We start from the raw sequence: 72,089 nt of genomic DNA, 5'->3' as shown, positions 1-72,089 counted from the left end.
CCAGCTCCTACATGCTGACTTTTACGTTAATCCATGCCTCCAGTAACAGTTTCCCACTGACGGAATTACCATTCATCAGTGCTACTCGTAGACGACGTTTACTCACATTGCTAAAAGGATCGCAGTGTGTGCTCGACATCATCCTGAGATCGGTTACGTTTGAATGCGGTATGTTTTGGCTTCTACTGGTTTTCCAAGCGTTTTTCTTCGAAATTTAGTTGTATTCAGCAATGTCTTTCCGTTCTGCTCGTCGTTAGTACCGGCTTCCTTATTCTTCCGAACCTTGTTCACCATATGGAAGACCTTCTGATACTGCCTTTTGAGTAAGATTTCAGCATACTATCCCCTCTTCGTTGGCTTCCTCTTTTCGCAGTCTTCGTTACTTTGGAAACTCCTGGGAGAAGTTCTGTGGCTGCTACATGCTAAGCCTAGTTCTACGACAGCGGTTTCTAGGCTGAAAGCGAATGCCCTAGGCGTATGCTGCTCCGCCTTAGCTTGGTGTCCTATTAGCGGGGGCGAAGTACCGGGCTGTCGCTTAGAATCATCCCTTCCTAGATTCGCTTGCCATTAAAACAGGAGTAGCAGGAAAGGGATACTCTTCAGTTTGATATAGTTACTTCCAGCAAAGTTTTACACCCGATGGCCAATTAGGAAGCCTTAATCGCTATTTATATTCATTACAAAGTTTAAGCTAACTAAGCTCGACTATATGCCGTGTTTTTACCTGAATACTCGAACTGATCCAAGCCCTCAACATTTTGTAGATCGATGCAGAAACGCGAATTATTGAAAATAACCAACTATCGTTAAGTGGAATTGGTGAAATATGAAGTGAACTTCTTTTATGGTAATTTCTATTCAATAGTGATATTGAAACTAACATTTTCCAAGGCACAACGTTGCTTAATATTTGATCGGAGTTAATATTATTAATTTCTTCATAGTCTCGTAATTCTAGAATCGAATTTCATTTTCTATCCATCCCACCAATGAGGAAACACGGGTATAAACATCTGGACTGCCCGTTCCACAGGTTCGGTGACCAAATGAAACTATCCCGATAAGAAGTGATCGATCCCAGCTCACAAGTGGGCCTCCTGAGTCAGCCTGAATGGTAAATAGCGCAATTAGCATTTTTGTTGAATGTTATAAGGAGAGGTCCCAGTAAGAAAGTCTTTTGTAATATACAAACCACTTACATAGCAAGCTCCTCGGTATAGTCCGGCATCCGCACAAACATGGGTTGGTCCAATCAAAAAGCTTCTTCTGCATTGCTGGTCTGATACTGTCCTTAAATTGAGGGTCTGAAGAATTTCAGGCAAGGGTAAGTTTTGGTTTACAAATCCCCAACCTGACAACCGACACGGAACACCCCCAGGTACATAGGCACCACTACGAAATTGTATAGGACGTATGTGGTTACTCCATGTAAATGGAATTATTACTTTGATCATTGCAATATCGTTTTGGACAAATTCTACGTATTGCGGATGCAGTCGTATCCGTTCAACATGATGGCGGATTCCACCAGATGATCTTCTTAGGGTTCCAACTACGACTGATATCTGAGATGGATGCTTTCCAGGAAGGCAATGGGCAGCGGTTACAATATGGAACTGAGTGATAATAGATCCTCCACAGAAATGATCCCAGCGATTTGGTGCTAAGTTTTGTAAGGATACTTGGTATGGGATTGGGCTACGTGCAGCTATGCCGCCAACGATAAATTCATTGTTTTCTTCTTCCCGGTCCTGAGTGAATGCTGAAATATTGTAGAAAATGGAACCACATGGGCCTTACTTTAGCAACAAAAATATGTAAAAGAGATTTTATTTTTCTTCACTCAAATATTAGAAATTACTAATAAGCTACGTTTATCTTTACTTTAAAAAAATTGTATGATTAAAATTTGATCTGAGGAGTTATCATTATGTAATGAGTCACATCTCTCGGTGTTATACATACCGCATTGGAAATAAATAAATAAATAAATAGAGATTAACAAAAATTTCGCGATGAAAGATACTTTAATTCCTTCCGATTTCATTTTCAAAAAATAACTAGCTTCGCTGCATTTTTGTTAAGACTTTTATATCCACATTCAATTGCGTCATTGTTGTAAGTGCATGGAAATGTATATCAGGGCCCAACGAACAATTATATTTTATAAAAACAATTTAATGATAAAAGATGATTGTGATATAAGCCCATACTGAAAGGTATGATGCTTTCTAGTAAAATTCCACACCTTCATAAAGAGTTTCTCCCAATATCAGTGTTGTAATATAATGAAACACCCCACACAGATCGGGTCTTATTGTTATTGTCTCCCTCGATTTGATTAAACGACACTAATGGACAGCATTTATTGGTTCAAACCAATCTAGAGAATGTTGCTATTTTTTGAAGATATCCAAATAAGATAGAAAAGTACAGGGAGCACGCGCGCCAGGCGTGCAAGTTTTACCAACAAGTCAGCAGGATGAAGCCTACTATCTACCTACCTGGATGTTCATCCTGCCGAGGCAAAGAGAAAAATCTGATTTCCAATGGAATGGGCATATTGGAGCAATGGGTTGAGTACTTTGATGAACTACTGAACAACCAGAACCTCAGTGAGTTGAAGATCCCGCCAACTGAAGACGACGGAGAAATATTGCCACCATCAAGTATGGAAGAAAGTGGCCAGGAGCCGATGGAATTACAGCGGAATTGGTGAAATATGAAGCGATCAATTACACTAAGTGGTTCATCAGCTTGTGTTCATGGTGTGGGACAGTGAATCAATGCCTGACGATTGGCATAGAGGCATTATTTGTCTCACACATAAAAAGAGATACATCACACAGTGCGGCAATTATAGAGGTATTTGCTAAGTACCATCTATAAGATATTCTCCACTATCTTGCTAGGCCGAATAGCCCCATACGCTTAGAACGTCTTTGGCATATACCAAAGAGGCTTCACTCCAGGCAACTCAGTAAGAGATCAGATTTTTTCTGTGTGGCAAGCAATGAAAAAACTGTTTGAATATGAACGTCAGTTGCACTATCTTTTCATCGACTTTAAAGCTGCCTATGATAGCGCAGCCAAGGTCAAACTGTACACGGCCATTGGGGGCTAATGTGCGAGGCCAGATAAAAATAGCAGGATCACTCTCAAGACCATTCGACATCAACAACTACTGGCCTACACTGACGATATTGACATTATGGGAGGAGTAACCCAAGGTAAACAGTCTACTTTCAACATTAAAGAAGGCAAGACGAAGTCCATGGTGACAACATCAGTGCCAAAAACCAAAAAACTAACAATATCGAATTGCACTGGTCAACAGAGAATAATGAAGATAGAAGACTGTAACTTTGAGGCCGTTGATAATTTCTCCTTTCTTAGGTCGAGAATCACAAACAATAACAACTGTGACCATTAAATTCACAGGCGGATGTTGGCTGCCAACAGAGATAGTTTCAGCTTACAAAAACTGCTTCGCTCAAAACGTCTCACCATAGGGTCAAAGCTCTTACTGTACAAGACTATGATCTTGCCAATCCTTATGTATTTCTCGAAGACTTCTTAGTACGCAAATTGCGAACTTTCAGCCGCGTTCGAGAGAAGAATTCTCGGAAGAATTTTTGGTCCCCTACATGAGGATGAACGATTCCGTAGCCTCTATAACGATGAAATCTATGAGCGATATCACGACTGCTTTGGTGGTGGATAAAATCCGGCTCAAAAGGTTGCGGTGGGCGGGTCATTTAATCCGTATGAATGAGGATGATCCAGCCCGGAAAATCTATAAGGGCACTATCTATGGTAGAAGAAAACGAGGCAGACCCTGCTTTAGATGTATGGCGTAGGTCAGAGCGACCTGGGCGCAAAACCGTAGTGGCTGGATTTTCTTACTAAGGCAGGCCTAGACCAGATACCGGTTGATGCGCCGTTGATAATGATGATGGTTGGATAATTCGTAGTGTGTACAAGTTCAATATACCTGATATATAGTTCTATGGGGTACTGACATTTTATCCTTTAGATCTTCGATATATCACAACAAAGTCGCCCTATGTTGGCGGTAATTCTTCACAAATTTCTTGAGTCTAGCTGATTGCCAGTCCACCTTCCGCACTCTGAATATCCCGTTAATTGTATTTTCATTCATTTCGACCATGAACTTCCTCTTTAACGTGGCCCTGGAAAAAGTGATCCATAATGTTGAAGTAAATGCGAGGGGTACGAACCTCTTTAAGTCCACCCAACTACTGGCTTATGCTGACGATATCGACATCATCGGAAGAGCGACCCGAGACGTACAAATTGCCTTCGTCCAGATCGAGCAGACGGTGCGAGATCTAAGGCTGCACATCAATGAAGGCAAGACAAAATATATAGTGGAAACGTCAGTACCGAAAACCAACCAACCAACAACATCAAACCGCCCTAGTCAAACGTGATATCGAATTGGTGGACCTCTTTGCAAAACCGGGATGTCTGGAGTTCCTTATTAAGGCAGACCTAGACCGAATATCGGTGGTTGCGCCGTTGATGATGATGATGGAGCTAATCAAGCCATAGACGCTATGTTTTTCTAGTAATATTACTGTGGACGCCACCAATGGCCAGTTTGCGGGAGGCAAGTTGTTCCTAGTATTTACTTCTCTTGTTCAGTTCTATAGTTCCCTTATCGAAGTTGATCTCCTTTAGAATTTTTAAATGTTTGGTTGCCTCATTGTTTTCTTTTACCGTTCATGGATTCAGGAGGAAGTGACTAGAGTCGGTAGGTATATATATATAATAAAAGAGTATGTGAAAAAGAGGGGGATCCTATAAACAATCAGCAGGCACCTAAGAAAAAAAAAAGCTCAGACGGAGGAAAGCGTACAGAGAATGTAGGAAACTCGACCAGCGTTGCGAAGCCCAAAACGAACGAAAACGATGGATGGACTAAAGTTACCAACAAGAAAGCGAAACGAAAAGCAAAAGTGCGAACTCGTCCAGATGCGATTGTTCCAGTAAGAGCAATCTGTCCCAAGCGGAGATACTCAAAAACCTAAAAGATCTGAGCGGAAATGTGAACAGAATCCGAAGAACCCGGAAAGGAGATCTCATGTTCGAGCTGAAAAGATCCAGCGTGGGCAAAGCTGATGACTCAAGTGAAAAACTCACTTGGGGAGAATGCCGCAGTGCGTGCCCAAAAACATGAGATCTATATACAATGTAAGGATCTCGATGAAGTGACATCAAAAGGCGAAATTTGCACTGCTCCGAAAAAGCAATTTAAGTTGAAAGACCTTACAGAGGAGTCAGGTGTGGGCCTACGAAAAGCCTATGGTGGCACTCAAACGGCCACAATACGAGTATCAGCGGAGGCAGCGCAGATGTTGTTAGCTTGCCGGAAGGGTTCGGATTGGATGGGTTGTCTGCCGTTTAAGAGAACAAATTTCACTGCAGAGGTGCTTTAAATGCCTCATGTTTGGGCACTTCGCGAAGGTATGCACCAGCCGCATTGATGGATCCGATCGATGCAGAAGGTGTGGGGAGAAAGGCCATATTGCCAGGGAGTGCAATAGGGACTCCAAATGCCTATTGTTCGAAGCAAAAGAGGGATAGGAAAACCGGCACATTGCCGGAAGTAGTAAATGTCCGGAATTTAGGAAGGCGCTCACTGCAATGAGAAAATGAGGTTTATTCAAATAAACCTCAATCATTGCAGGGTCGCTCAGGATTTACTTGATCAGACCACGTTCGAATCTGAGATGGAAGTTGCCATCATAAGTGAACCGTATAGAAACCGTCACGGTGGCATATGGGTCACAGATTCGACTGGAGGAGCGGCGATATGGGCTACGCCCCACCAAGTTTGACACTGTCTGAATTCGAGCAAATGTTTGATAATCTGGTTCTCGACGTAAGGGGACGAAGTTCAAAGGTGATTGCTGCTGATTTCAATGCTTAGGCCCTAGAGTGGGGTAGCAGAGAATCAAATGCTAGGGGGCGCAGATTATTAGAAGCTTTTGCGCAGATGGACATGGTTTTGGCTAACGAAGGTGCTGTAAATACCTTTCAGAAAGGGGGGTCAGGCTCGGTTGTAGACCTGACCTTTGTCAGCCCTGCGCTGGCACGTGGTATGTCCTGGTGCGTCAGCGAACGCTACATCCACAGCGATCACCACGCAATCTTCTTTGAGACATTTGTCGAGCCACAGGACAAAGAGCTATTATGCCCGAAACCGAAAAAGGTTTCAGGCTGGTCTGCAAAATCTTTGGATGAGCTGACCTTCATAGAGGTGTCGTTAGATCAACCTGGTAAAGCAGGCGCCTCTACGAAGGAGCCGTCCATCTGGCTCAATGCATCGCCAAATCATGTGACGCGTCCATGCCTAGAAGGTGCTCGTTCGCCAGTAGAAGACCAAACTACTGGTGGAATGATGAACTGACCTGCCTTCGATCAGCCTGCCACCGAGCCAGAAGAGCGGCTTAGAGGGCGGTAGGTGGAGTCGATCAGGGGCAAAAAGAGTGCGCCTATAAAGCAGCCCGCAAAACCCTCAAGCTCGCCATCCAGCGAAGCAAGAGGAAATGCTTTAAGGAGCTCAGCTCAGAAGCGGACATAAACCCGTGCGGGAGTGCTTATAGAATCGTGATGGGACGATTCAGAGGCCGTTCATCTCCGTAGATCACGTGTCCCACCCTCTTGCTGAAAATCATCCAGGGGTTATTCCCCCAGCAAGAGGAGAGCACCGACATATTCCAACCACCTCTGAATGTGACGGCAATTCCTCCAGTCACCAGAGACGAACTGCTGGAGATCTGCGGCAGAATAGGAGACAATAAAGCATCAGGTCTGGACGGAGTACCGAATAAGGCCCTCAAGCTTGCCGTGAAATCCAGGCCGGACATGTTCGCTGAGTTGTTCGAAGCGTGCATTTCCGAGGGAATATTTCCAGCGGTATGGAAGTGGCAGAAGTTGGTGCTTCTGCCTAAGCCTGGTAAACCTCCAGGTGAACCATCCTCATACCGACCAATATGTCTTTTGGACACGGTGGGGAAAACGTTAGAGCGGGTAATCTATAATCGATGCAATCCACGAAAAGCGTAGTACAAGCAAATATTGAAACTGATACGGAAATCCCTAGCGAAGGCTAGTATTCCCGCCTATCTCGCCGCAATTGTCGATAGTTATTTAACTGAAAGGAGGCTGTGGTACGACACTGATGACGGACCGCATGTCGTTTCCGCGGGTGTCCCGCAGGGCTCCGTATTGGGCCCACTACTGTGGAACATCACGTACAACGATGTACTTAATCTTCCCCTTCCGGAGGAAGCCACAGTGGTGGGTTACGCTGACGACATTGCACTGGCTGTTGTCGCAAAGCATCTCGAAGATGCTGAGTTATACTCAAGCGAAGCAATCAGTGCTGTTAAAAGTTGGCTAGAGAGTTCAGGTCTGACACTGGCGGAGGAAAAAACAGAAGCGGTCCTCATGACGAAGCACCGGAAGAGAAACTACGCCTGTATAAGAATCGGGAATCATATCATCACTTCCAAGCCGACCATCAAATACTTGGGGGTGGTGATAGACAGGAAGCTCAGTTATAAGCAACACGTGGAGTATGTTTGTCATAGATCGTCCACTGCCAGTATGGTCCTGACGAGGATGATGCCGAACGTGGGAGGGCCACGACATACCTCTAGGTTGCTTATAGCCAGGGTGGTGGCCTCAATCATGCTCTATGCGACCCCAGTTTGGAGGGAGGCATTGCAGATGTCAGCTAACACTAACAAACTGAGTGCAGCATACAGGAGGACAGCCTTGAGGGTATGCTCTGCCTTCAGGACTGTCTCAGATGATGCAGCATTCGTCATCTCTGGAATGATGCCGATTGACATCTTGGCAGATGATATGGAGAATACATACCATGCGAACTCAATGTCTCCCTTATTGCAGACGAAGAACGCTGAGAGGGAGAGATCCATAAATAGATGGCAAGAGCAGTCGGAACGCTCGGAAAAGGGTCGGTGGACTCACAGGCTCATTTCTGCCATAAAGGAGAGGTTGGAGAGACGACACGGTGAGATTAATTATAATCTCACGCAGTTTCTCAAGGGACATGGAGGATATCTCCAATACCTTCACGGGTTTAAATTGGAGACCTCACCCGACTGTCCAAATTGTGATGGAGTCCCAGAGGACTCAGAGCATGTATTCTTCCAATGTCCGAGATTTGTGGAAAAAAGGAGGAATTTAGAGGAGACTCTAGGAGAGGTGCTGGTACCAGAAAATCTGGTGTCGGAAATGCTAGCACATCAAGAGAATTGAGATGCGGTCAACTCCATGATCGCATCTATTCAAGATAAATTCCGAAAGGCAGAGGAAAGGAGAAAAACGCGGTCACATGCGCCGCGTATAGAAGAAATGGGACTAAGCTAGAGTGAGCTGACTCCGCCCCGTGATGTAATACCTTATGGTGATTCCGCGGGGCAGGGAGGGAGTCGGGGGTGGTTTTAGTAGGTAAAAATCCCACACGCTGGTGTTGGGATTTCCACATCCTCAAAAAAAAAAAAAAAAAAGAGTCGGTAGGTATGCAACATCTTTTACTGATGTAGCATTTCAACCATGTTACTGATACAGTGGTAGTACGTGCCGTGGGTGGTTGCTAATCATTTTCTGGAAAAAGTCCTCTTTAGTGTAACTTATTTGAGACTGCAGCACTAAAACTGAGAGTGCTATACATATATGAAATGACGGCTATGAAATACAGGTAGTAATTTTCATTTGTTAGTCCTCACTGACTTCTGGATGAAGGCAATGCTGTCACAGATATTTCACAACAGCTTGCAGTCGTTATTATATATATATATGTGTTTTCGTTTTCCGCTGTACTGCTTCGCATATCTTTATAAGCTATTCCGCAGCGTCAATATTCGATGACCCGGTAAAAATGCCTTTTTCTGTGCAGGTTTGTGTTGAAAACGAAAAAAACATTCTAATTATGATGCTTACGTATCCCGTAACCCATACCTCCGTACCTCATCAGTAGGAGTAGAGCAAGAAAAATGAGTATTTAATATAATAAGCTCCAATTATATACCAATTTATATATTATTTTTACTTGGAGACATATAAAAACAGATCCACAATTTCTTATCTTATTCACACCTAGTTCTTTGTTCACTGATAACAATTCGCATCTGAGAAATTATAGTATGTGGGTCAAGTTCAGATAAAAAATACCCCTCAGACAGAATCTGTTTTCAATATCCATTCACAGTCCTATAAAAGTCATATGAATATGAACTCACAAGATCAGCTAATCTAGGGTATTTATTAAAATATGACTCAACATTATTTAATGGTAGTTTCCATTTGGATATTATCTTCAATGGCATCCGGTATGTAAAAAATGTATTGAGCATTAAGAAAAAGTAACGGTTCGTGTTGTTACAGCAAATTCATTTACTATTGGAGTACGGATTTTTGGAGGCGAAGAAGCGACTAATCCAATCCCTTATCAGATATCACTTCAAAAACTTCGAGCCACGAAGTGGGATCATTTTTGTGGAGGGTCCATAATTTCACATTCTTATATTGTTACGGCTGCGCACTGCGTCTACCAAGAAGAAGTTGAAAGGCTTTCCATTTTAGCTGGAACAACCAACCGTTTGAGCAATTCGACCCGATATCTGATCCAGTCATACATCCCTCATCCAAACTATAGAGCAAATAACCACCACGACATAGCTCTCGTCCAAACCAAGCACCAGTTCCAGTTTACCTCCAACATTGCTCCAATTAATTTCGAGAAAAGATACTATATTCGCAGCGGTGTAAGATGCCATGTTTCTGGTTGGGGTGTTATGGAAAGGGTGCGTACTGCACCATTCCCCGAGGAATTGCAAACAACCGATTTGTGGACTATTTCAAATCGTTTATGTCGTCGATTTTACAATGTTTCAATGAATGAGATATGCACCTTTGGAATGGTGGACGAAGGAACCTGTGCGGTAAGGAAGATATTATTCACCTCGTACTTAATTTATTTAGTCAAATTTCGTCAGGGTGATTCTGGTGGTCCACTTGTAAGCTGGGACAGATCTCATCTTATTGGCGTAGTGTCATACGGCCCGGCGTACTGCGGAACGGGCATTCCAGATGTTTACACGCGGATTTCAGTATTTACAAATTGGATTAGGGGAGTCATCAAAGCTAACTTATAGATGGTATTCGTAGTAGGAATGTTTTATAAGCATGTAAAAATAGAGTAACAATAAATTACTTTAAGACTAAGTATAAACGATGTACTAACCTTTGTAACTACGATATTTTTTATTTCATTTCTCTCATTACATATTTTCTCAGTGGATAGCGGATGTCTAGGGGAATAGATAACTTGTGCTCCTCAAGTGACTTTCATCGGTAGCGTTAATTGAATTACTTATGAAACCCGGATTTTGCTAATATTTTATCTGCCTAGACATTGAGTGCCTGGTAGCTTCGGTCCTGACATAGTTGCAATAAGGTAGCAGCGTAATGGAAACTACTTTAGATTATTAGTATGGGAATTTTTAACACCTTACGAAGCTATGTGAGCGAGAATGCCCTTGTGAAAATATTTCTCATGCAAATGATTGCGAGCGTACTTTCGTTCCCAAAGATGGCCATTAATTAGTTTGATTAACTACGGGAAAGCAAAGATTTTCATCAAAGCACTAATGACTTTAAGTGAATTACACAACTGAAAATAAGCTATCAGATTAATTAATTTTATAATATAATAAAGTGCAGAATCCCTGACGTATGCATAGCTTAATTAAATACCTATCATGTTTCAAAAGCTTATACTTACCAAATACAAATACTTAATAGCCGGATGGCCTTGATGTTTCCAAGGAAACATTACAGTGCAGCCTATGTATCTGCTACATGCAGTTAACACCCTCACAACAACAAAATTTGAATATTGTGATTCGTTGATAAAACACTCTGATCTGAAATGATTATAAAGTTCATTTCCATTATCCAAAGCATGTAAGGAAGTTCTGAATTAGTTATGTCATTGTCTAACTGAGCTTCACTAATAAAACTTTCCCCTAAGGCCTGTTAGCCACCTTTTCAGCTGCACTATTCTAAACATTTTTTGAAAGAAGATGTTATTTAATTATCCTTAATTTCCAGTGATACTGTCACTGGAGGAGACTGCAAGTCGGAGAAGGATACCTTCTATGAAGCGGTAGAACGAACCCTTGAAGCCTATTCCAGATATGATATCAAAATCTTATTTGGGGGTTTAACAGCCAAGTAGGGAAGAAGCCCGTATTCAGGCGATACGTTGGCTCCCATAATTTACATCAAAATACAAATGATAACGGACTGCGAATTATTCAATTAGCAATGTCACACGAAATGGTTGTTGCAAGTAGCTAGTTTACGTGGAAAGCGGTCCTCCCCAGACGGGACCACTTTCAACCAAATTGACCACGTGTTGATCAAACGCCGCCACCTCTCATCCTTGATGATTGTCAAAACATCAAGGGGGCCAGTATAGACTCAGATCACTATCTCGTTGGGATGGTGCTCCGAGCTCGAATAACAGCACCACCCAGAATCGCCTCTGACAATGAGACGAGAGTGAACACTGAAGCTATCCACAACACAGTCCTCCGCAACATCTATAAGACGGAAATAGATACCGCAATAACCGCAGTCAACAGAGATCCTGGAGATGAAGCATCATTAAAGGATCTTCACAATCACCTGAAGAACGTTATCATAAATACCGCCACAGACATACTTGGCCCCAGTCGCAAAAAGAGTTGGAACAGCTGGTTCGACGATGAATGTAAGCTAGCAATGGAACTGAAGAATGCTGCATACCGAACAATGTTGCATTCTCAAAGAACGCGGGCACGCGCGAAGATTTATCACGAACTCCGGCGAGCGGAGAAACGAATTCACAGACGGAAAAAGAAAGCCTGGGAGAACCAACAGGTCTGTGAACTCGGAAAGAACAGGGAGCAACCGCACCAGGGGCGGACCAACAAGTCAGCAGGATGAAGCCTTATACACCTCGATGCTCATCCTGCCGAGACAAAGAGGGAAATCTGATTTCTGACAGAATGGGCATATTGGAGCGATAGGTTGATTACTTTGATTAACTACTGAACAACCAGAACATCGGCGAGTTGGAGGTCCCGCCACTAAAGACGACGGACAAATACTGCCACCACCAAGTATATGAGAAACAGTCCGTGCAATTCATCGGCTTAAAAATCGTAAGTCGCCAGGAGCAGATAAAATTACAACCGAACTGGATAAATATGGAGGCGATCCATTACGCTCAAGCGAATCAATGCCTGACGACTGGTAAAGGGGCATTATCTATCTCATACATAAAAAGGGATATATCACATAGTGTAGCAATTATAGAGGTATCACGTTCCTAACTACCTTCTATAATATATACTCCGTTATCTTGCTAGGTCAGATAGCCCCATATCTCCAGAACATCGTTGGCCCATACCAAAAGAGGCTTCACTTCAAGCAAATCAGCAACAGATCAGATTTTCTGTCTGTGGCAAGCGATGGAAAAACTGGTGGAATATGGACATCAGTTGCACCATCTTTTCATCGACTTTAAAGCCGCCTATGGTAGCATAATAATAATAATAATCGTTGGCGCAACAATCCATATTGGATCAGGGCCTTGAAGTGTGTTAGAGCACTTCATTCAAGACTGTCCGACTGGTCGACTGGTATCCGACGTCAAATCACGATACAAATTCCACTGCCACCAGTGAAATTTGAACCGCGACCTTCCGTACGACAGCCTTGCGCTCTAACCACTCAGTTATCCGGACCGCGCTCTAACCACTCAGCTATGCATGGTAGCATAGCCAGGGTAAAACTGTACATGGCCTTGAGGGAATTCGGTATCTTCAACCTGCCCACGAGGAAGTGATCGGTGATATTAAGGTAAATGCGGGGGGTACGATCCTCTTTAAGTCCACCCAACTACTGGCCTATGGCGTTCGAGAGAAGATTGCTCCGAAGAGTTTGGACGATTCCATAGCCTATATAATGATGAAATTTATGAACGATATCCAGACCGTCTGGTTGAGAATAAAATCCGGTTCAACAGCTTGTGGTGGGCGGGTCACTTAATCCGTATGGATGAAGAAGAAGAGAAAGACGAGGTAGACCCTCACTGAGATGGAGCAATGGTGTAGGTCAGGACGCCAGCCAGCCGGTTTTTGGGGATATCGAATTGGTGGACGTCGGCACATAACCGGGAGGATGACTGGAGTTCCTTATTAAGGCAGGCCTAGTCCGGATACCGGTTGTTGCACCGTTGATGATGATGATGATATCGTCATACCGTCAAAGGGAAGCGCTTATCAAGTAGTCTGTCGATTCGAGAGTAGAAAAGATTTATAGGAATCAATCGAAAGTTACGTCAAGAGGCCAAGCACCAAGGACTTCAAGATAGACGCGGAGTATACCAGCCAATCTATTCTTCTCTGGGGTTGATGTATGGCTCTCAAGGAGTGAAGCCTCTAGTCTTCCAACGCGATTAGTGGATGGCAATAGCCACACTCTACACAAGGTGACCCTACTATGAATGCATCGTTAGGAACGTACACTGAAGAGTCGGAAAACACGTGTTCGATGCAGGTTGTCATGCGAATGGTGTCCAGCTTACTGTGCTCCGGGTCTATGGTACGGTGGACCTGCTAACCCGCGTGGGAAGCAAATGAGTACAACAATAAAATAAGTTCGGATACCGGAAGCTGGACGTTTCGGGTGTAAAGGTTTTGCTTTCATGTTATGTGAGAATTTGTACAATTTTCCATTTGAGCATAGCTAAGAATACAGAATATTCCGTCATATTTTGCCAAATCCCAAGATATATGTACATACATATCAACGATATGAATACTGAGCATCCTAAATAAGTAAGCATTGTCTATTATCACGTATGCAAATATATATATATTGATTGCTGCACATTAAATGGCCAATTTGGCGAAGTTAGTTGCGATTTTGCTGTATCACTAGTGAGCGCTGTTGGTGACGGATAATGAAGTATAGATACTCCTACATTTAATCAAGGAGTCATTTCAGTTTTGACCATCGTTGTGATAACAGTGAATAAAAAGGAAAAAGCATAGGAAAGAGCCACGAACGTATACTTTTTCTGGATGAGTTCAAACTCGGTCATAAAGCAGTGGAGGCAAACAGGGACATTAACAGAGCATTTGGAGCTGATACGGTAAGCGAACCAACCACACGGCGATGGTTCGAAAAATTCAGGTTAGTGGACGTAAACCTGGGCATCTAGGACCATCGATTGATAACGACGAGCTGCATTTGCTAGTCGAATCCGACACACGTCAGTCTGTGAGAGACATTGCAGAGAAACTGGGCGTACACTATTCGACAGTTTCTCGAAACTTGCAGCAAGTTGGAAATGTAAAAAGACTCGACTTTTGGGTTCCGCATGCCCTTACGGAGCAAAACGTGGTGCTTCGAATGGAAATTTGCAGCTCTTTACTCTCCCGCAACAGAAGCGATCCCTTTTTGCGCAGAATAGTGACATGTGATGAAAAGTGGATATTAAACGACAATCGTCGCAGATCAGCACAGTGGCTAGATGTTGATGAGCCACCGAAGCATTTACCGAAACCGAAGAAGGTGACTGTTTGGTGGTCTACAGCTGGAATTATCCACTATTCCTTTTTGGCACTTGCAGAAACGATAAATGCGCAGAAATACTGTACCCAACTCGAGGAAATGCACCAAAAATTAAGTATTCAACGGCCGAGGTTAGTCAACAGAGATGGTGTGATACTCCTTCAAGACAATGCACAACATGTATTCAGAACAACAAGTTGAACGCATTGCAGTATGAGACTCTGCCTCATCCACTATATTCACCGGACCTTTCGCCAACCGACCCTGTTTTAAGCATTTGGATCATTTTTTGGCGGAAAAACAATTTAGGAATGAAGAGGCCATCAAAATTGCTTTCGACGAGTTTACTGATATTCGAAAATTGGACTTCTACGAAACTAACATACATGCTCTTGTATCCCGCTTGAAGAAGTGTTTTGAATCGACTGGCGCCTATTTTGATTAATTAAATAAATTTTTGTAAGCTTTACAATCGTTTCAAATTTGAATACTAAATCGGCCATTTCATGTGCAACAAACTTATATATGTGCGAATTTATAATAAATTGAACTAGCGCATCTTCGTCCATTTCCATTGTCCATTTAACCGGGTACACAAAAACATATATACATATATGTTATGTACTTGAATTAAAAATCGCTGGCAACCAGGTACACACATGTCTATTATATTGGTTGCTACCCGCTTATTAGCACATTTACATATAAAGCCATGTCTATCTATGCTGATATGCAAATAACTAAAAAAGTCAAAAAAGGAAAACATCTCCATGGATCCCGCCCTTCACTTTATATGACGTCAGCGCAACTGAAGTCGAGGAGGCAATAAAAGAATGAAATCGGGGAAAGCAACAGAACCTGACGACATCGCATCTGAGCTCTGGAAAGCGAAGAGCTGGGACCCAACATTGTGGCTCAGTGAATTCTTTAACCGGGTTATTCAAGAAGGAAGAACACCATCTGACTGGCAAGAAAGTACCACTGTTCCAATATGGAAAAAGAAAGGTAGTCCAGCAGAATATTCAAATTACCGTCCGATCCGGTTACTTTCCCATACCACGAAGATTTTTGAACGCATTCTTGACAACCGTATTCGCAAAATCGTTAAAATAGCCGTGAATCAAGCCGGATTTGTCAAGAACTGCGGAACTACTGACGCAATACACGCTGCGCGGTTACTCATGGAGAAACACCGTGAGAAGCATCGCCCTCTTTACATTGCATTTCTGGATCTAGAGAAAGCGTTTGACCGTGTGCCACACGAACTCATCTGGTATGCTTTACGACAACACTTAGTACCAGAAGAACTCGTGCGCTGGGTTCAATTGCTCTATCACAATCCGAAAAGTAAAGTTCAAAGTATGGCGGGTGTATCAAAACCGCTTCGTGTCTCTGTTGGTGCTCATCAAGGAAGCGCCCTCTCACCACTCCTCTTTGTTCTTGTTATGGACACCGTCACACGGGATATCCAACGTCCACCGCCCCAAACACTGCTTTATGCAGATGATGTTTTCCTAGCATCTGATAGCAAAAATGATCTCGAGCAACTTGTCCAAAAATGGAATGATCGCCTCATGCAACACGGTCTCAGATTGAATTTAAACAAAACTGAATTTTTAACGACCGATCCCCATGAAACAGGCACAATCACTGTCAGCGGTAGTGATCTGCCCAGAACTGAGCGATTTAAATACCTCGGGTCAACGCTATCAGCCAATGGAGAACTGAGTTATGAAATTGCTTCACGCATTAACGCAACTTGAATGAAGTGGCGTTCCACAACTGGTATTCTTTGTGATCGACGTATCAACGAACGTCTCAAATCTAAAATTTACCGCAATGTCATCCGTCCAGTCACTCTCTATGGTTCTGAGTGTTGGCCGACCATAAAAGACAATGAACGGCGTCTTGAGATAATGAAGACGAAGATGCTTCGTTGGACTAGTGGCGTCACACGTTTTGATCACATCCGAAATGAGGATATCCGCGATCGTTATGGGGTTGTACCGATCGTGGAAAATTTGCGAAACAGGCGTCTTCGATGGTACACTCACGCAATTCGTGCTAACGAGAATTCACTTACCAAGATTGGTGTGAACATCGAAGTCGATGGTAAACGTCCAAAAGGCAGGCCTAAACAACGGTGGCGTGATACGCTGGGTCAATCTCAGTGAAACAGTGACATTATGTCGATAAGGGTAGCCAGATCAACCTTCACATACCCTTTTTTCACATCCAGCACCACAGCCAACACCTGCTGACCTTTACCTTTTGCTATCGAAATGTTCAAGGATAGACTTAATACAAGCATACGTAGATTTGTCTGCCGAATAGACATAGCAGTTAGATGGACTTCAAATTCATCAATGAAATTATTGATACGAACCATAATCTTAGGGTTAAGCAGTTTGGCAAACACATTAATAGGAATAATAAGACGGGATCCCCACATGGGAGCTATGTCTGGAACCGAGCCCGATTGATTAGCCCTACACAGTGTGTTGAAGAAAGTGGGCATCCCATTATTAAGAAAATTAATCTCATCCCTTTGCCATTACTGAGGTAGTCCGCCTGATTTTCGGATTTTGCATTAAGATCCCCAGTGTTGAGTACATTGTTGTAGTACTCATAAAAAGTGAGGAGCCTACCAAAGGCCGTGTTGAACTCTCTGTTAGAGATACTGGGAGGAAGTTAAACTGACACGATCACGAAATTAGAAGTAAGTTTGGTTGTTTCAGCTATGTCGATATCGTAATTTGAAACATAGTTGACTTGGCGAAACGAATGGATTTGCGGAACGCCAAAATGACGCACCATAACTGTTTTCCCTAAACTTTCCTATTAGATTAAAACCTGCAACAAACTTTGAGAGGGGAGAATGGTTAACAGCATAAGTGTCTTGCGGGGTAAGAACATCGAAATTGTCCCTATTAGCATAATATTCTATGTTTAATTTATTTATTTAATATTTAATGAAGCATTTCTACTAAGGGAAATTAGGTGATCACATTCCAAATCGGTTTGATTTAGTGTCTTCACGATGTCAGAGACCTTACTCTTAAGTTCCTGATTATCTGATCTTATAACAGATTTATTGAGCATTATCAATATTTTTTGATAATTTCTCTCTGGTACTTCGTTTCTAAAACGTACAAAAGATTTTCATAGACAGGGGACGTTGTTTCGAAAACATTGGGAAGTGTTGTTGCTGGGACCTTCCGCTGGGTTAAGCCCGCACTTCTCTTCTTTACAACATTACTGTACTTGACTGAGCCTCTGGCAACCCTATTAGAGTCCAGAGTGGTGCTTTTGGTACTGGAGCTCCCTGTACTGGGAAGAGAGCTAGCTATCCGAACCATGCAGTGGGCTATAGTAATTATTTTTTTACATTGATATATTCTACCCATTTAGGGCATCTCCTATTCATAGCGTTGTGAGAGACTTCGACACACAATAGGCGTTTTTTGACCTCACAGGTTCTTGAGCAATTTTCTGCACAACAATTAAGACACCTGGATGTTCGGACCATGCAAAACTCGTTGATGTGGCCCGGTCTGTCACACATTGCGACGACCTTAGTTTGAAGTAGAAGATCTCGACTCTCGTGTAGGCAAAACCGATATGATCAAGTAAATCGCTCCTCGGGAAGGTTACTCTCACAGTGGTAGAAGGCACTCTACCACCACCCAGGTAACGACTTTTAGACCTAGAGCTTCCTTGATTCTTAAGCGCAAATGTGGTTTATTATATGTATTTCAGGGTTCCTGACTAAGACCTCGTAGCTGTTCAAGTTTCATGGGAATTCGGGGGAAGAACTCGGGAGGCAGTCCTGGCATCGAACTACTTCTTGGAAGACACCAGCATACCTCAGATATTAGCTTCTAGGCTGGCGAGTTTCTGTGAAAGGAAAGCACTACTACTTCTGTCCGGTTGCAATGCCACTGCCCATCATGAAATTTGGAGAAACATGGACATCAATCGAATTGGTGAATATTTTCATTAATTTATCCTTACCAATGAGCTGGAAATATATACTATAGGGAACACGTCTTCATTCATGACTAGCAGCGGATAAGAGGTTCCAGATATAACGTAACAGAATCCTCTAATGCACAGGCTGATCAAGAATTTGACAGTATCGGATAAGCGTCTCTATCTATCTTTATACAAAAAGGCACTAACGGCAACAGTAACGCTATCTGGGAAGCAAAACGAAACAGATTGAAAAAATTCTGTGAATAGATTGAACAACCAACACTGTCTATCTGAAGAAAGAAAATGAGAAAATCTACTGGCCAGAACTCACTCACGGCGGAAGGCAATAGCATTTTGCCTGACACCGAGACAATGGCCAAAGGGGAGAACTGGAAACTAGCAAAGGGGGTATCTTCGGTAGATAGAGTAAGATGCGCAGAGGAAACTTTCATTCTACTGAAGGAGGAGATGGCATTTTCTCAACACCACTTCAGGGAGACCTAGAAATCATCTTTGGATCTCTTCTAAGGGTGGTCAGGGGCAGAATGGTCTCCGGGTATGTGCCAATGGAATGGTGTAAAGTCGAAATATATTCCATTTCGATATCTTCCTAAATCAAGTTTTCCCAAAAGGCACAATATTGAAAAGTTTGAAAAAAATAATACTATTATAAACCAAGTTATAGTAGGTCATTCTGTATGGATGTTCAAATTTTTATAGCATCAGTTCTAAAGTGCATTACGAGAAGGAATTGTGCTCTTTGATTTTCTGTATCTGTATCTGAACCGTTTTTGATTTAGTTGGGTGGTTTTTTCTATGCCGGCTTGCAATCAATTCAGTTCAGATGATTTCATATTTCCCCGTGATTCGCTACTGAATAACACAGAAAGGGCTAAATACATATTGAGCCTAATAAGAAACTGACATCAGTTCCATCCACTACCTAAGATTAGAAACTTTCTCTGAAGATGCCAATTTTGTACTGCTAATAATTTCAATTTCTAATGAGTATTATTTTGTAGATAGTTTCGTGATACCACTATCAGCCTCTCCTTGCAAACCAATAAAGTAGTTGTGTAAATACAGTTGTTCATGTTTGAACATTAATAATTACATACGGGCGAATGTATGAATGATAATGGATAAATAATTACGTGCGAACGACAAATGTACTTGTCTAATCGATATAATATTGTAGATATATCTTATTGGCTATGTTTTTTATTATGCCGTATGCAAGATGTCCTCGTGTTGAAAAATCTGATATTCACGCTATTCCCAACCAAGAAAAACACTTTACGCAAAAAACAAACTATTGGCAACCATATATCATCCGCACTGTTATATCGAGATCTCTCCACGGAGTTCTATCAAAACACCCATTAATGAAAACAGTACAATATCTGATTAATGCTACATGGCATCATCACCGGACAGACACTACTTACCGTAATCCTCCTGTTCTCAAAAGTTTCTCTCATTTATAACTTTAAAAGCATTTACGGATTGTCTGAAAGATTCCAACCTGCCGATAAGTTTCTAATGACTTTCTTCGACACAATCACAACGGAGCGTCGCAACCGTAGTGTATCTAGTATCTTGAGGCCTTGTCTAGTATCACAGCAGCTACAGCGCCCAAGATACATTGCCAATAACTTCACGCATTTACCTTCGTCGCGAAGTAACGAAAGAACAGCATAAGATAAATGTCTAACATTACATTACATTTATTATTATCGTCGTTGGTGAAGAGGCTTAAGATTACGCGAGCGTTTTCGCACTTAGTCCTAGAAAAGATGATAGGTGGCGAGCTGTAGTTGGTCGATGCTGGATCGAGAATTTATTCCCCGGAGTCTATTAGATGGTTTATTATGGATTTGAACAGCGCTTGGTCACCAATTGTGGTGTCAGAATTACCGGAGTGAAAGTTAAATTGATCAGCTTCATCTTCCTCAGCTGTTATGGTACCTGTAACTTAGTCTCTACAGACAAATTAATCTACTGACAGTAACTCTAAACAAAGACTGAGTTTATTACTATAAATATCAATCAACGTATATCAGCAGAAGTAAGGGCCCATTGAGTCCAATTAGCCTAAGTGACGGGAACGAATGAACTACCCTTAATTTTCATCTTTACAGATCTCTAAAGTTCGAGACGTTCCAGACCGAGTTTTGGTGGTACCGGGACCTACTATCAAATTTTTCTTGTCTTATTTTCCGGATAGAAAACCATTGGCGAGGGTATGTCTCCTCGTGCATAGCACCTCAGATACATTTTCTGTAACTCTGTTAAAAGCTACCCCATACCCATTTAAAATGGGATGAAATGCGTTTTGTTGCATCAGAAAACATAGAGTATCAACGTAGTAACATATGTGCAGGAGTGACCAGATGACAGATTCAGTGCCCTTTCTGCCAATCACTGGTATGAAATATACTGCATCGGCAGGAAGCATGAAAATATCTCTCCATTTATTACTACAAATGGCAATGTTGTCGATATCCCTGGACAGCTTGACTATAGTGGCATCTAATATTTCAAAATAGTAGAGAAAGGAGCGTTTAAACCCAGTACATCGCTTTCTAGAACACTCATAACAAACGCGTAAGAAGATGGGCCTTCGGGACAACCTCACACACAAGTCGAAGTGACTCCAAAAGGCCTTGACTGTATTTATTTATTTATTCGATTAACAATAAACGGAGAATACTCTAATTACTTATTGCATATAATTGCATATAGAAAGTAAAAGGAAAATATAAGAAACTTCAAAGTGTCAACAACTCTATTTTTGTGAGTAGGTAGGGATGAAACCAGAGGGCCAAGCTGCAAACCGTTATAATACCATACCCATAATATTACGGAAGTTGAAATAGCACGAGAACTCCGCGAAATCAACCTCAAAAATATTAATGTTGCCAATATTGTGCGATGAGTCCCGGGAATGAATTTTGGAGCCTACAGAGCTGTCCATCTAAGGAGTAGCACTTCTTCACATTAAATGGCAACCTACTCCGACCAAAACACCGAAATAATGTGTCAAGGTTTCACTGACGGCTGCACCGATTAGTAGGCGAACCGACAACAGAAAATTGTCTACATATAAAAGGATAGGACAGGTAAACCGGGAAGGAAGACCATTCACGAAAAATGAAAATAGGAACCGAGGATGAACGCTTGGGGTACTCCCGATAAGGGAAAAAATGGAAACAAGATGTAACCATTGAAAAAAACACAATTTACTTTACCATCTAAGTAAAATTTTAACCAGAAGAGAATACTTGTCAAAAATCCATGCGATCAAACTTTGGTGAGAAGCAAGAAATGGTTAATGGAATCGAAAGCTTTGGAAAAGTCAGTATAGATAGTATGGTCGTTGCTTGTATTTAGTCACTTCGCAACAAAGTTGGTGAATTCCAATAAATTGATCACAGTCGAGCGACCACGTTGAAACCCATGCTGGTCTTTTAAAATGAAGTGACCGAAACGAGGTGAAAAGCAGTATTTTATGTATCTTTCAAACATTTTTGAGGACGCGGAAAGGATGGATATACAAGATGGCACGCTAATTAGCACACCCTGGTGTGTGCTCCTAAAAACCTATAAAACAGAATAAATACATGTAGCAAGCAAATATTTATTGATTTTGTTGAAAATTTGCACATTTTTTATTGATATTCTAACTGCTTTTAATTTGGGAAATATATGGTATAAAAATAAAGGTAGAAAAAAAAAGAGAAAAAAGAGAAAAAAGAGAAAAATATTTAATAAATATCAAAAATCGTGGAAATAAATGAAAATGTTATTTACTTATTTGATATTTGGTTAAATATCGTTTTTCTGAATTTACCACGCAACGTCGTTATATAGAGACCATAAGTTTTTTGCATACATTCTTCGGAATCTGCTTTCACCCCTACTCGATGACGGCTCAAAATTGTTGCACAGTGGCTGATTTCAGTCTCATAACTCCCCGGCTGATTGCTGCCCATAAATTTTCTGTTAGATTTAAACCCGGGATTTATGCAGGGCAGTCTACAGTTGAAATGGCTTCATCCTTGAACCCTTGCTTTACAAATCGCGACTTATGATATGGCGCGTTGTCTTGCTGGAAAGTTGCCTTTGAATAAACTGAAACGGGAGGCTTTCTAGGAATGATAGAAGGTGCTCAGACAGCAAATTCTGTCAGACCAAACCTTTAAGTTACCCTTTGATCTTGACAATAAGCCCGGCTCCATGTTTGCTGAAACCACTCCATATCATAAGATTAGTGCCATCAAATTGAACCGACTTCCTGGTGTACCTAGGATTCAACTTCTTATTAGGAGAACGTCGCATATAAGTTTTGCTATCAGGAGCGCATAAGTTAAACTTTGGTTCATCAGTGCAAATCACTGAATCCCAAAAGGAAAGAGGAGAGTCCATATGGCTCCTGACGAAGGCTATCTTTTCTTTTCCGGTTACTATGGGCAACTTTGTAAAAAATAGGGTGTGCTAATTAAAATGCCAAGCAAAAAGAGAGTCCGTGCCGCTATGATTTTTTATCAAACGAATGAAAACCGAAAATAAGAAATTTTCCAGTGGTTTACATGTATACTACACAAAAAAATCATTAGAATATGTTACATTTGCCAAAAATGCAGCATATTAAATATTAATGAAGGTGTGCTAATTAGTGTGCCAGTGCTGTAGCCCAGGTATGACCACCGTTTGAGTAAGGGTATAATGCGAGCTTCTTTATATATATCCGGAAAAATACCTTCGGCCAAGCTCTTATTATAAATGACAATAAGGGGAAGGGAGCTGTTCTCTTTACAGGAAGGGATTCGGGATGGCATCAGGACCGCAACCGCCACTAACGTCGACGTTTTCAAGAAGGAATTCGACAATAGAAGGATTTGAAAGAAGAATGGAGGGTACACTAGCCGAACAGGAAACAAATGTGTTGGAAGAGAGGTAAGAGGAATGGTTAGGAGTAAAACGGAGGAGAAATGATCCCGAAGAATTTCACAAGCTGATTTAGAGGAAAAAGAATTATGATCATTTAATTTTATATTAACAGCTCGAGAAGTGGGCGAAGAGCTTAAATTGCGGATGTGTGCCCAGAAGAGTTTGAATTCCCGTCGCCCAGGCAAGCCTTCGATGCTATTTGAATATTGGGAATATGCATTTTGATCAGAGTTTTTGGAGAGGCGTTACTGGAACGTTGGAACCTCAGACCACCTTTCTGTTTTTCACGAAGAGTATTACAGACCTCTACAGTGAACCAGACAGGGTATTCGGGCAAACTAGGATGAGAGAGAGGAACCAAACAGGAAAGAAGGTTTTCCAAAAAGTCATAAAATACTAAAACAGCCTGGTTGGATAATTAGGAGGAAAGTAGCCTTGTCCTTCAATTTATTTGGAGTTAAAATTGTTGAGCTGTCTGAATTTGTTAAAGATAAGTACAATGTGGGAAAGCAATCTAGAAGTCCAGAGAGTCATAAGGGTGCTGCCCCATAGGTCCCGGGAGAATGAGAACGAATACAAGCTGTGAAACTACTCTTTTGGCGGTGGTGCTATACCAGCAGATATGGCTAGAAATGAAAATGTATAAGAAAAAGAGGAGAAACACCTGGGCAAGCAATAGATGAAAAGAAAAACAAAAAAAGCAAACAGGGGTGCTCGCTGAAACCTTGTTATTGCTGACGTCCCATCGAAAAGAACGTAGTGGTTGGACTCAGGTTGAGCCTGAGGGAGAAGATGGGGACCACCCCGATTCGATTACTATTTCTACCACGAAGGAGTAAGTTGACCCCCATCGTAAAGGCTTGGGGCAAAGTGTCTGCAGGATCCAGAGGAACCAAAAAAGGCTACCATGTTGACAACGAAAACTTCCTGTGGGAGCAAAGCAGAAGGCTTCCGAAGACAGATGAACAATGTACTTTACAAGAGAGCTACGGTTAGAACTCAAAAGCAACAAATATGTATCTAGTGTAGGGCTTCTGATAAGATGCTCCAAGTTAACAAATTAAGTTAAAGAAATTTGGAGACGAATGTATCGTGAATTTGACAAACGCATTATGTCTGGACTTTACGCGGAAACATACAATGTAGCATGAGTCAGCCGGCCAAAGGCTGGTTATGTGTGGGCTAAAATAAACAGCGTACACATGTATGCTGCCATTCAATTGTTCACGAGTTTGGCTTAATGGAACGAAACGAACGAAGAAGTTGATATGGTTGATGTAGGAGGATCCGGAGAACCCAGCATGTTCACTGCCAATCAAACTTTCGAGCTGTTTTTTTTATGCTTTGCCGGATTATTTTAGCTTTTTTCTTCGCGACGGCAGGGAGTACGCAAACACCTTTCCAATTGTCACATTCAAAATAGGTGCCTTTTTTTGGAATCTTAACGATCATCCCCTTCGCAAATCCCTCTCTGGAAAGGTCTGGGATTCCTAAGACTTTTTTACGAGTGGAAGCAGAAAATCTGCAGTAATTGCAGGTGCAACGATGAATAACACTGCGGGAAGACCGTCAAGCCAACTGACTTTATGGCACGCTCTGTACTCGAACAGTGTGCCACCAATGATGCGGTGGAGGAAGTTGTAGGAATTTACGATCCTCCAATCATTATCGTTACGATCGCCGTGCTTCGACCGTGCTTCTCATGACATGTCCGGGCAAGATGTTATCAGATCCCACCTTGGCATTCAGGTCACCCACCACGATCACAATGTCATTTTTCTCCCCTCCCCTGCACCGCGCAAAACGACACCAGATTCGCGTCAGCTACCACTTGACTTTTACAAAAGCACATTGCTATAAGTGTGGGAAGAGGTGGACTCTTCAGAGTTCCAACATCTTTCTCCATTTAGGCTCAGAATATCCAGCTTATATTGTCGGAATTTCCAGTCAAGTTGGAGAGAACGATCATTTTAAGGACCCTCGTTGCCGTTGTCAAGGGGGTGCGCGCACTCAAGAAATTAATCATAGCCCCTTTTGGATAGCAAAAGGTCGTTTCCGTGAGGTCAGTCTCTATCCGAGGCATTGTTATTGAGTAGAGTTTCAAAATGTGCAGGGTGCTTGCCAAATTTCTATCCCTTTAAATCGCCTCCTACGACGACAGTGGCCTGGTGTTTGGTAGTATCGAATGAATCAAATTCGACCAGGTATAGCCTAACAAGAATGTCCCTAGCGGTGATTAGTATTCACAGCTGTTGTTGTCAGGCATCTTCGGTGGAATGATTTTAGTACAACGCTCATTCGCACATTCCTTATGTATATACAGGCTTATGAGAGGCTATGTTGAGAATTTAGCATCGAGTATGATTGCAAAACGGGTTTAAGATTTTGAATTATGCATTTGCGAGCAGTCCGTGTTGTAAAGACCTGGGTGTAAAGCATTAGATTATAGCACCTGTAGTGTTTTCACGATAGAGCATCCCATGTGAATATACGCCTGCATGATAACTCCGTATTCTGGAGAAAAACAAAGCTAAGGTACCGGATGCGTTATTGTTCATTGCGAGAATGATACCAACGGACATCTTGCCAGATGGGATGACGAGAATTTATAATTAAATGCCCAGCTTTTTAAAATTATAGATTAACAGACTCGAAAGGAATAAATGTCTATGTAGGTGACAATATGGCTACAGAGATGTGAATGCTCAAAGAAAGATTAGTGTAACTACAAGTTGATCCCTGCTGCCAACGGATATATGCAGAGATAGCATGGGGGAAGTAATTATATTCTCATTCAGGTTTTTATGTATGAGTCAAGATGCTTTTCCTAATTTATATTGCGATGGTGCCCAAAATAATCAGAGTAAGTACTCTGTGACAATTGATTGCAGAATTGATAGATAGCGTCTACAAAAGCAGACTCTAAGTCAACTCATAAAACTTCAAAGTCTAGTGCCTGGAATGGTCCTATTATCGGAGCGCCGCCTGTTATAGAAATCGAAATTAATTAGAGCGTGTAAAGGGATAGGACAAACCACAGAAGCATCCAGGATATATAAATCTATTGCCAAAGGCAAGGCAATATCTCCTGTCTATCTGAAGAAGGAAGATACATCTACTTCTTAGAATTCATTTCCCGTCGTCAACCGAAACTGCCTTGTATCAACTGAAGCATGTATTACGGGATGCCTTAGAAACAAAGAAGGTAGTACTGTTCTTTTTTCAACATGGAAGGATCGTTCGACAACACATCGTACAGAGGTACGAGATACCCTAACCCGCAAGGAAGTCGGAATCACCCTGGCTTTCTCGATGATAAAAATGTTAGTTAGTAGACAAATAGAAGTACAAGCAGGTACCTGGTGAAGGAAGGCGGGGCTGCCCATAAATCCAGCCAAGGCCAATATAGTACCTTTCACTAGGAAGCACAAACTTGATCACCTAAGAGTCATTACATTACATGATATGGAGGTGAAACGAGTAACAGAGGTCAAAGATTTTGGAATTAAACTAGACCAAAAACTGTTAAGTATGACAGGAGCCGGAACGTTGAAGATAATCTCCGAGGACCGGGAGACTTGTCCATCAGGCAATTACAGAGCTCGAACAGAGCACACATATCAAGGAAAGCTCGGTGTTGTTGTACATAATGGGAATTGATATTGCGGAGCTGGAAGTATAACGCATTTATATAGCTAGAAGGCAGCCACAATTATGGAAAGGAGACCAAATTACGGAGCAATATTCAAAGATGTTTCTGTAAGGGGCTGTTGAAAAATGTTAAAAAAGGCTCGATTGAGATAAAGTCGGAAGGGAAACGCAAGATAAAAGCAAACATTTTGGAAACACTACTGATCATATCAACGCAATTGAAATTAAAACAAAGATTGTCGTTGAAGATTACACTCAGGTCTAGAAGAAACCTCAGAGAGTAGGAGAAGGATATTGGGGTGGATTTGAACTACTGCCACATTGAGTGGCTCTGTTGATGTATAGGAGTACTGACCGATCTTTAGGGTACCGGAACATCTAAATTAGATTTTAGGAAAGCGCAGTCCAGTTTCGTTGAAACAGAAGCAAATAATTTAAGGTCGATTCGAATCCAAGTACTGAGGAAACATGCATATCTGCAAATAAAGCAAAGCGTTCTCTATGCAGGAGAGATATTCCAGAGAAACCTATAGCTATTATCACAGCGATATATGTCGATGCAAAATGTCATGTGCTGCACCAAGGTAAAATCTCAGAGGAAGTTTAGGTCCAAAGTGAAATCCATCAGGGTGACATCTTCTCAACGATATTATTTCCTATTGTTATTGGTAACATTTTTAATACTACCTTTTTCGGAGAACGTGGAGGAGCTCAATGGACTATGCCATCTTTCATCAAAAACCTCGACTGCGCTCTTGACATCTGTTTGTTTTCTCAACGGGTCATGGAGCTTGGCTAAATGGCTGCGGATTTCGAAAGTGAGACAAGCAGTGTCGGCGTGAAGATAAGCACCAACGAAACTTAAGTTCTCAATCGACCTGCTCACCGTACCGTTCCTATCTGCATTAATGGGCAGAGTATCGAAGACAATTTGTGCGGAAGAGTGGCTTTTTCCTACGATTGCACCGAACTGGATGTCACCCCCTTTTGTTGCCTTGCCTAAAATCTGGAAATGCTGTTATCCCAACACCAACATCAAGTTGATACTGTTCATGCTAATGTTCTTTCTGCGTTACTATATGAGACTACCACACAGAAAGTGACCTTCGCTGCCACTGCAAACCATAATGAACATTTTCTGCAACGTACCATCAGAGTACTCTGGCCTGATACTATTTTCAACAAAGTACTTGGTCGGTGCACAGGCCTACCCGTGGGCGATATAGTCGAAAGGCGGAAGTGGGTATCGGTAGGCTACACATTAAATAGGTAGGCTACACATTAGATAGCCCGACAAGTCGGCCGCCTTAAGAACACTAGACGCAGGACAGTAGAGAAGGGGTTCGGGACGTCAATGGACCAGATACGATGACGTGTATGTTGATGCAGTATACCCCAACAAGCAAGGAGTAGCAAACATATATGGGGCTTCGGCAATACGATTATTAATTGTTGATTGTTGTCCTGTTCTACGGAACCAGTGAAGATGGAAGAAATATTGCAGATAATGTTTCCTGTTCATCGCATCCAAGCTGGCGTTGTCGATGACAGGAGGATTACTCAAGAAAGTTCAGTTTTCGCTGTAAAGCCCACGAAGGACACAAAAGAATCGAGAACAGATGGTATTCCGAGGGAAGTGGTGACACTTACATGCAATAGTAAACAAAACTCGTAACTCAGCGGGTTGAACGCCGGTTTAACTGCGGTTTTTTTTTTGCTTCCGTTAGAAGGTTGCGAAACTCGTGCTGATGAGCAAAGGCAAAGGTGACCCTAAAACACCGGTGAATAGTCCACTCAGCTGTTGGATATAGTGAAAAAATTGCTTAAGAACCTCAACCAAAAGGCAAGACTGTGTGACGCAATATGTTCTGCTGTAGATTTCTCAGCAAAATAATATGGTTTTAGAGCGAGACGAAGGTGGTCCAAAGGGTACTCCTTGTGGCGTCAGATGTAAGCAACGCAAAATTGTTTCCACATTCCAGGCAACCTTTTGCAGTGGTGTTGAATTGTAGGGCAGATAAAGCTTTCATGAAAGAATGGAGTAATAGAAAAACTGGTTAATAGGCTGTGATGCGAACGCTCAGCATATTTGTTGGGGCAGTAGCAAATGCAATACCAGAGGAGAGAAGCGGTTTGATTTTATCAATTCAACTGGTTTGATGACCTCGAAAGTAGAGTGCGCCCCTACGTTCGTGGGACCAAAAAGAAGTGAAGTAATTGACCTAACAATCTGCACTTCAAAATTGTTAGAGTTGATTAGAAACTGGCAAGTACTAGATGAAGTCTCACTCTCAGATCACCGTTACTTAGAATTTAGTCTAACTATTGCAGATGAACAGCCCGTAATACAAAGACGGAATCCTAAGAAAACGGATTAGACAAAGTTCATCGAACTTCTTGGCGACAAAGTGAAGCTCCCTAGGCGACTAAGGACTCCTTTGGCGATAGAAGATCAATTCAAAACTCTGAATCGAATACTTTTAGAGTGCTTTGAAGAGGCTTCTCCTATTTCCCGACGTCAAAGTCGTTTTACCACTTCCATGGTGGAACCGAGAACTGCAGAGGCTCAGGAAATCAACCAGATGACTTCTAAATCGTGCTTGCAAAAGCAATAAAAACGAAGACTGACTAAACTTCCGGAAGTCACAGCGTAAATATAAGAGGTGAAAGGGAGACTTCCAAGTTGTGCAGAGTCCTTCATAAGGATGAGTGGGCCAAGTTGAACTCTCTTAGAAAACCGGATGGTAGTTTCAGGAACTCCAGAGTTGAGTTTATACAGACTCTCTTGGAAGTACACCACCCGGGAGAACAGGTCTCAGAAGTGGGAAGAAGAGAACTGGCGGATTCTGCAAACCCTTCAATACGGAGGTGTTGCAACGGGAATTGGGACACTGCGAGAGCGGTTGTTACCAATGAAAAAGCGAGAGCTGCTAAATCAGCCTAACATTATTGTCGCTGAAATGTCTGGAGAGACTAGTTGAGTGTCACATTCGCGAGCAGGTGCTAAAGTCGCATGCCCTAAATCGAAACCAACCTGCTTACCAACGTGGAAAGTCCTGTGAGTCTGCTCTTCATTCTTTGGTTTCAAAGATACAGGATGCAACTCTGAAGGGTGAATACGCGGGTAGACATTAAAGGGGCTTTTGACTGTGCGCCCTTCCAAAAGCTCTGTGATGCCGCCAGAGAGCATGGTGTTGACGAAACTCTAAGTGGATCCACGCTACGCTAACGCAGAGATTGTTGTGTGCTAAAGTGGGTGTTGATCGCTACTTAATAATGGAAGCAACGAAAGGTTGCTCTCAAGGAGGTGTGCTATGGCCACTTCTGTGGAGTATGTTGATCAACTCACTGCTATGCGAACTACAAAATCTGTCAACACACGTTCAAGCTTATGCGGATAACGTGGCTGTACTGGTTGTTGGTCGAGATATCGGAATGGTGTCACAACGCGCCGTTGATTTGATTGACAGTTGGTGTCTCAGGCATGGACTTTCAGTAAATCCAAATAAAACCACAATGGTATTATTTACAAAAAGGAGGAAACTGAGTGGGCTTTGCCTTCCAGAGATGAAGGGTACAACCTTTCAATTCTAGACAAGAAGCTTCTTTGGAACAAACATGTAGAGGTAAAGATGACATGAGCTCTCACAGCTTATGAGCTCTGCAGGCGGACCTTTGCCTCGACATGGCGACTTCGGCGTCAGGTAGTAATGTGGATATATATTGCTATCATTAGTCCGATGTTCGTTTATGTATCCGTAGTGTGGTGGGTTAAGGTGAAGCAGAAGAGTCTTCGCTGTAAACTAGCCAGACTGCAAAGAACTGTGTGTCTGAGTATCACCGGTGCCATGAGCACCACACCCGGCGCAGCTCTGAATGCATTATTATAATTTGCAACCCTTGGATTTGTTTATTCAGAGCACTGCAATGAGAGCGGCTCATAAACTAATTCGATTAGATCTATGGGAAAACAATGGACGTGGAGGGCACAGAGCATTGGAAGAGTCATTGGGAGAACCATATCCACATACATCTGTTTGGTAGAAGATACGATGTTAAATACGATACGATCTTAAAACTGAGAGAAAACTGGGACGAACCAGAAGAATGCGTGTCAGGATATACTGACGTCTTCTACACCGATGGCTCAAAGACAGAAAACGGTTCTGGAGCACGAGTCTACCTCTCGAATAAAAAGGAGAAGTGGGCTTTTCCTTTGGGAAAATACACAGCGGTCTTTCAGGCTGAAGTGTATGCGATCCTGAAGGCTGCAACCTGGATGATTGACGAGCGGTTGAAGGGCAGGCGCATCGTAATCTGTAGCGATAGCCAAGCTGCATTGAGGGCGTTGAGTAGTCCTTTGGTCACTTCAAAAATCGTTCAGGAATGTAGAAATCGATTGAACTCTGTTTCCAGATTCAATACGGTGGATTTACTCTGGGTACCTGGTCATTGTGGTGTAGATGGAAATGAAATCTCGGATACCATACCATGGAACATTTTCTATGTGAGTGCCCCGCTTACGGACGCACCATACATCAGATTTTTGGTGCTGATGTACTCCAACTGCAGCAGATAGCATCACATATACTAACGGGAATTCTGCGATTCATAAACGAATCCGGGATATTCCGTTAGACGGGGAAATCGAGTACAATGGACCACTAAGGTCTGAGTGCTCAGAGGCTTTGCCTCTCCCCCACCTCAAACACACACACACACAATATAAAAACGAAAGGGTTATAAAGCAAGGGTCGTTAGGCTAATTGAACATGTGGAGATTAGATTGTGCCATTTTATTACAGATACCTAAGTAATGTGACGGCGGGAGTGGCTTATTTTCATACATTTATAAGGCTGGAGCGTTCGCTGGGAGGAGATGGTGCCGGGGTCGTGTGGAGCTTATTTAATGTATGTAGCTTTAGGTGTGGGAGGCGTGTTGGGCTTTGGAGCCTTAAGCTCTTCGTGATGGTTTTGTCATTTGGAAGGTAATGTTCAGAAGGCGTATTAGTGTCCTCATTTTAAAAAAATTAGCAACAGCTGCTGCGCAGATTCACGGTGGAAACTTCTGGTTATTTATAGTGCCAGTATCTGATTGTGGTGTTCTGTGGGAGAGATCGTGGGTGAATCCCTGTGACAGGCTAGGTTTTTTTGGCAAGTCATGTTTTCTGAGTTATATGGGTTTTATGAAAGTAACCGGAGGAAGGGCTGCATTTGCTTAGAACGGGAAACCTGATTGGGATATATATATCTCAGGGCGATAGTTGATAATAATTATATGAATTTGAAAATGAGACGAGTTTTTATTCTATCCACAGATACGTATCCATGAAAACAATACACGATACTAGAAAGTTGCGACAACTATCGGAGTTTACATAACAATATATCAACGCTGAATAGAAATAAATGTTTTGCGGTCAACTATTAATTCGATTCGGAGTGAAAAGCGTTTTAATTAATTTCATTTAATTTTTGCCGTCCAGATACTGTGTGCGGGTGTGAAATATCTACAGATATTTATGTTCAAATTCATTTTTCCCACCTTTAAAATCTGTAGTTGATATTATTAAACTAAAAATAAACATTGAGTTTTTATTTCCCACGGTAGATTTAATGTTTCCGTTTATTTCCCTCAGCAAAAATGAGTGTGAAAGCTAAAATCTAAGCAGCGAAATACAGGAAATATTAGTATCTTACATCGCTGGATACAAATCATGAAGCTTTATATTCTGGTCTTAATCAGTTTCGGCGTTCTCGATGTGAGTTTTGAATTTATTCATTAAAATGGGTTTATTGGTTCAGTTGTTAGCACATTGTGATGTACTTACTTTGCTATGTTAATGAATTTATTAACCTCCACTTTTCTGCTCGAATAAAAATTTATAATATTCAATTGATAGTGGAGGAAGATAGTATTCTCTAATTAGTTCAATTTCCTGTAACTGCCTTATGTGTTCCTTAAGTATCAATGTGGTTGTAGTGACGGTGCAAAGTGGCGGGAATGAGGTTTGAAAGTGAAGTTTGAAAGTGTTTTATTGATATTTGACATCATTTGATTATTTTTTCTAGGTTTCCTAGGATGTAGGTACGAGTCTATGAACTTAATTTTTAGACTCGCACCTAATCTTGGGTTTTATTCGATTAAATAAATACACATGCTTGCGGTAATGAATCTGATCTATAGAAATAAATCGCATTAGTTAGTGATCACAGCGCAAGTGTTTGAGGAATAAGTTTCAGTTCATCATGGGAAGTACGACTAATTCATACTCACACGATACCACATTTGTAAGGTGCAGAGTACTTTGTTACAGTTTGCCCCCGCTTCCGACGTAATGACCTGGAGAATAGACGCTAGTCAAAAGATCTTACTAGTTGGCCGTAGTCGACCTAGGAGGCAAGAACAATCCCAAAAACCAAAAATGTTGGCGAAACTGACAGTGATAGTTCGCCCGCAAATACTGAAGTTCCACTCCCGCTGTCGATGAGACACGAGACGCACTTGCATGGTTCTGTCCTAACCAGGCTCGGGAATATAGACACTTCAGTGGCTCACGTGACATTTTGCAAAAATTCCCGTGCATTCATAACTGATGCATGGGAAATTGATAGACCAGTAGCTTCCTCCAAACTACAATTTTTATTTTTCAATGCAGGTATATATTTCGGGAGCAACTTACCTTCTTCATCAGTAAAAAGCTACTATGATCAAGGGGTAAGTTGCTTCCGAAATGTATATCTACATTGAAAAATAAAAATTGTAGTTTGGATGAAGCTAGCCTGTTAGAAAAGATGCATGGGACCTCGCTCGAACCTGGAAAACAAAAGGAGGAATTTGAAGTACTAAAAACGTGTTTTTCCTATTCTCTAGTGTTAATTTATTGGTCTTGCAAATACCCATATTTCGGGAACCACTTGTTTCCTTCATTAGTGCAACAGCTTAGACTTATTACCACTGATAAAGGCAACAAGTGGCTCCCGAAATATAGGTGTTTGCAAGACGAATTCACGGAGGCGATCTGTTGCAAGGTTCTAATATCTTTACCGACGAATGAAAGATTCCAGGAGTCAGTAGGGGAGTTTTCTCGAAAACGAACAGCGTAAAATATTATGAAGACTATTTTTTACGATATTGGCGAGTATTTTTCTATTTTTAAAATATCGCTATTTCGAAGATCAGTTGTCCTCTTTCACAGTGAACCTTAACGTATCCTGCTAGGAATAAAATTTGCAAAGAAGGATAATAGTGCTTGAGAATTTAAGAATATACTCAAAGTGCTTGTCGGACAGGCGTCTGAAATTTCGAAGCTATACTTCTACCGGAACTTCAACAACATCTCGGATCGGGGTTAACCTCACGACTACGACACTTGGGCATCGAAAACCACTCATTTTTGGTTTCTGAAATGTGGACGCTCCTCGGCAACGGTATCAATTGTCGGTTTTGATATGGAAATCGGTTTCTATTATGATCTTGACGGCAAGGTCCCCGGTCACCTTCAGTCTCCATTTGTACACTGCTATAAATCAACCAAGGTTTCCGATACAGAGAAGACGAACGCTTTCTATTCGTAATTACGCGCAGTTGAGGAGAGGCTTCCTAAAGGTAACATTGTGAATGTGATGGGTGATCTGAATTCCAAGGTGTGCTCCCCTAACATCTTGCTCGGAGATGTGATGAGGAGGTTCGGTCTCCGTGAGCATAGCAACATGTTTGCAGAGTTTCGCAACTTTCAATGCTTCCTCATCAGATCCACCATATCGCGGTCAGATGTAGATTTAGGATTTGCCTTCTGATTGTGCATAACAAGAGAGATGCTAACATCGGGCTCGAAAGGACCCATCATCTGATGTTTGCTTAACCTCTTTTGCCTGTCGCTACTGTATCGGACATCAGGAAACTTACTGGCCAAGCGGCAGAAACTTTTGGCCAGTCGCTTGACAATATTGATGGCTAACTTGATATGAGTTCTTCTGTATTGACAGCATTATCACCGTCATTGACGGTCATCCCGTTCCCGTGAGACAATCATACCTCAACATCGGCCCCTGATTGCGGTTTTGCTAATTAAGCCACCGATCGTGAGGAATGCAGCAATCCGCCGCGTATTAAATGGTAGCAATTTAGTGAGAAATAAGTCAGGAAACAAGAAAATAGGTGTTTCAAATATGAAATGTTTTGTGTCCTTATATAAATGTATCTGAATTGAAATTTGTCCCATCAGTACCTACGTAATATATATGGACCCATTATGTCAGAATATTTACTTTAGTGTTCGGTTGACGGAAGTGGTTAGAGCAGTGGGCTGTCTAACGGAAGGTCGCGGTTCAAATCTCGGTGGTGGGAGAGGGATTTATTATCGTGACTGGATATCGGATAGCAATAGACTCAGCTGTGAATCAGTACCTGAGGCAAATCAGGGTAATAATCTCGGGCGATCCCAAAGCTGACCACATTGCTCCCTGTATCGTTACGGTCTTCAATGAAGTACTGGCATATACTTCAAAGCTCTGATCCAATATGGGTTGTTGCGCCAACTGTTATTATTATTTTATTTATTTTTATTTAGCATGATACTGACGTTCAAAGTCTAATGAATATACACTGAAGCGACAAATACAACCTAGTATAACTTTGTCAGCAATAGTACCATTTCCACCAAACTTGGTAGAACGGTGCTTTGTTTTATAACCTATATAAGCGAAAATTTAATGATTCTTGGATATACCTAAGGGAGGTTTTGCAGTCAATTACTAAAATTTATAGTGTTTCGAAAACTAGGCACCATATGGCGGCAGCTTTGTGATTTTTTTTCAAATTTTTCGGTTTCCTAAGTCCTTAGAATAGGTCCATGAAAGAAATTACCAATGCTCAGTTTCGGCCCTCGCCCCATCTGTAATAAATATTAGAACTAAGAAAAGCAACAGCAGTGATACTCAAATGATTATATTCGGTAAAAAAAAATTTACACCTCCCTTTTGCATGTATGGAGACTCTCACTTTTTCTACAAAATTTGGTGTCAATCAGTATAGCCGTTTTTTGAGAAAAATGGGCGCGATCGACAGTAAACCAAATTTAATAAGGTTTTGCTTTATACAGAACATTAATAGGAAGAAATGATCTTACGTACGCCACCTTACCCACTATTATGAATCTCTAAGAATCGTGGAACACGATCCACAAAGCGGCCTATGCAACCTTCGGGGTCACCAAGCCAGGGAAGTCGTTTATCAACGGAGGTACTTGGTTTTGGAATGGCAACGGCCAAATAAAAGTACGTGGAAAGAAGCGTCTCTGCAATAAGTTTCTCGACGATTAATTGTCATATTTACAGGAATGCAAACCTTGAAGCAAATAAAGTGATCGATGTTACCCGGGGGCCCCCTTTACAATGTTCTCTATGATAAACATTCGGGATGGCAAGAGAAATCTATATCGACTTGTCAAAAGCCGACACTAACGAACGCAGGATATCGAACACTTCTGTTACGTTAATGACAAAAACAGTACTTTGCTTACCAATCCACAAGTCGCATTTTATAGATGAAGGGAATATTTCGCTCCTAACAGCACTGCTGATATTTCGACGTGTATGAAATTTCGGGAAGCAACGGAATCTAACGACATTGCAGCTGAGTTGTGAGAAGCGAAGAATTGGGACCCAACACTGAGGCACAGAGCTTTTTCAAGCGTGTTATTGAGGAAGGTGAATCACCATCTGACTGGCAAAGAACCCCCACCGTTCCAGCATGGAAAAGAAAGTTAGCCCAGCAGGGTGTTCTTATTACCTCTCTCATATCATGAAGATTTGGGAACAAACTTCTAACAAACGTATTTGTGACATTGTTCAAATGACTGTGAATCAAGCCACCGTTCAGTCCACCGATCTTAATGAAATAAGCATTGTCATTGACAGTGACTTACGCAGAGCTGTGCGATTTAAATTTAAAATTTACCGCCCTCAATGGGCCAGAGTGTTGGCTGGCTACAAAAAACAATTAACGGGGCCTCACGGCAACGGAAATGAAGATTTTGCATTGAATCAATGGCGTTACATTGCATGATCACATCCGAAATGAGGGCATCCGCGATTGATATGAGGTGACACCGATCGTGGAAAAAAAAACGTGAAAGTCATCGTCGATGGCATGGTCACGTAATTCGCGTTAACGTGAATTCATTTGCCAAGATTGATCTGAGCATCGAAATTGTTGAAAACAAGCAAAATGATGGTCGAAACAACGATGGCTTGATACCCTGGCTGGTGTTTTGAAAGCCTTGCGACTGCAACCTGGATAAGGCCTTTGACAGAGCAAAATGGGGGAACCCATCTAAATGGGCCGATCCCGTTTCTGGGCGCGACAAAGTTTGAAGAAGAAAGTATCTTCTCGGCGATATTATTTCTTCTTGTTATCGGTAACGTTCTTCATGTTAACTTGTCCGGAGAACGCGGATTGTTCAATGGACTAGGAAATTTTTCCTCAAATATGTCGACTATGCAGATCAAATCTGTTTACTGTCTTACTGGGGCATGGGCATTCGCCAAAGGCTCTTAATTTAGAAAGAGACTTGATTCGGGCTAAAGATAAATATCAGCAACTTAAAGGTCCTCAATCCGATGGATAATATGTATGGATAATATAAGTATATCGAAAGTGTCTTTTCTGTTTTGCTAGAACTTGATGTCATTCGGTGTATTAGCACCGCTAAATCTGCGTATAGTGTCCGGATAGTTGAGTGGTTAGAGCACAAGGCTGTCGTACGGAAGGTCGTGGTTAAAATTCTACCGGTGGCAGTGGGATTTGTATCGTGATTTGACGTCGGATACCAGTCCACTTAGCTGTAAATGAGTACCTGAGTCAAATCGGGGTAATAATCTCGGCCGAGCATAATGCTGACCACAATGCCTCCTATAGGGTACTGTAATCCTGTAGTGTACCGTTACGGTCTTGAATGAAGTGCTCTAACACACTTTAAGGCCCTGATCCAATTGAATTGTTGCGCCAATGTTTATTATTATTAAATCTTCCTTTGTTGCTTTGTGTAAAACCCAGAAATGCTGTTACGTCAATAGCAACGTCAACCTGAGATAGTTTTGTGTTAATTTTATTTCTGTGTTGCTATAGACGGTAGCACATGGGAAGTGGCTCAAATGCGTTAAATTTTCTTCAGCACTTATCTGCAACCTGTCATTGGGTAATCTGCCGGGAATTTCCGTATCTCAGTAAACTATCAACGATGGCGGGTGAGTGTGGTTGACTCGTTATGCCCCCTACAGAGGTGAATCATAGGCATATATGGTACAACATATAGGACGAATATTTTCTTCCTTCTTTTTCTTCAGCCATTGTCCCGTTCAAAAGCGGGGTCGCCTCGTTGTGATCGGTTTCGCCATTTTATTTTATCAAATGCCTGGATGCAATCTCGAGGCTTTTAAATCTCCATCCAGCGTATCAAGCCACCGTTCTTTCGGCCTGCATTTTGGTCGTTTACCATCGACTTCGATGTTTAGACCAATATTCTCGTCAGCGCGAATTACGTGATCATAACATCGAAGACCCCTCTCTCGCAGTTTTTCCACCATCGGTGTAGCCCCATATCGATCACGGATATCAAAAATTATAAAAGCTGGAAGCAGACTATTTAAATTTTTTACGTTCTCTCCAGCTTTAACACACAAAAAGTGATGCAAGTTGGAAAACAAAAAGTTTTAAGATGGATCGAAAAGTTTCTTTTAATGCAGTTAGCCGGAATCCTATTCTATTTAAATGCAGGTTTGACATCTAAAATTAATCATGTCAACACTAATTTCTTATATTGTGAAGATCAGTGCTGAAAGAATCAATCTTTTTATCCTCACTATGAAAAAATGAATTACAGTACAGGCTGCCTACCTAGCAATAATTTTTGGAAACATTTCCACAACCAATTAACAATCTAAAAATATTTTCCTCTAGACTCTGTCCAATGCAGCAATTGCGGCCAAAGGCGTGTCTGAGAATATGCCACTTCTGAAAACGAGATATCCTTCGTTGATCATGTACAGCAGCCATGTAGATAAGGTAGCAATAAGCCAGTTATTGCAGGACCAAATCCTTCGAATAGAGATAGCTGAAGATCAGGCAACGCGAGCAAAATCAAAGACCGAGCAAATGTTAGAAGGAATCATGAGGAACCCAGGAAAGTATCTCTGCCACGTCAATAAGATTTTAGATGATTTGATAGATATCCAAAAAGGAAGAGCCGGTTCGAGGCTGTGCCTTAACTCTACCTTCGACACGCTCTACCCCTCTCTAAGACAAATTCGATATCTCCGCAGCGAATTTAAGGAGTCAATGACAAGTGCCCTTGACACTCTTCTTGGGTGTCCAGATTCTTACTTGCAAAAGACTTGCATCAACCAATATGTAAGTATTATGAAAAGTGAATAAACATTATTTTAACGCAGCAGCGTTGCTACAATATCAAAATATTGAAGGAATAGACCGAGTCAACATAAAATTTTTTGTGTTCTTCCCTCAGAAAACATAAATATATACATCCATTGATCTTACAACAATATCAAGGCTATATAATAGGCTTTCCTTTTTCTCAAAATATTTTGTCTATTCCGTCCATTTTCTTAAATTTAGAAACCCACATAACTGTTTTCCAGATTTTATAGTATTTTATTCTGATTTTAGGAAATGAAAACACAGATCCAACTGAACTCTGTAACGAAAAATTTAAATAAAGTTGGCGAAACACTCGATGAGGATTTCAAATATTTGGAAAACTATTTCCCAAGTTGTATCAAGGAAACGAATTTTGAAAAGAAGCATTTACAGCCCAAGGAGAATCTTGTCGTATGCAAAAGAAGTTAACTTGAATGCGTTTTGCAGTTTTTGAATTTATTTTCAATTCAACTTTATTCAACAGTTATTTTTTACATCCTTGATATAAAAATAAAAGCAAATATTGTCAAATTCGATCCAATTACGAATTCTTTTCTCTATTTAGTGTAATTATATTCTTTTAAAAGGATTAGCTCAGTAGGTTAAGCGGAAACCAGATCATAATCTTTGTTTAAGGATTGAGAAATCCGAAGTCCACATTCACTCGAGACCCTTACTTTTGGGTATAGCATCTTTTGGGTATAGGATTGAAGTAATTAAAAATTAAGAACCGAAAGCAATTTATGGTTTTGTATCAGACGATTTTTGATTAGTTACCGCTGGCCTGGTTTGAACCCGTAAGAAGACTTCACCCCATAAATTTTGATCCCTTGAGTGCTAAACTCGAAGAGGGGGGTCCGTGGACCAACAAAAAAAAATATTTCTGGCGTCGAACGTTACGAGGAGCACCACTCGTTAAGCTCGGCGTCTGTGGGTCTTCACGCGATGAACGGCGTCCACGACTGCTGCCATGCAACAGCATCAGCTGTGGAACTCCCTGCTCTAAAATTGAACTGACATGGGAATAAGTCAAGGTAGCACGTATCGTCTACTTCTGATGACCTTTTCGAGCATTTTCCAGGCAATGTCAAGCATATAAAATGATCGGTATAAAGACGGCAGCTCAGGGTCGTCTTTCTCTTTGCTGGCCAGCGCAAGTCTCGCCACCTTCCAACAAGAAGAGAAAATTACCTCTTCCAGGCAATCGTTGAATGCCCTGAGCAGTAAGTTTGGCCAATTTTGGAACACCAGTTTGTATACCTCTGCTGGGATAGTCTCGGATTCTGACCACTTATTCCAACTTTTTAACAGAAAAAAGCGGGCAAAGTTCAGCCCCCTCCGTGCTGCCGGCATTATTCCGTACAATGCGCTTCATCTGCTTGGCTATAAGTAAACACAGTTTGTAACCGAGTCCTCAGGGGTTCACAGCGACCACAGCGACTAGGTCCTGCCAGCAGCGGGCTTTGCTCCTATTTATTGTGTTGCAAAGTCTCCTCTTGGCTGATCTGTTCTCTTTTATTGTGGTACATGCCTACTCCCGATGGTTGAGATTTTGTGTAAATCGGCGGAGTTTGTGTTACTTCTTATCATCCTTATCCTTAAGAGCGGAGACTCTTCTCTTGCTGTGAACTACCGCCCCATTTCCCGTATCTCCTCTTGCTTCAAAATCCTGGAAAGATATGTCAACGACTGGTTGACCGCGCGCTTCGGTCACCTCATTATCAAAGAGCAACATGGTTTCATGAAACATAAATCTACGGTTTCAAACCTGTAAACGCTCTAATTCACGACATGAGGTACATGCTATTTGCACTGATTTCTCCAAAGCCTTTGATACTGTTGACCATAATATTCTCCTCTCTAAACTCTTATTAATCGACTTCTCTCCCGCAGTCATTTCCTGGTTTTCGTTCTATATCTCATACCGTTCCTGCAAAGTTTCTTTTCGTGGTTACTCATCTCGTTCCTTCTCTCCTTCCTCTGGTGTTCCCAAGGCTCTATTCTTGGCCCGCTGCTCTTCCTGTTTTTTATTAATGACCTTGCCTCCATCCTCACCTGTAAGTATTTCAAAAATTATAGGACAAACGGTTTCGTCCAGGGCAGAGGCAACTCTTCAGACGCTGCCTCACCTCTGCCCTGGGAGCAGCGTGACCGTGAGTGGCATCAGATGGAAAACGCTCCTTTATGTATTCAGGAAAACACGCCAAGGGTGCGAATTATATCCAATCGAAACCAATAGTTTGAGCCTGAGCTGGCTAAAGCTAAATAAATTATTTAGGATAAGTGAGGGATCCTAAGTCCACAGCCACTTGTTGTTGGACCGGATCAGGGCAGAGGTGAGGCAGCGTCTGAAGAGTTGCCTCTGCCCTGGACGAAACCGTTTGTCCCTTATTTTCTGTAATGCTTGGGTGTCATGCCCCAAACGAGGGATCCGCGGACCAAAGAGACGTGGGAGTAAGTTGCTCTCCATTTGGTCCGATCCAACAACAAGTGGTTGTGGACTTAGGATCCCTCACTTATCCTAAACAATGTAAGTATTTGCTTTACGCAGACGATCTTAAATTATTTGCCCCTGTTTCATCTCCACTGGACTGTGCTCCCTTACAGGCCAACCTTGATAATTTAGACTGTTGGTGTTCGGTCAACAAGCTAACATTGAATGTCATCAAATGCCACTGGATGCGCTATTTGCTTAAACTCCCCCCAACATCCTTTTCCTATTCTCTCAGTGGACAACCCCTTTCACTGACCTCCTTCAAATACCTGGGTGTAATATTCGACGACAAACTTTGTTCCAATTCCCACTTCGTTGACGTCATGAATAGGGCTTCCAAAATGTTTGGTTTTATCCTACGTTCCTCCTCCGACTTTACCTCAACCCTCCTTAACTCTCTTTAATTTCCTTGTCAGAAATATCCTTGAATATTGCTGCCCTCAATCTCCCCTCCCCTCAATCTCCCCTCTCAATAGCTACGCCGTATCTTTGTTGATATGTGCTCTTTACAAACTCTGGATTGTCTCATAACACGTAGTGCGGACATTTTTGAAGTACCCTTCGCGGAGCTCGAGGTTTACTTCCACTCTCCGATCCCAAGGCTATACCGGTCCTACAACGCCCTACAACTTGGGTCTTTTGAGTCTATTTCCTCCCCTAGTTTTAAGCGTAAACTAAGCTATTCACTTACTTCTCCCTCTGAGGACAATATGTAATAAGGAATTTGTTTTCTGTGCGTTGCCTCATTAAATAAATAAATAAACTCTGCATTTTCCGTCGCCTACTTCGACGGCCTTCTGGGCATGGGCAGGTCGTTGATATCAGTTTCATAACTGCATTTACGGCAGTGTCGGCTGCCGCACTATCATTCCTAGGAGTGCCCTCCAATGCGATCCCATCCGCTCTGAGAGTTTCAACAAATATCCCTGTATTCACCTTCGCAACGTTTCACGCACAGAAAGAGCATGGGGTGGCACACATTTAGGAGTTCTGTCAATCGAAGGTGATGTATTGAAGGTCGCTTACTGACAAATGTTCCAGAAATCGCCGCCTGTCCACAAGCAACACCAGTGAATCCGTTCGTTTCCCTCTAAAGTCGGGGTGAGGCATGCCCCTTTCAAGAGCTCTAGAACTGAAGTTACCCCCGATCAGGTTCCGTCTCCCTATGTGCGTCCTCAAGAGCATCAAATCTGCATCGAAACTCCGTTATCGTCTCATTCGTTGTTAAATAAACACTGAAAAACTTTAACCCGAAGCAAAAGACAGACATGTTTATGTATTGGATGCGAATCATGTTAACTGCGTTCTAGCTCTTATCGGTTCTGCATGGAAGACTAGATACCACCCCCAGCCCTCTCAGACGTGCCACGGTCCTTACATCGAACGCAACTCTAGAAGACACTTCCCCTCCGCTATTTTCGGGTTTGATCCTATAGCAGATTTCGCTGAGGACTTCCGCAAATGTCTTGCATTCCATCGACTTAATAAGTAGAGTTGGCCGTACAGTACCCTTTCATCCCTCCAACTTTTCCTTTGGTGCTTCACCATTCCTGTCTGGCTTAATTTTAGGCGGAGATTTTTCTGCGGGCGTGGCGTGTTGCTGATTCTTGTCCTTTTTCAGCTATTTCTTTCGAGCCCTGATTAAACTCTCCTTCAGATGCCCTTTCCTCCTTTTGGCTTTTCCTAGTTCGCTCTCTAACGGGCTATCTGCAATTCGTTCGGTGTTTGGGGTGTTCATAGTGGAGGCGCTTCTGTTTTTCAAGCATCTTCTGTTGCTTTCTATTTCCACCTGTAGTACGAAATTCGATCCTGGAGCACCTCCAGCTCTATAAACCTGTTTTTCACGACGCTACTGACATTGTTCTGAAGGATTGTCACAGACCGCTGCGCGTCGCGCTTCGTATTTCTTGATAAGTGTTTCCTCTTCGACTTTCGGTTTATATTTGAAGCCATCTGATCAGGGCTGATACACGCGACAACTAAAACCTTGGCAGAGCAAGTTTCACATCATTTCAGCGACATCAGCAAGGAGTTGTTGATGGATTCGGGGACTCCCAGTGTGCCCCGACGTGAATCGGTCGTCAGCAGTTTGCTCTTTACCAAGAAACTTTCTTAAGGCTACTATCTAGGACGCAGGTATAATGTCAGTTAGATGATGCAAGTCAGCCAGCACCCAAATGGAGTTCTGTTGAAGTGTCACGTGCTTACACCAATCAAAAATGGGTTGATAGGGAGTAATTTTTTTGGGCACTTTGGTCTCTTGTATGGCGTCTGTTGTATAATATTTAATTCAGTTAATTAATTTTCAAACAGGTTTATTAGAAACTAGCACTAGGTTCTGTATATTGTTAGTTCTTGGGAAATCACAAGAGGAAGGATGAAAAATTGAATCTCGGGCGCGCTTGTAGTGTCAAATCCCATGTAGGCTTGCTTCTCAGCCGTGGTTGAACTTATAATTCGTACTATGCGGGAGATCCTGCTATTTCAGGAGATCCTATGTATCTAGTTGTGATTGCTTTCACTTGGTAGTGTGTTTTCTTTCGCGATTCTGAATATTAACACTTCGGAAAGTCCTATTTCTTACCACTTGATCATATGATCTTACATCTCCCCTCAGGGATCCTAAGAATGTCCCAGAGTGTGCTAAAGATAAACAAATTTCCTTTCCTAATTGTTCATTTACTTTTCTGAAGCAAGTGCGTTGCTAACCATAACTACTCTATATTGATGAAACCTGAGCAAAAACTTGCTACTCTTTTATTCAGCTCTAATGGAGGAACACCGGCTGTCCTGTCTGACACGCCATTATATATATTCTCCATCGCGGCATTCGGCTCTTCAATTGTCAATAATTACATGGTGTTCGACTCTTGAGCACAAAGTCGAAGAGGCGTCAAATATTACACAAGCAGGATCTTGCCAAGTCTGTCTAGCGTTGGGAGATGTAAGTGCATGTCGACAGGACACTTCAGCAGAGGTGTCGTTAAATGCGTCCTGCCCTGCATCATCAAATTTCGTCTAAGAGAGCAATTATTCGTATTGACTGTACAAGCCAACTGAGACGTGGGGGGAGTGAAAGGTAGGAGGGCGGCCCTCTCCCCCATCCTCTTGTAAATCGCGACCATAATTGCCTGATCAATAAGTATATTAATGAGAAGAAATAGTCTTGTTTTTTGTCGCGTGACTTTTGAAAGTACCGTGATTGCTGCAATTTTTTAACAAGGCTAATGAGAGGGAACCTATCGAAGAACCTATAAAGAGCGAAGTATTCCGTTGACACGTGCTTGTATGCCTCTACACTGGCCAGGCTTCAGGATGTTGGGAGGTCTATTGGACACTTGGATCCCTTACGTGTCAGCTATAAAAATCCATGTACCCTTTACCAATGCGTGGGTCCGCGGCATGAGAAGATGGGATCTACGACGGATCGCATCATCTATCGATATCCGTCCTGCCCCCGCCGCCTCCTTAGGCTCTATCACGGTAATTTTCTCTCGAAGGCGCTCTCTGCCTTTTGAGAATTATCTCAGAATCACAAGAGCCTGCGAATGCCGAAGGCGGTAAGCTGTTGAATAGGTGATTTTTGGGGATAGTACCCAACAAAAGGCCAGAGTGCTTGAAGCTGCTAACCTCCCCCCTCTTAGGAACATCAAACTATCACCATTGGGGCCCAATAACTTTAAGAGGTCGGCGACATTCTCGAGTTGAAGAGGGAAGCTTCCCTCTTCTCTCTTCATGAGCTTCCAAATACCTTTGGGGCTGACGTTGAAAATTCAACCTTTACCAATTGAATTGATGTCTAAATTTGTTTTGCGGAGAATTGTCCTTCAAACGAAAAGAAAACCCGTAACCCTAGGAAAATCAATTTTTTTCGTGTATTTTCTCGAGAAAAGCATGTCTAAAATGAGACTATAAATTGCGAAGAGAAAAGTCTTTTCATGCAGTTGCATTTGTCCGTTAATACTGAATTTAAATGAAATTTTACACTTCGTTTATTATCAGCGTTTGTATGTTTTCTGTAAGTATTTTATATGAGATTTTGTGGATTTTTTTTTATCCGATTTGACAGTGTTCCGAAACCTTTCGTCGTCAGTTCAGTTCAAATAAAGGTGCAAATCGATCAGAAACATGAAAACGAAAATACGCAAATAATCTGGTGTTCATATTGTCTGTTTCGTAAAAATTTCCTTAGCTGGAATTTTAATTCTGAGATCCGCTTAAATTAACTACTGAACGCTAAAGGCTTTGTAGAGATGGCGAACACACTTTTGTCATCACAGACGAACCTTGCTTGCTAGTTCCTATATTGCTTTGTCAGCCAGCTTAAGAAGAAAGGACCCGTTTCCGCCATTTCAGCCTTGGCAAGTTATAACACAGTAATTAGTGCTGCCTTAAATTTAGTGGATCGGTGGTGGCTAAAAAGACCATCCCAGTTGGCCGAAATCGTTGCCGTTGCCAGCTGACATTGATCATGGACCCCTCTTTCCGACAGAGGCCAAATCTGTTTATGGCCGTACGAGTCAAAATGTTCTCCAGATGGTTGTGAAAATCGTTTGTCGATGCAATATCTTCAGGACCTCTGGTAGCTGCAGTATTCGAGGCTTCCATTTTCTCTTGATAATTTGTTTGTTAAGTTAGGTTGTTATAGATGGTTTCACTGTTCGCATCCATCTGAGGGGTTTCGAGATGGTGTTGTTATCCACGATGTGGACATAACCACGACCCCTAGGACTGCCCGCTAAAAACCAGAATGAGAACATGTGCCACAGGAATTCTACTGAAACGTATGAACCCAGAGGACTATTCCGGTTCCTATGGTACTAGATAACCATTGGTGGAGCTTCGTGGCCCAAGCCACTTCAAACAAGTCTGCGTCCAGCCTCGGCTATGACCACCCAATGCCTTGAAGCATTTGCCTACTGTATCACGACCAGCAAATCAATGTGAATACACCTATTGCCGAGGCCACCACGTGGAAGTTCTCCTCGGTCACTTCCCCTCCCCCTATGTCGATGCACCTTGTTCAAGTGAAAATATGGGGAGTTTCGCGGGTGATGCCTGTCTAACGCAGTGTCCTCATTACGGGAACCCAGCACTCTGTACGGAAACGCATTCACCTACCCTAAAAAAACAACACGTTGACATCAGCCTTTTATTGGGACAAGGCTAGCTTAGGTTAGCTTTATTGTTTGTCCACCCTACACTACACTTTGATCTCTGCCCAATAGGTATTCCTAATTACATAGTAATATAAGCTTTATTGAGAAATCTGCACCTCTTCTGTTATATGATCTTCTCTCAATTGAACGGTCCTATTCCATACAAAAATTATAGAAGTAGGTCGTGGTGTGGAGCATTTTACTGTCCGCAAATGTTGGTATCAAACCAGTTCCGTTCGCATCTTTAGGTTACTTTTCTTTCGCTTTCGCTTTTGCATCTTTCGCTTTTTCCGGGGTACAACGTGGCCAAAACAAATCCCCTATTTTCAAATGAAACCAATTAGATATAAAGAAATGAATCCTAAAGGTAGCCACAAGGGCTTCGTTGACGCTAGGATAGGGAGTTGGTTAGTTTTCTTCATATGAAAACGTGCCCGCTTCATATAAAGCCTGCACGGATGCGGCCATTGAAATTCCCTGCACTTCCCTAATTGATTTCGAAAATGTTCTTTTCAAGGACGAAGCTAATTTCGATTTTTAACAGAATGTGAATAAAGAAAATATGCGATACTACGCCACTAAGGCTCCGACAAGGACGCATGCAACATCTATATAGCAACATGGTAGAAAAAGAAAACGTCACCTCCGTGCCAACTTAGAAGTTGGGTAAGGAAGTAATTAATCTCACCGTGCGTTCTGTTCAACCATGGGTCTAATTTGTCGATATGCCGCGCAGTCCACTTGCCCCTTGGCTCATTTTGCCAACAAAGTTGCCACTCGCTAAGGGTGCGTTGACGTTCTTCACGGGCAACCACTTCTCTTAAGTTTTCACCCTTACGGCGATAGATAGTTTTGCGCTCCTTGGCAAAGATGGCAACCGGGATCACTCACGCAATCACCATCACAGTCGGTTCGGAGACGGTGCGATAAGCAGACACCACTCACAAAGCTGCCCGCTTCTGCACTTGAGCGAGGCGTTTACGATGCACCTCCTTGTCAAGGGCATCAGCCCATACCTCCGCACCATGGAGAAGAACGGACTGCGTTGCTCCCATGAGGAGACGTCTCCTAGTTGATATAGGGCCCCCGACATTCGCCATTAGCCGACTCAAGGCGGCGACTCCAGTTGCAGCCCTGTCCGCTGCTGCTTTGATTTGCTCGAAGAAGCTCATCTTCGAGTCGAGCATTAAACCAAGATATTTAATCGCTGGTTTTGACTCTATAGTCAACTCGCCGATCGTTATGGGACGCAGGGTCGGGGTTGTCCTTCTGGTCAGGATGACCACTTCCGTTTTTTCCAGCGAAAAGTTGAAACTGTAAGCAGTCATGCATCCGCTTACCCGTCGCATCAATATGCCAAGTCTGCTAGATCCGGTGTTTAAAACTACGAGCCCGGTTCTCGCCGCCATTTCCCGAATCCGTTTCCCTCTGGAGTCTGACTGAAGCATGCCCCATTCAATAGCCCTGGCATTAAAATCACCGCCAACCAGGATTCGTCCCTCCGCGCTCGAAACAGCGTCCTCCAGAGCATCAAACCGGCGCCCAAAGTCCGGCATCGTCTCATTCGGCGTCAAGTAAACGCTAAAAAACGTTATCCCTAAACACCGGATCCAGACAAATCAGTCCACCCGGCCTTCGGCAAGAACACGAAGTCGAACATTGTCCCAAAACCAGATGGCAGTGGCGCCCGATAAGTCGAGATACCATGAGGACGGGTCCTTGTTTCGGTATTGCTCGCTAATCGGCACTATATCAGCATTTACTTCCGCAGCGAACAGTGCTGGCAACTGGTGAGCGGTTGCACTCCGGTGCATGTTAATTTGCAAAATGCGGATCATGGCGTTCGCACCCTAGCCCTGTCCAATTCCGCCCTGAAGATCGGACACCGTCCCGAGCCCGCAGTGTGTGACGCTATCACCAGACGCGTTACGATCCCTGCAGAGAACACAACTCTCGCTTTCCTTGCAAGCCTTCCCTTGATGACCCACTTGGCCACATCTCCGGCATGTTGTCCTCCTGTCTGGACCCTTGCAAGCTGCTGATGTGTGTCCATAGTCCAGATACCTGTAGCATTTGGTGGGGACTATCCGCATTCGTACCCTGCATACTACCCATCTGATTTTGATTCTCCCGCTGTTAAAGAGTTTCCTCGCATATTGCTCGGGGACTTCCACTTCAGGTTTCATCCTGCAGCGGATTTCACTAAGGACTTCCGCAAATGTCTTGCGGCTTAATGAGCAGAGCCGACGGTCTAGTCCTTCTTCGCTTCCTCGCTTTTTGCGCTCCTGGTTTTTGGTTGGCAGCCTCCTTGTTTTTGGGCAGACGTGTCTCTGGCGACGGAGTCCGTTGTTGCTTTTTTTCCTTTTTCGCCCTCTTTTTTTTGGGCCCTGGAGACTACTTCGATAAAGTTTCCTTCAGGCACATCGTCCTCTTTCCGCTTTTTCCCCAGTTCACTTTGTAGAGGGCTATCTACGGTCCGTTTGATGCAAGCAGCATTCTCAGCGGGGAGTGCGACTGTTTCTACTCTACAATCGTTCAATGCGGTCCAGTAGTTCTCCAGTTCCATCAGCCCGTTGTTGACGTCTTTGCTGACGTTCCTCTGAAGAAACGTTGCCGACCGGATACGTTTCACCACTGCTGCGCCCTTTCTGATGAGCCTTTCCTCTTCAGCTCTAGCGAGGACGGTCGAATGCACTTTCACTCGATTTGTGTCCAAATCCATCTGCTCAGGACTAGCGATTCTTACTGAGCTTACTTCCAGAACAGGGGCACTGCAAGGTATTGGAGTTGACATCTCCGCGCGGTCAGTCGCGCCATTTGATGAGGCTTCCTCTTTATTTGGGCGCCCCGGTGTCACATCGGGTATTTCAGCCCTCTTTCGCTGACGCACTCAGCTCTTCCTCCTTGCCTGTTGTTGCGTCGTTGTTTTTTATAAGTTTCTGAATATTTTCCGTGAAAAAGTAACCAGCGCATTGTGTGCGAGGGAGCGGGCTGCAATAGTCAGGAACGGTATACCCTCGGGGACACAGCCCCTACCCCAGTTCCCTGAGGCCTGACCTACGCTTAGCTGATCCTGGAATTCACGGACGAATCAGCGCTCGCTCAAGGCAACGCGGTCTACTAACACCGGTTCAATGCACACTTCCCGACCAGGGTCCCGAAGGGGCTGGCTCCTCATACACGTCGCAACTACCACCTTGGCAGAGCTACGCTCACATCACCCCGTCGACGCCGACAGCGAGTTGTCGACGACTCCGGAGACTCCCAGTGTGTCCCGACGTGTACCGGTCATTCGCGGTTCGCTCTTCACCGAGAAGCTTTCTCGAGGCTACTACCTAGGAAGCAGGTATGCTGCCAGCTAGGCGGCAGAACTACTTAGTCGAGCACCTCGGGGACGTCACACCCCGTATCGTAAGCAACCCGTTAAAAGTCGCTAACGACCCCTGAGAGTCCCTTGAGTTCTGGAGTTCCTTCTTAAGGCAGGCCTAGACCGGATATCGCTTATTGCGCCGTTGATGATGCAGGATAAGTTTCCATTTTTAGAAATAACACTAAATTCGTCCCAATATGAACTCAGAAGAAGGTCATCGTCATATATCAGGACTGTTCCTTGTTGATTTGAAATGGATGTAAAAAGACCGAAATTGATATTCGATAGATGTTATAATGCTAAAGCGATATTTTTCTTTTTAGGTAATAGATGCAGCTGAGCCTTCCACATCGTCCATTCCTGTAACCAAAAAAGTAAGTATATTTTTGTCTGTTGTCTGACAATGTCTTTCTAATTTTAATAAATATACGTATATAATTTGACTTTCTTAAGGTGTCTGTTTTGAACGAGTCTTCGGAGGTAAGTAATTGACTTTTATCTTCATGAAACCTACAAATCTCAGTTACTATCTTTTGCAGACTTCCACAGCATTTATACTACAGAAATCAGCTTGGGTAGGTTTTCAGCTCTTTTTTATCAAAATATATGGTTCCAGCGCTTGTTATTTCTTAATGGAATGAACAGCATTGTTTGTGTTACCAAAGGCGGACGAACTCGAATGGGATTGAGTTCAGCTCTAAAGGCGGAATGAATTGATTATGCGGAAAGGTTCGACAAAGCGAAACTTGGAAGTTCCACTTGTTGAGATTTTAGTAAAAGGTCAAACGTCCTGTTGTCTTTGAGTGCAACTTCTTCATGACCGCACATTTTAGAAATGATGGTTTGGATTGCGCTGCCGACAGAACACTCTATTGTGTTTCTTTCAGTATCTCCCTCCGCTGTAGCTGGACGCCTTCCCAAACCCGTAGGGTCCGTGCACATGTTTTCCTACACCGATATTAGGCCACTTCCACAAAATTAAATTTGTAGATCTCCCTCCTTAGTGACTGCAGGACTTATTTGGCCTGATTCGCGCAGATTCATAATATATTCTTAAAACGCATGCCTACCGTAACGAAGTCAATATATGTATGTATATAATTCAATGCAAACCCAAAGGAGGAGTTACTAAGGACATCTAAATCAAGTACCTTATCATTCCTGCTTGAGTTGCATGCAAACAATAATGGATTTGCATAGCCGTTCCTGGCGAGCATAGATCTCTACTTTGTCGTGTTCCATAGCCGAGGACCTAGAACAGACTCCTGATGAACTTCTGCTCTTGCATCATACATTTACATCGATCCTTCGTCCGAATCATAAAGTACCTTCCGCTGTCGGAAGTATTCGAAGATATATATTTTGCGTTTTTGCCACGATCAACGCTTCGATAATACGGCTCCATTTGGCACACTGAACGCGTTCTTGATGTCCAGAGTCACCAATGCGCAGTATTTCCCTTTGTCGTAAATTTTCTGCCTAGCTCAAAAGTCGCTTTGATAGCATCAACCGCTGACCACCACTATCAATTATTGGATATATTTGGTTATAGACTACTCGCTCGAGGACTTTGCTTTTTGTATTCAGAAGACAGATAATTCCATAGAATGTTGGTTCACCAATCGGCTTACCTATCTTCAGGATCGATACAAGCTTTTGTACTATCCACTCTGCGGGGAAAGACCCTTCTTTTAGGCAGTCTGTAAATACCTGTCCGAACATGCTTGCTATCATTCTAATCGCTAGTTTCGGCGCCTTGTTGACGATTCGATCAATATGGAGGCTGCGGTATTACGAGGCCTTTCCACTGCGTCCAGAACTTCATCTGCGGTTACTGGAGGGATGTCTTTGGCAATCATTGGTATCATTGGGAAGGTAGTTTCCGGATGTTGGGGAAACAATGTCAAAACTATCTCCCATAATAATCTATTGCAGGATGGGACCTTTTGCCTTTTATTGCCGACATAACCGACTCGTATGCACTTCCCCATGGATCAGAGTTTGCCTCATCACAAAGTCGCTTGAAGCAATAATTTTTTAGTTTTCGTGATCGCCTACTGGAACTTGTTGCGTGCCTGTTTATATTCGAGTCACCTTTGTTCATACTCTGGCGTGTTTCTTCGCCTTCTGGCCTTCAGGCATTCCAGTGTTCCACCAGTAGTTAGGGTGCAGGTTCCGGGAGTGTACACGTCTTGGTATGGAAGTTTGGTGTATTTGTTGGGACCGCTGCAAAGCTTTTTCTACGGCCGGTTCAGCAAACTCGGTGTTCCACTGCAACACTTCCAGAAATGCATCCTCATCAAGTGCACTTGACCAGCCTGTTTCTGGTTTCTTCAGGTGATTTATTGTTCTGGGTAGTAATATCAATAGTATCAATAGTAATATATGTCGCCTGGTGGTCTTAGTGCAGTCTTTCGCCTAATGATTTTTCCCTCTACACAGGTTAGATGTATCAGTGGCGCTCATGTAATCCTTCCCCATATGTCCGAATCCGAGGCATTTAAAACATTTCTCTAGTGGAATTTGTTCGGGTAGCCTGCACACAACCCAACCGATTCGGGCTTTGCTCGCAGACATAGGTTTAGTAGCTGATGTTACAAACATGGTTAGGGTCCCTGTTTGTGTTCTGCCATATGCTCTCCTCAGTCTCTTGATGTCCACTTCCTGCACGTACTCCATTTTCAATTGGTGTTAGAGCACTGCACAAATTTCTTCCTCGGTACTGATTTCGTCAAGATCTTTGTACTTTATCGTAACCATTGGCCGACTTACGCGGAAGGTTGCATGCGCGCCGAATGAAGCCTCGATGTTACTTTGTAGATCGTTGTGATCCTTCTTTTCCTTCGACAGTTCGAACAGCAATCCTCCCTTTTTGTTGCTGTCTGTATCTCGTAGCCAATTAATTCGGAAACGACTGAACCAATTGTCACCAAATTTGATGAGATTATGTTTATGAATCCGTTTACATATAGCCAGTGACGCTATTTTGCATTGAGTTCGAGGGGGGTCCCCATGCACGTAAACGGGGGTGTACAATTTTTGTCATTGAATAGCCATGTGGGGTATCAAATGAAAGGGCTCGATTAGTACTTTTGGGAATGAGGCAAGGCCAAGGCAGTAGATCCAGATCCAAGAGGACTTATAAAAATTGTCGTTGGCGCACCGCTTCTGTTATCTTTGGCTTTTTAGCCGGTCTCCTGCATTTCAACCCGTTTTCATATAAACGCTTGCTTAGTGTATGATGTTATATCACGTCAATTAGCTTGATATTCCTTCTTTAAAAAGGGGTACATCAATATCTCCTTTTACACCCATTTTCTGTTTATTTGCTGCTATAAAAAACCGAGGTGTAAACTGTTCTAAACTTAACTTCCCGATTTTCCCGAGAAAAGAAACAAAAAGCCCAACAATATTGAAAAATCGACCAGACTTTCGACAGAATAAAGCGGTTCAAATTCTTTTCAGATATCCCACCCGGAATAGTGAAAAAACAAATGAATTTGATAATATATTTTGATTTTTCTTCATAATCTAAAACCCAGCGATACAGTCAATTTTCTCAAAAAAGTTTATCGTTCATGATTCGATGGACAGATACTGTATGCTTCAATTTGATTTGAGGCCCAACTGGTATATTTTCCGATTTGTCTCTACTTTAGTTATCATAAATTATATATTTTAAGAAAATTATATATCGTTATTGCATTATTATTATTATTCTCGTTTTTTGAAGGGAAATAGAAATGCAATAGCGGAATTAATCGATAATGTAAAAGATTTGACGGAACATATTTTACGGCTAGTTAAAAGCCAGGTGCGGGCAATGCAGAGCGCGATGGACCAATTTGTAACCTACGTTATCTCAGAAACTATAAATTATGAGCGTGATGTAGAGAATATTGACAATATGACCCAGGAAATATTCAAGGAAAACCAGTTAGACCCGGTGGGAAACATTTGTGTTTTGTCGGTTATGGTGAAATTTCAGATTCAGCTCGCATCAAGTGCAGTTGCTGGTTATCAATGTCTCCGTCCAGCAGTGCAAGCCGTGATCGAATTACAAAAACTGACTAACAAATACACTAAAGAAATGACTAGTGAAATAGCAGCTTCTACTCGGAAATTTGAAGAGTGCTCGAATACAGGATGCAAACAGGAATATGTAAGTATAATTGTTTAAGCAATAAAAGTAAATCCAGTTTCCCTCCTCTGTCCTAGTAAATTTTAAAAAATTTGGTGGCGTACAGGAATGACCGATAAGACCAATTATACTAACCCTGATCAACGTGTGAGGCCAGAAAAAAATGGCAGGGTCAGTCCCGAGAACTTTCAACATGAAAAACGATCTAAGACAATGGGATGCCCTATTATGCATCCCTTTCATCCTAGCCCCGGAAAAAGTCATCAGTGGTGCTGATGTAAGTGCGGGAGGCACCATCCTCGTCAAATTCACTCAACTACTAGCCTATGTGGACCATATTGACATTATTGAGAAAAACCACGCGAAATGTATAACCGGCCTTCATCATTGGTGCGATAACTTGGGTTGCATATTAATTAAGGCCAATCGAATTACATGGTGGTAACGTCAGCACCAAAATTGAAATAAACAACAGCAAATCGCGCTGGTCAACTAAGAACGATAAACATACAACTTTGATATTGTTTATAATTTCGCCTGTCTAGGGTCGAGAATCACAACCGATAACGGCTACGCCGGTGGAATCCACGCAGGATTATTGGCATCCAACAGAGCCCCTTTCACCTCACAAAATGTATTCCGCTCTTAATGTCTCACCATAGGCTCACAGTGTTTCCGGATAGCTGAGTGGTTAGAACATAAGGCTGTCGTCCGGAAGGTTATGGTTCAAATCTCACTGGTGGCAGTGGAATTTGTATCGAGATTCAGTCGACTGTGAATGAGTACCTGAGTCAAATCAGGGTAATAATCTCGGGCGAGCGCAATGCTGGCCACATTGCCTCCTACACGGTTCTGTAATCCTGTTATTATTATTATAGGGTCAAATTCCTTACTGCATAAGACCATGATCTTGCTTATCTCATGTATTCCTTGTATACTTGGGTTCTTAGCAAGAGAACTTCCGATTTCTTAGCCGCGTATGATATAAGAATCTTCCTAACAATTTTTGTCCACCTATATGAGGATGAATGATTCCGCAGCCTATATAAAAACAAAATGAATGAGCGATACCACGACTATTTGGTCGTGAATAAAATCCGGCTTAGTAAGCTGCGGTGGGCGGGTCACTTGATTCGTATGGACGAGAAAGGTGGAGCCCGAAAATGGTAATATTAATGGTATAAAATGAAGCCGTGAGAGACCCTGCTTAAGATTAAGCGATGGCGTAGACCAGGAAGCCAGACAGCTTTCGATATTGGCGGACCTCGGCTCAAAACCAGGATGTTTGGGCTTCCTTATTAAGATAGGTCTAGATCGGATACTGGTAGTAACGCCGTTGATTATGACGATGACTGCCACTAGGACAGGCAAACTTCCTTGTCCCCATTTTCCAGCGCCTTCAAGCGTTCCTAACGGATTGTTTGTAGGGTCACACCGCCTCCATTGTCTTCGGAACTTTGTATTCCACTCCTCGCTATTGAGGCCAATACACTGTGCCTTCGACTTTCGAATTAGTTTTTGGTATCGGTAGTCTCTGTATTTGGTATTTAGATACCAAACTTGCTGTTCTTCCTTCTGGACTTTCCAAGAAGCAGAGTGGCACCATTTCATCGGGTGCCGGGAGCATTGGAGCCATCAGTCACTTACAGCGACATCTTTGATTCTGACCATTTAACTCTGGGCTTCCTTGCCTGCTCCTGCCTTTAATACGAGATGGGGTTGCCAACGCGGATAAGTAATCTCCCCTATCTACCTTTTACATTCGTAGATTCACATTTTCGTCTATGAGCTCAAGGCAGGTTTTTCCGGATATGGTTAATTTACATATTTTGGACATCATTGTTATGTTTTGCCTGCAGAGTTAGTAGTATCGACAGCCGTTCCATTACTAGCGGTCCGTGGGTTCAGAAATATGCCCGGAAGTCGACTTTGATCTGTCCCATAACTGATTTTCTAGGTTGCTGTTCATTACTTTATATTATTTGCTCCTTACGTTCAGAAGCAGTTGATGGATGATATGGAAGACCTGTTACTCTGGAATTGTCCGGTACTTTACTACGTTACTACCAAACGTCACTCCCTGGGAAGTGAGGTAATCGCCACTCCTCTAAAAATACACCCGTTTGGCTAAGGTCCATCACTCACTGTGGAGGCAAGCAAGTGTCAAATCGATGAAAAGCAGGTGAAGGAGGGATTTAGACTGCGCTCATTGTTCTAAAGTGATTCGATGGCTATTAATGTGGTCTGTACAGGAATATGGAGAGCGAAAGCAGCCTGCTTTCTAGCGATTAAACTTTCGAGGTGTCCTTTAGCGCTTTCGAGTATGACTTTAGGTGTTACATTTGTAACAGCATATAGCTTTCAAGTACCCCTCAAATTGTTGCACTCAAAATGGGCGCCTTTCCTCAGAAACTTATACACAATCTCCCTTTTCCACAAAAGAGCAAGAACTTTGCTGAAACGGCAGAGGTAGCGTAGAAAATTTTGGGGAGAAGATCGTCGTTTCCGTTTGAAAGAGTAGGAGGTATCCGCTTGTTATTGTGGTTTGGAGTATCACTGACAAGAAGTAGAGCTTCAATGGATGCTTTATAATTGGGAAGGAATCGCAGTGAAATACTTCCTCACATCTTCAGCTGCTCAGCATCGCGAACAAGAAGAAGAAATTAATATCTCTCATCAAGCCATGGAAAAGTGTACGTCCACCCGCAAGCTCTTCCCCGATGAAGTATCCGGCAGATAAATCTTCATTATTTGCAGCAGTTTCGGCTTCCTTTACCAACGCAATGACAATCCTTTTGTCATGCTCCTACTCGCTTCATTCTGGCTGTATTGAGAATTCATCATTTTACTTTGTAGGTTAGAGGAGGGCTTTTAGGATGTTCGTTTTATCAGTAATATGGCCTGGTCTGCAGTCTTCGATATGTTCAGATCGCCTATGGTTTCGCTTGGGAACCTACTTAGAGCGATAATGAACTTTCCTTGAAAAAGGGGCAGCAGGGCCAAGTTACACTCCTTCCTTCCATCAACTGAGAGGTACTTAAGACTTAACATGTCAAGAAAAAGGATTAAGGTTATCATTCATTGCACTTATGGAAGTCTTTTAAAAGAAAACAATATGATGAAAGAAAATATCCACAAATAATAAAAGATTTACAACTTCATATGTACCTTTTACTTCTCTTTCAGATCAAAGAAGTGGACATTGCCTCTACTAAATACTCTGAAAAATTCCAATCCCTTGAGGGAAATATTCTGAAAAGTCTAGCTAAGGCGCGCGAGTTGTATCTCAGTTGTAGGAGGGAAGCGATTTCAGCCGTAACGTATGGTCAGGATGATTCATTTAACTACATTCGATCGTGTCCTGAATGGCGGTCCACAGTATTTTCAGATAAATTTAATTGTTTTAATTCACGTTTCAATAAATGATTACAACTCATTGTGGATAAGTAATATCTTTGTGGGGCTGATATTTATTTAGTTATAATTATAGATTGGCGGTCAGAGGGTAGTATAGGTCCCAGGACGAAACGTGGATTGGTACCCACGATGGAGCATAAAACCTGGGAAACGCCTGCTCAACCAATACCAACAGCTCTACTACCAAACCCTATCTCCACCTGCATGTGGTGACCGCTGGGAGCTTTTTCTCTATGGAAAACTACAGATGGAGAAGAATAAAGGCGAGTCTCCCACGCCTAAAGACGGGACAAAATGTATCAACTGGTCCTCCAGGTTGGGGGTTGGGTAGGGCTGACAACCCTATACGGAAAACCGATGTTACGGAGCCACGAAAGGAGCCTCGGACAGGATGGATTTTACAACGATGAACCCGGCAATGGCAACGGATTAACGATTTGCAGATTTTCTCATGGAACGTGCGCTCCCTGTACAGACCGAATGCTGCTGAGCAGCTAGCCGATACCCTATTCCACTATAAGGCTGATGTAACAGCGTTGCAAGAGATGCGATGGACAGGGTACGGTTTCCTGGAGAAGAACCCCTACACCATATATTATAGCGGCCAACCAGTAAATCATGTGCTCGTAGTAGGTTTCTTAATCAGCAACCTGCTTTGAAAACATAAGCGAAAGGCTATGCACTGTGGGTTTGCGAGGCAAGTTTAGAAATATAAGCCTCATAAACGTTCACGTCCCTACAGAGGAGACTGCAGATTCCAAGAAGCATACCTTCTACGAGGCAGTTGAACGGACCCACGAAGCCTGTCCCAAGCATGATATCAAAATCATACTTGCAGATTTCACCAGTCAAGTAGGGACGAAGCCCGTATTCGAACGATATCTGGGCTCCCATGGCTTACATACGGAGGCAAATAATAACGGATTGCGCATTATCCAGTTGGCAGTATCGCACGAAATGGTTGTTGGAAGTACCTGGTATGCGCGGAAAGCGGTCCACAAACATACGGGGGCCTCTCCAGACGGGACCACTTTCAACCAAATTGACCACGTGTTGATTGAACGCCGCCACCTCTCAGCCTTGATGAATGTCAGAACATATAAGGGAGCCAATATAGACTCGGACCACTATCTCGTTGGCATGGTGCTCCAAGCTCGAATTACGACACCACCTACAATCCTCTCTGACAATCAGGTGAGAGTTAACACTGAAACCATCCACAACACAGCCCTCCACGACACCTATAAAAGGGAAATGGTAGCCGCAATAGCCGCAATCAACAGTGGTCCTGGAGACCAAGCATCAACAAATGATCTTCACAACCACCTGAAGAACGTTATCATGGATACGGCTACAAAGATACTTGGCCCCAACCGCAAAAAAAGTCGGAACGGCTGGTTTGACGATGAATGTAAGCTAGCAATGGAACGGAAGAATGCTGCATACCGAGTAATGTTGAATTCTCAAAGAACGCGGGCACGCGCAGAGACTTATCACGAACTCCTTTGAGCGGAGAAGCCTGGGAGCCTGAGAGAATCAACAAGTCTGTGAACTAGAAAAGTACAGGGAGCAACCGCACCAGGCGCGGAAGTTTTACCAACAAGTCAGCAGGATGAAGGCTTATATACCTCGTTTCATCCTGCCGAGGCAAAGAGGCAATTCTGATTTCCGACAGAATGGGAATATTGGAGCGATGGGTTGAGTACTTTGATCAGCTACGGAACAACCAGAACATCGACGAGTTGGAGGTCCCGCCACTGAAGACGACGGACAAATACTGCCACCACTAGCATAGGAGAAACAGTCCGTGCAATTCATCGGCTTAAAAATCATAAGCCGCCAGCAGCGAATGGATTTACATCCGAATTAGTTAAATATGGAGGTGACTAGTTACCCAGTAGTTCATCACCTTGTGCTCAAGGTATGGGACAGCGAATCAATGCCTCACCATTGGCAACGAGGCATTATCCGTCTCATACACAGTGCAGCAATTATAGAGGTATCACGTTGCTGAGTACCATCTACGAGATATTCTCCTCTATCTTGCTAGGCCGGATAGCCCCATACGCCCAGAACATCATTGGCCCATACCAAAGAGGCTTCACTCTAGGCAAATCAGCAAGAGATCAGATTTTTTGTTGGAATATGGACAAAAGTTCCACCATCAATTCATCGACTTTAAAGCCGCCAATGCTAGCATAGCCAGGGTAAAACTGTACACGGCCATGAGAGAATTCGGTATCCCGACGAAATTAGTAAGACTGACTAGGCTGACCCTGACCAATGTGCGAGGCCAGACAAAAGCAGCAGGATCACTCCTCAACAACGGTCTGCGACACGGGGATGCCCTATCATGCGACCTCTTTAACTCGGCCCTCGAGAAAGTGATCCGGGATGCCGAGGTAAATGCAAGAGGTACGATCCTCTTTAAATCCACCTCACTACTGGCCTATGCTGACGATATCGACATCATAGGAAGAACCACCCGAGACGTACAATCTGCCTTCATTCAGATTGAGCATGCGGCGCGAGATCTTGGGCTGCACATCAATGAAGGCAGGACAAAATATATGGTGGCAACGTCAGCACCGAAAACGAACCAGCCAACAACATCAAACCGCCCTGGTCAAACAGGAAGAATAAGGATGGGAGAATAAAACTTTGAGACCGTTGATAATTTCTCTTGTCTAGGGTCGAAAATCACAACTGATAACAGCTACGACGATGAAATCCACGCACGGTTGTTGTCAGTCAACAGAGCCTATTTCAGCCTACAAACACTATTCCGCTCGAAACGTCACACCATAGGGTCAAAGCTCTTACTGTACAAGACTATGATCTTGCCAGTCCTCATATATTCCTCGGAGACTTGGGTTCTTAGTGGGAAAAAATGCGAACTCTTGGCCACGTTCGAGAGAAGAATCTTCCGAAGAATTTTTGGACAATAACGAAATCTATGAGCGATACCATGAACGTCAGGTTGTGGATAAAATCCCGCTCAATAGGTTACGGTGGGCGGATCACTTAATCCGTATGGATGAGGATGATTCAGCCCCGAAAGTCTATAAGGGCAATATCTATGGTCGAAAAAGAAGGCGAGGCAGACCCTGCCTAAGATGGAGCGATGGCGTAGACCAGGACGTCAGACAGCTTTTGGAGATATCAAATTGGTGGACCTCGGCGCAAAACCGGGATGCCTGGAGTTCCTTATTAAGGCAGGCCTAGACAGGATACCGGTTGTTGCGCCATTGATGATGATATAATTGTGTAAAAGGGATAGATGCATGGTACAGTGGACCTTCTAAAGGCTTAAGTGCTGGAACTATGGTCCCACCCCTGAATGGAATCCTTAAACAGACTGAATGAGGTATGCTGATGTAACAACAGCGTGTACGGCGATTAAATGAAAGCGTTGGCCCGACCAGATTATGCTTCGAGTTAAAATCGCATAACCAGAAAGGTATTCATACGACCTGCCGGTTCAGGCTACTGCAAACTGTCTTTTAATAGACTAGGAATGAAGTGAACCGGCAGCGAGTAGGTTTAATTGACTGATGCTGGGCCGCTGACAATTCACAGATTGTCCTATTTCTACTGCAGAAGTTCCTAAGAAGACCCCAATGTAAGGGGAAACAGTATACGCTAAGGACTGCATAGCTAAAGGGGAATTTAGTAATTACTTTTAAACGAAAAATTAGTAAGAGAGAACAGATGTCAATCTTATCCTAGAATCAAGGCCTGCTTATTTCTTTTTAAGTGACAGCGAAGACCTCTAAAATTAAAATAAAGGCAGGTCTATTTCGAATCGCGAATCCGCTATCATTGAAATGGGAGCCATATGGTCCAACCATAATACATTAGCAGTGAAAATATCGATAGTTGTTTACGGGAAATGATGTCCGCAGCGCGACTGTAAACGGCGGAAGAAAAGAAAGTGCCCGGGAATCAGTACCAGAACACAATCTATAGGCTGAACTAGAAAGAAATTCAAAGAATAAGTATGCCAGTTCAGCTGATGAGTGGATTAAAAAAACGAGGCTTAGCACCACAGTTTAGTCACGGTTGTTAATGAATTCAACAATAGATGGCTAAAGAAGTAGCGGAAAACACAACCTACTGCAAACAAGCACAATCAATCGACGCAGAAGGTCAGTTATGAAAGCAGAAGGAAAAGAAGTTGCAGCAGTTTTAAAACAAGAAGCATCCGCAAAAAATTAAGCGACAGCGGTTATTCAACGTCGCATTGCCCTCCCTTAAGCGGGTAGTAACTTATAGGTACTGCTGGTGGTTGCTAATTCCATTGTGGTATACCGTTTTGTTGAGGACGCTGGACTGTCGTAAATGGTCACGGTAGGTCTCCTATTGTAGCAGGAGATACTTACATTATGTTTTAACTATTGGTTAGTAGTTGCTTTACGCTAGGTTGAAGCATGTGAAGACGAGTTTTCCCGAAGGGTTAACTATGAAAAGGCGCCACACGCAAGCAATACAATTACTCTACCCTACCCAGTACAGGATCTGGATGTATATCCTAGATGGGAAGAGTTTACGTGCTTTTCTATATCCTAACTTAAGTCCCAATAATTGAACCGCAATTAAACAGAAGCGAGTGGGAATTGAACGCTTATATGCCAAAGTTAATACATCAGCATTTGTTATGCTAGCCGATTGAAAGGCGATAACTAAGAGGGGATCTCTGCGAAGAGGGGACTTTAAATCGATTTACTGGTTCCTCCTTTCTTCCATAAATCTCGGGGAGTGGAAGAGTAGACGCTCTGGGTCCTCTAGGACTCCATCGCAATTTGGACTGCCGGGTGAAGTGTCCAGTTTAAATCTGTGCTGGTATTGGCGATATCCACCGTGCCCCGTGAGAAACTAGGTGAAATTGTAATTAATCTCACCGTGTCATCTTTGCAACCACTCCTTGATGTCAGGAATGAGCCTGTGAGTCCACCGAAGCTTTCTCGAGCGTTCCCACCGCTCTATCATCTATTTCTCTCAGCGTATTTCGTCTGCGATAGGGGAGAGATTGGCTTCGCATTGTATATGTTCCCCATCTCATTAGCCAAGATGTCAATCGGCATCATTCACGAGACGAAGAAGCAGAGCATACTCTTAGGTATGCCTTCCTGTAGACTGAACTCAGCTTGATGGCGTTAACTGACATCCGCAACACCTCCCTCCAAATTGATGTCGCATAGAGCATGATTGAGGTCACCACCGGGACTATAAGCAACCTAGAGGTGTACCGTGGAGTGGATGATTTGTTGTAAACATACTGCACTTTTTGCTTATAAATTACCACTTCCAAATATTTGATGGTCGGCTTGGAAGTAATGATATGATTTTCGATTCTAATACAGGCGTAATTTCTCTTCCGGCGCTTAGTAATGATGATCGCTTCCGTTTTTTTCCTCTACAAGTATGAGACCAGAGCTCTCTAGCCAACGTTTATCAGCATTGATTGCCTCGCCTGAGTATAACTCAGCATCTTCAAGATGCTTTGCGACAAAAACCAGCACTATATTGTCAGCATAAGCCACTACTGTGGCTTCCTCCGGAAGGGGAAGATTAAGTGCATCGGTCTACATGATGTTCCAATGTAGTGGGCCCAACAAGGAGCCCTGTGGAACAACCACGGAATCAACGTACTGATGGCGTCCGTCATTGGTGTCATATCGGAGCCTCCGTTCAGTTAAAACACAATCAACGATAGCGGCGAGATAGGCGAAAATATCAACCTTCGCTAGGGATTTGCGTATTAGATTCCAATTGGGCGAATTGGATGCATTTTTCACGTCCAGAGTTACTACCATATTTTGCTGATGTGTGTGTGCTATTGCTGATACTACCCTTTTCGTGAATTGAATCTTCGGCAAAGCCAGTAACCAATTTGATGGCAGCAACGGCTGATCTAGCTTTACAAGCTTAAGGGCCTTATTCGGTACTCCGTCCAGGCACGACGCTTTATTATTTCCTATTCTACTGCAGATCTCCAGCAGCTCGTCTCTGGTGGCTGGCGGAATTGCCGTCACATTCAGGGGTGGCTGGAATATGTCCCCCACGGGTTTACGTCCGCTCCTGAGCAGAGCTCTTTGAAGTATTTCCTCTTGCTTCGCTGGACGGCGAGCTTGAGGATTTGGCGGGCTGCCTTATAAGCGCGCTCTTTTTGACCTCGCCGCCCGTCCCTTCTGAAAAGTGTTTAAAGCAACCTCTTTAGCTAAAAAAACTATCTCCATCTGCGCAAGAGCTTCTAAAAAACTGCGCTCCCTGGCATTTGATTCTCTGCTACTCCACTCAAGTGCTCAAGCGTTCAAATCACCAGTAACCACCTTCAGATTTCGCCCCTTCGCGTTGACAACAAGATTATCAAGCATTTGCTCGACTTCACACAGTATCAAACTTGATGGAGCGAAGCAGCTGTATATATGTACACCACTTATTTTTGCCCACACAAAGCCACTGGTTGCCTGGCTTGCTGTATCTTGTACGGGCTGTTGACCGCAAGCCTATATTGCCGCTCATTCTCATTCGCCTCAACGCTAGGCTCCTTCACTTTTGACGTTTATTGACTTTGCCTGTACCTTATCCTTCACCGTCTTTGACATTGGGGCAGATCTCACACTTGACGAGCTTCTTTTGACTGGGTATCTTTCTTGGTCTTGGAGGACCTCCTGTTGTCGCGCATCTTGAACATATGCGGTGCTTGATATCATATTTTTGTCGTCCAGCGATCTGCCTTCAGTTCATCTTTGTTTGGCCTTGTTACCGGTGTTCTCGGTAAGGTGGTACTTCGTTTGAACACCTCGTTCTCCAGATCCGTCTGTGTGTTTCTGTCGGTCAAACGCATTTTCCTCGGAAACGGTTGCAGCAATTGCCACCAAATTTGGTGGGGGAATTGTGAACGCTCATGCATACAATGAATTTGGTGGGGGAACTGTGAACGCTCATGCATACAATGAATTACATAATTCTACGTCGAATTAGCGGGGGGCGGTTCCAAGTATGCAAGAGGGGTGTACATTTTTTTTTACCAAATGTAGTCATGTAGAATATCAAATGAAAGGTCTCGATTAGAATTTTCCGAAGCTCGTCTTAGTCTTGACATTTGGAGGAGTGCGGGAGGTCAAAAGTGATCGTTTCTTTCAAGAACTCATTCTCAAAAACTAAACTACCCAAAAATCTGAAAAAATTAGGAAGTCAAATGGTGGCTAGGCTCCGAAATATCCTTCATATAGATATCTGTTCAAATAAAGTTAATTACAGTACATTACTATAATTCTTAGCAATTGTTTTGCAGTCAATTATATCCTTAAGTTCATTCTACAATCATACAATCATGCGCCAGACCTCACCCCCTTCGACTTGTTTTCGTTGATGGTCTTCATACTTTCGAAGTGTGTAGCAAGCGAAGGATCGTATTTTGAATAAAGCGGGGGGTTGGACCCTCATATCTTTCCATTGTGACTAACTAATGATGACATTCTTCAACACCCTCAAGACATTATTTCATAGATTACTCGGTATAAGGTAAGGATAACCAGTACATATTTTTTGTGAACGACACGGTGGGATCTAATTCTCTCACCTGTTGTTGTGGCGGTGGCAACTTAGTTTTTCTCTTGCTTCCTTACGACTGCAATATGAGGTTGAAAATCCTCATCATCCTTGGTGGTGTGGGTGTTCCTATTTTTTCTCATTTTTAGTTTCTTTGATGTAGCCATGTGATAAATTCAAAAGACACTCCTTAAAACTTGCTATACATAAAGGCTTGTATCATTAAGAGGAGCAAAAATCACTCACTTATTGGCAAGGAATGTTCAAGGGATGGCATAATGGCAGCTTTTATACTCAAATTTAAAGAAAGGTGAAATCCTATGAATTATTAAATTCGGGGGCTTTTTAGCGAAAGAGCAGCTAGACTCCTCGAAATTGTTAAGACCCTGACCCAAATCTGTTTCTTTAGCCTCTAAATACCTTTTAAAAAATTCCCGCGATAATTACCCATAAGAAATACCAAATAAATGAAACTATTCCATTGCCCGGGGATAAGTTGTCAATATCTTTAGACAATCAAGGTAAGGTACAAGGAGAATACAGCCCACCATAAGGTATTCTTCACGAATTCCATTTCTCACGCGGAAAGTCAAATCCGTCGTGCACCATAGCCGGGAAAAATCGAATCAACATTATTCGCATTAATCGTTTCAAAACCGTGCAATCTTTCACCAATTCATGTTTTTGCTCCGCTCCTAAAGTAGGCCCTGCATGTACAAGAAGCACCGCAGACAGGTAACTAGTCACCGATATCCGCTACTACCGAGCAAACTGCAGTTGAAATCCAACCTAAAGTGTAGCGTTCTTCATCCAAGTACAGATTGTTTGTAATGTTCGTAATGTTGTCTTACGTTACTTTTGGTTTTAAGACAAAATTTCACGACGGACATGATTTTGCCCTGATAAACTAAATTGAAGGCAACTTTGGCATATCGAGATTTCTACACTTTTTGCTCGGCTAGGGCGCATGTAGTCCCGATCACGAACTAACGATTACAAAATGTGAGAAACTATTACAAGAAATTCCATATTAGCTGACGACTTGTTAACATATCCATCGCAGGAGCTATAGGATCCCCCGGTGAACGTGTGGATTGTAGCTAATTGAAAGTTTGGACCTGGATTTTCAGTAGATTTAATCAGCCCCTTTCATATTGGGCCCCGGAAAACTGTGTTGCGCCTGGAATTGAAAGTTGCTTGCTCGCGATTTGAAATCACCAAATAATATAATTGAAGCCACTATTTGTCATCAATAAATTTTAAAAGCCATGAGATCCATTCAGTATTCATTCGACGAAACATGAACGTCGCATTTCAAGAACGTGAACAAACTTTTGAGTAACATCCTAGGAGCGTACTCGCATGCAATGCACATAAATCCATTTAGATCAATCAATTCAATTCGTTTGTCAATAAAAATTTGAATTGAGATTCCATTGAAGTAAATTAGAAGACCCCGTTCTTCTTGCCATGGGATGTGATGATGCCACATGAATATATGGTGGCTGGCCGGTTGTGATCGCGGTCCATGGTTCGCGGCCGGGCTCAGCCTTCCTCTGGAACAAACAATCAACCCGACTTTTGTCTCCAATTACCAGCGAATCGAACAAAGCCCAGTCAATATTAATTGAACCAATTTAAGTGTGATAAATGTGTGTAAATAGAGAATTGGTTAGTTGATCATTATGATGTGATGACGGTGACTGGGACGATAATAAAATTGTGATTAGACCGGCAAGAGCAGGGTAGCAACTTTTCATGCGAATGTATCAAAAAACGAAATGTGTTTAATAAGCTGATGATTATGCCTAATGACGGCTGTGATTTCAACTTTTTCATTTATAGGGGCAAAGAGCAGATAGGGGAGAGAACAGTGGGACTCCCTCAAGCAATTAGAGCTACCCCTTTCCTTCATATTCCATGTGATTCTTTTTTCATTTTGAAGTTCAGTGTTCATTCATTTGTAATTGGTGGGAGGGATGCTTGAGGATTGACTATTCCCCCCATAACGCACAAAAAAATAAAATAAATATATTCAAAGGATGGTGATATCCAAGATACCCTGTAATAATTTGATATTCAGCACCTAGTATTCGCTCAATGTATTGGAAGCAGAAAAAGTCCATACCCCCCAGGTTAACGTGTAATCACTGAAAATTTAAAGCAACATTTTTGTCGATGGGACATCTTATTTCCATGAAATTTTTTACTAGCAAATAAATAAATCTAACCAAGTATCTATCGAAACTGAACATCAGTAGTTGATTGCCGACGTGCGAATCAAGCCACCGATGAAACAACGTGAAGGACGCACTGGCCGCCAAGCATTAAATGGTGCCAATTTCGTGAAAAGAAAGAAGAAATCATCTCACCCGATCACCAAACATTACGGAACAAGAAGGATCTTGGAACATGATCCACAAAGCGGCCTATGCAACCTTCGGGGTCATCAAGCCAGGTAAGCGATACATCAACCACGTTACCTGGCTCTGGAATGACGATGAAGGTCCGTGAAAAGAAATGCCTCTACCAAAAGTTTCCCGACAATAAAACGCTCGCCAATTGGCGAATTTATATGACTGCCAATCAGGAAGCAAAGAAAGCGATCGCTGCCCCCTGAACTGTCTATTGCAAATATCTTTACGATAAACTGGGCACTCGGGACGGCAAAAGAAATGTGAAAGCCAACACCAACGAACACAGTATATCGAACATTTCTGTTATGTTAATGACAGGAGCTGTACTTTTCTTACCGACAGACAAGCTGCGAAGGACAGACGGCGAGAATATTTCGAACAGATTTCAAAGGAAGAATCTGTTTGTCCCCCACTTCCGCAATCATTGCGAACATTTCGAGCAATTCCACCTGTTAGGGCGACAGGTGCTGTGAGGTGGCGGGGCAGCAACCCTGTCGGCTGAACTAAAACCAAGTGCCCGAGAAGAACTTCCATAGTGGTGGCACCGGGAAACGCTGTATCGCATTGACTTGCCGGCCGTGCTGCAGCAGGCGAATGCTCCAAGGCTTAATTAGGGCGATCAGACCCGAGTCTGCACGGGGACTCATCTGAAGTGGTTTCGGCCACGAAACCTTACCAGGGGTATATTGGTACCATGGGAACCGGGGTAGCCCCTGGACTCATATACTTCGGGAGAATTCCAGCTCGGTTGTTTGCAGTTGGCCCCCTAGTGGGAGCTTTATGGGGGTTGTTGGTGATACTCAAGCGAGAAGAGACCTTCGGACCTTGGCGTGGTGTTGCGTTTCAACACGGGTGCCGTACTCCTTAGTTCGGTAGAGATTTAGGTATGTCTTGCATCCACCAGTATGAATGCTAAGCCATACACTTGGTATAAACTGGTACCGTTGTTGCTTGCCTCAGCGGGGCTTTGATTGTGGTCACAAAATCAATCCGTGTCCTAAGAAGACCGTGGGATTAAGTCTTCCAGACAGGTGCTCACGTAAATCCCTCAAGGACTTAACTGTCAGGGCAACAGAAGTCGAGGAAGCAATAAAACTAACGAAATCGGGAAAGCAACAGGACTTGAAAACATCACATCTGATCTCTGGAATGTGATGAAAACGAAGAGCTGGGACCTGACATTGTGACTCAGTGAATTCTTCAATTGGGGTATTCAGGAAGGTAGGAAACCATCTGACTAGCAAGACAGTACCACCATTCGAATATGGAAAAAGAAAGGTAATCCAATAGAATGTGCAAATTCCCGTTCGATCCTTTTGCTGTCCTATAAGATTCATTTAAATAAGAATGAGTCAAACCGGGTTTGTCAAAAACTGCTGAACTACTGACGCAATACACGCTGTGCCATTACTAATGGAGAAACATCGTGAGAAGCATCGCCCTCTTTACATTATATCTTTTGATCGGGAAAAAGCGTTTGACCGTGCACCTCACGAAGATGATAGTCTAAGAGTTGGCAACATGAAAATTTACATGATTTATTGCACGAAAAATTTTAACTGGAAATGGTTGGATTGTTGTCGGTGAAGTAACAGCTAAAAAGTCAGGAGGCTTGCTGAAAGACTAAGGCATAAGCGGGCTGTCAAATCTGTCAAATTTTCACCATAAATAAACTGACTCTGGCACGGCTGAAATTTTGCATAGATATCCAGCAAAAAGCCACAAGTACTTTGACAATTCGCATCCTTCATGTATGCAGGGTATTTGAAATTACCAGATAAACTACATATATGCTATATGGTCCCTCATGCAATCTTAGGCAAAGATATTCACTATTCCTTCCGATTTCTTAACATATTAGCTGCCACGGACATTTTAATTTCTAAAAAATGGGCAGCCTTTACACAACTAAGATCATACTAACTCAAAACCTACGATAACTACAGTTTAGTGAATAATTTTATTGGTAAAACTTCCGTTTAGAGCGTTTAAGTAAAATTGTGCTGCTATAAATAGAGAATCTAGAACATTTTACTTTACTAAAAAACATTATTAATTTACAAATATTTTGGCGATAATCATCTAATCCTAAGTACTCAGGAAGGTAACAAGTAGTCGCCGAAATATGCATATTTAAAAATTAACAAGAATATTGTCATCGTCATCAACGGGCAACAACTGGTATCCGCTGTGCTCTACGCCTGCCTTAATAAGGAACTTCAGACATCCCGGTTTTGCACCGAGGTCCACCAATATCCCTAAAAGCTGCCTGGCGTCCTAGCCTACGCCATCTCTCCATCTCAGGCAGGGTTTGCCTCGTTCTGTTTTTCTACCATAGATATTGTCCTTATAGACTTGTCAGGCTGGATCATTCGTATCCATACGGATTAGGTCATCCGCCCATCGCAAATTATTGAGCCGAATTTTATCCATAACCTGACGGTCATGGTATCGATTATACACGAAATCATCCATCCTCTTGTAGGGGGACAAAACTTCTTCGAAGGAATCTTCTCTCGTACACCGCTAAGAGTTCGCTAGTTTTCTTGCTAAGAATCCAGGTCTCCGAGGAATACAGAAGCACTGGCAAGATCATTGCCTTGTATCGTAGGAGCTTTAACCCTATGGCGACACGTTGCGAGCGGAAACAGTTTTTGTAAGCTGAAATAGGCTTTGTTGGCTGACAACAACCGTGTGCGGATTTCATGATTGTAGCTGTTATCGGTTGTGACTTTCGACCCTAGATAGGACAAATTACCAGCGGTCTCAAAGTTGTATTCTCCTACCTTTATTCTTCCCGTTTGACCAGAGCGGTTTGATGTTGTTGGTTGGTTGGTTTTCGATGCTGACGTTGCCGCCATATACTTTGTCTTGCCTTCATTGATGTGCAGCCCAAGATCTCGCGCCGACCACCGTCTGCTCCAACTGGATGAAGGCAGTTTGTACGCCTCGGGTCGTTCTTCCCATGATGTCGATATCGTCAGCTTATGCCAGTAGTTGGGTGGAATTAAAGAGCATCGTACCCTTCGCATTTATCTCAGCATCACGGGTCACTTTTTCCAGGGCCCAGTTGAAGAGGACGCATTATCGGGAATCCCCTTTTCTTAGACTGTTGTTGATGATGAATGGTCTCGAGAGTGATTTTGCTGCTTTTATCTTGCACATTGGTCGGGGTCAACCTAGTCAGTTTTATTAATTTCGTCGGGATACCGAATTCTCCCATGGCTGCATACAGTTTTACCCTAGTTATGCTAACATAGGCGGCTTTAAGGGGGGTCATCCCGTGTGAGGGCCGTTTTTTTCTGAGTTTTCCAAAATTTTTTTGTGAAGAACTGGATAAAGATACAAATACGGCTTTTTCGCCATAAATTTATTAATATCTTGAGCATGCGTAACAATTTTTCCAGCCTGATAGCATAGTTTATTATTAAAATACAGAGTAATTTAGACACCCATCTCCAAAAAAAGGTGTTTTTCTGCTGTCACGCTACAGGGCGCTGGGATCGTCTTAAAGAAAAAAGAGTAAACGGCATTTTAACATGCGGACTTAACTACTGTCCGCGAAAGAGGATTATTGAAAAATATTAAAAGGTAACTTTTTGGTGCCACGTTAAACTTTTTCTTCTGAATCTTGGTGTTTTTTCGAGGCTTCTTTAATGAATAAAAAAAAAACTGCTGAATGAATTGCAATTATCCTAGTTTCCGGACCGTAGAAATATGTTCTGAATAAGTCGACAAAATTTCAAAGAATTTCGTTGGATATATTTTGAGCTATGGTGGCAGCAGATTTTCAATATGGAGTTTCGAGAAAAACGCATTTAAAAAGTA

At 42.7% G+C, this 72,089-nt stretch overlaps 4 protein-coding genes across 4 annotated transcripts; 3 read left to right on the top strand and 1 right to left on the bottom strand.

The window, feature by feature from the left end:
- Nucleotides 1-885: 885 nt before the first annotated feature.
- Nucleotides 886-2,110, bottom strand: LOC119659719 (chymotrypsin-2-like). Its single transcript, XM_038067974.1, has 3 exons — nt 1,966-2,110; nt 1,200-1,762; nt 886-1,107 (listed from the first exon to the last, which is right to left on the bottom strand). Exons 1-3 carry the CDS (start codon nt 2,045-2,047, stop codon nt 955-957), a joined length of 798 nt encoding a protein of 265 aa, XP_037923902.1. The 5' UTR covers nt 2,048-2,110; the 3' UTR covers nt 886-954.
- Nucleotides 2,111-9,165: 7,055 nt separating this feature from the next.
- On the top strand, nt 9,166-10,741 carry LOC119659753 (chymotrypsin-2-like). The gene is made up of 3 exons (XM_038068015.1): nt 9,166-9,389; nt 9,445-10,001; nt 10,056-10,741. The coding sequence occupies exons 1-3, from the start codon at nt 9,332-9,334 to the stop codon at nt 10,212-10,214; spliced, it is 774 nt and encodes a 257-aa protein (XP_037923943.1). The 5' UTR covers nt 9,166-9,331; the 3' UTR covers nt 10,215-10,741.
- Nucleotides 10,742-32,643: 21,902 nt separating this feature from the next.
- LOC119660037 lies at nt 32,644-40,214 on the top strand. Its single transcript, XM_038068416.1, has 4 exons — nt 32,644-33,029; nt 39,230-39,679; nt 39,956-40,117; nt 40,191-40,214. The coding sequence occupies exons 1-4, from the start codon at nt 32,985-32,987 to the stop codon at nt 40,212-40,214; spliced, it is 681 nt and encodes a 226-aa protein (XP_037924344.1). The 5' UTR covers nt 32,644-32,984.
- A 5,926-nt stretch (nt 40,215-46,140) lies between these two features.
- On the top strand, nt 46,141-58,320 carry LOC119659678. The gene is made up of 6 exons (XM_038067901.1): nt 46,141-46,218; nt 51,053-51,103; nt 51,183-51,209; nt 51,269-51,304; nt 54,463-54,891; nt 58,057-58,320. Exons 1-6 carry the CDS (start codon nt 46,174-46,176, stop codon nt 58,294-58,296), a joined length of 828 nt encoding a protein of 275 aa, XP_037923829.1. The 5' UTR covers nt 46,141-46,173; the 3' UTR covers nt 58,297-58,320.
- Nucleotides 58,321-72,089: the final 13,769 nt, after the last annotated feature.

The sequence above is a fragment of the Hermetia illucens genome, chromosome 6 (genome assembly GCF_905115235.1).
Source record: "Hermetia illucens chromosome 6, iHerIll2.2.curated.20191125, whole genome shotgun sequence".
Taxonomy (NCBI): Eukaryota; Metazoa; Arthropoda; class Insecta; order Diptera; family Stratiomyidae; genus Hermetia; species Hermetia illucens.
This window is presented reverse-complemented; position numbering and strand designations above follow the sequence as displayed.

Excerpts from the sequence above, each read along its gene's own strand:
- LOC119659719 (XM_038067974.1), bottom strand. The coding sequence starts at position 2,047 with ATGAAATCGGAAGGAATTAAAGTATCTTTCATCGCGAAATTTTTGTTA. Across the intron at positions 1,763-1,965 it reads ATTTATTTATTTCCAATGCG|CATTCACTCAGGACCGGGAA; the intron begins GTATGTATAACA and ends ACAATATTTCAG. Across the intron at positions 1,108-1,199 it reads TATACCGAGGAGCTTGCTAT|GCTGACTCAGGAGGCCCACT; the intron begins GTAAGTGGTTTG and ends TTTACCATTCAG.
- LOC119659678 (XM_038067901.1), top strand. The coding sequence starts at position 46,174 with ATGAAATTTTACACTTCGTTTATTATCAGCGTTTGTATGTTTTCT. Across the intron at positions 46,219-51,052 it reads TCAGCGTTTGTATGTTTTCT|GTAATAGATGCAGCTGAGCC; the intron begins GTAAGTATTTTA and ends TTTTCTTTTTAG. Across the intron at positions 51,104-51,182 it reads CCATTCCTGTAACCAAAAAA|GTGTCTGTTTTGAACGAGTC; the intron begins GTAAGTATATTT and ends GACTTTCTTAAG.
- LOC119660037 (XM_038068416.1), top strand. The coding sequence starts at position 32,985 with ATGAAGCTTTATATTCTGGTCTTAATCAGTTTCGGCGTTCTCGAT. Across the intron at positions 33,030-39,229 it reads TCAGTTTCGGCGTTCTCGAT|ACTCTGTCCAATGCAGCAAT; the intron begins GTGAGTTTTGAA and ends ATTTTCCTCTAG. Across the intron at positions 40,118-40,190 it reads AGCCCAAGGAGAATCTTGTC|TTATTTTTTACATCCTTGAT; the intron begins GTATGCAAAAGA and ends TTTATTCAACAG.
- LOC119659753 (XM_038068015.1), top strand. The coding sequence starts at position 9,332 with ATGACTCAACATTATTTAATGGTAGTTTCCATTTGGATATTATCTTCA. Across the intron at positions 9,390-9,444 it reads ATTATCTTCAATGGCATCCG|CAAATTCATTTACTATTGGA; the intron begins GTATGTAAAAAA and ends GTGTTGTTACAG. Across the intron at positions 10,002-10,055 it reads TGGACGAAGGAACCTGTGCG|GGTGATTCTGGTGGTCCACT; the intron begins GTAAGGAAGATA and ends AAATTTCGTCAG.